The sequence below is a fragment of the Apodemus sylvaticus genome, chromosome 2 (assembly GCF_947179515.1).
Source record: "Apodemus sylvaticus chromosome 2, mApoSyl1.1, whole genome shotgun sequence".
Taxonomy (NCBI): Eukaryota; Metazoa; Chordata; class Mammalia; order Rodentia; family Muridae; genus Apodemus; species Apodemus sylvaticus.
The window spans coordinates 116,862,794-116,933,987 of NC_067473.1; the positions used below are offsets into that span (position 1 = coordinate 116,862,794).

At 45.6% G+C, this 71,194-nt stretch overlaps 1 protein-coding gene, 1 long non-coding RNA gene and 1 pseudogene across 10 annotated transcripts; 2 read left to right on the plus strand and 1 right to left on the minus strand.

The window, feature by feature from the left end:
* Positions 1–4,490: 4,490 nt before the first annotated feature.
* On the minus strand, positions 4,491–6,189 carry Pcbp1 (poly(rC) binding protein 1). The gene has a single exon (XM_052174227.1). It carries the CDS (start codon positions 5,911–5,913, stop codon positions 4,843–4,845), a length of 1,071 nt encoding a protein of 356 aa, XP_052030187.1. The 5' UTR covers positions 5,914–6,189; the 3' UTR covers positions 4,491–4,842.
* Positions 6,190–6,300: 111 nt separating this feature from the next.
* Positions 6,301–48,404, plus strand: LOC127678897 (uncharacterized). Of its 9 annotated transcripts, none has more exons than XR_007976646.1 (7): positions 6,689–7,198; positions 7,835–7,914; positions 33,740–33,860; positions 36,882–37,000; positions 43,095–43,165; positions 47,185–47,285; positions 48,220–48,404. It is a non-coding gene; the product is annotated as an uncharacterized LOC127678897 (long non-coding RNA). The 9 variants fall into 9 exon arrangements; XR_007976645.1 differs by lacking the exon at positions 33,740–33,860 and adding an exon at positions 39,804–39,882; XR_007976643.1 differs by lacking the exons at positions 6,689–7,198; positions 33,740–33,860 and adding an exon at positions 6,301–6,563.
* Positions 48,405–53,295: 4,891 nt separating this feature from the next.
* LOC127678896 (40S ribosomal protein S18-like) lies at positions 53,296–53,769 on the plus strand (annotated as a pseudogene).
* Positions 53,770–71,194: the final 17,425 nt, after the last annotated feature.

Here is a 71,194-nt window from a genome sequence, read left to right on the forward strand (position 1 = left end):
TGTGTGAATACCAGCTAGGTGTGGTCACTCATTCCTGGAATTCCAGTGTTTCAAGTTATTGGCGACTCAAGGACTCAAGGCCAGCCTAGGCTACACATAGTAAGACCACCACCATCACCGAGCGTTCCCTAACCTTTGCCCTGATGCTTTTCACATTTCCCAGCTCCCGTGCTTTCTATTATCGCGGTTGACTATCTGAGTGGCCTCTATCTATCTCGGTTTCCTCCACTCTCAGGCCTGCTGCTGCTGTTCCCCATCACTGGTCTAAACCTTTGCTCTCCAAGCATGCACATTCCTTTGAAATGCCTGCCCCAAGTTAGCCTGCTCATTAAAATGACAGCATGGGGTGGGGCAGAGGTTGGGGTGGTGGGAGATGGGTAGCAGGGGTGTGTGACTAAAAACCTTAGAATTTAGATTTAATTTACTTTTAAAAAAGATTTAAAGTGTGTGTGTGTGTGTGTGTGTGTGTGAGAGAGAGAGAGAGAGAGAGAGAGAGAGAGAGAGACTGAGACTACTTGTTCAGTTCAAGTGCCTGCTAAGGCCAAAAGAGGAGGAGGTGGATGGAGTTATAGGTGGTGTCAGCCTGATGTAGGTGGACATCCACGGGAAGTCACATCCTCTGCAAGAGCAGAAAACTCCTAATCACTGAGCTGCTGAGTATGGTGGTGCTTGCCTTTAATCCTAGCACTCTGTGTAACAACACCACCAAACCAAAAGTCCAAACAAACAAAAAACAGAACATCCCAGCACTCTGGGAGGCAGAGGCAGGTGGATTTCTGAGTTCGAGGCCAGCCTGGTCTACAGAGTGAGTTCCAGGACAGCCAGGGCTACACAGAGAAACCCTGTCTTGAAAAATCTTACTATTTACGAATTTTAGACAGAATCTTACTATCACAGCCCTGGCTGGCCTGGTACTTGATATAGAGACCAGGCTGGCCTCGGATCTCGAGATCTGCTCGCCTCTGCCACCTGAGTGCTGGATTAAAGGCATGTGCCACCATGCCTAACTTAATTTACTTTTTTCTTCAGCAGTGGCGGGCATTGAAATTCCTCCCAGCCTGCCTCTCAATTTCTCTCTTTCTCCACTCCCCAATCCCATCTTTTTCCAGGGTTTAACGCTGTGTAGCCCTGGCTGTTCTAGAACTACCTCTGTAGACCAGCCTGGCCTGGAACTCAGAGAGCAGTCTGCCTCTGCCTCCCGAGTGCTGGGATTAAAGTCGCTTTGTTTTCAGTAACCCTGGTTTGGTGACTCTCAGGATTCCCAGGTGTGGCTCTGGTCCTCTTGAGACCATCTCCTGAGTGCTGGAATACAGGATGCTCTGCTGGTGCTGATGCTGGAACCTGGGAGTTCACAAGGCTGAGCAAGCCTGCGGCCAACTGAGCTACATACAGTACCAGTCCTCTTTCCTTTCGGTGCGTGAGGGTTTATTAAGAGAAGTACAGGTACTGTACCAGTGGCTACACACCAAATTAAATGTCTCTCTCTCTCCCCCAGCAACCATTAACTGCCTAAAGCAATCCTCAGGGATGGTGGAGCCTTGTAGCACTTCCTTTACTTTTTTGTTTTTTGTTTTGTTTTTTCAAGACAGGGTTTCTCTGTGTAGCCCTGGCTGTAACTCTGTAGACCAGGCTGGCCTTGAACTCAGAAATAGGCTGGCCTTGAACTCAGAAATCTGCCTGCCTCTGCCTCCCAAGTGCTGGGGTCAAAGGCGTGCGCCACCACCACCCGGCCTTCCTTTACTTTCTGAGAGGGGATCACTTGTACTCCAAGTTGGCTTTGAACCCTGTGTGGCAGAGAATGCCCTCAAACTGCTCTTGTATCTACTGGAGTGCTAGGTTCAAACGCGAACCATTACACTTGGCTAAGATAACAACACTTAGCCAAGTGTAATGGTTCGTCTTTGAACCTAGCCACAAACCTTTTTGTGGGTGTAGGGTTGGGAGTTTCTTTTCTTTAGAGATGGGTTCTTAAAAAAAAAAAAGAGAGATGGGTGGTTCTTGTTATATAGCCCTAGGTAGCCTGGAACCCAATTTGTAGACCAGGCAAGCCTTGCACTCACAGAGATCTGCCTGCCTTTGCCTCCTGGGTGCCTGGATTTATGGCTTGGCCATGTGCCTGGCTGGTTTTTTGTTTGTTTTTACTTCCTGTTTAGTTGGTGGGTTGGTTTAATGGTTTAAGATGGGTGTGTCTCAATACCCATCAGCCTGGAGACTGTGACTTCTCTCAGTGACACTGTGTAGTGAACTATCCTGTGGCTTCAATGATTTCTTTCCAAGTATGTATTTATTTGTACAGTGTTGGATTGAACAGAACACAGGGCTTTGTGCATACTACACAACTGCTGTATCTCTAACCTACTTCGGAGGCCCTGCTGTGTCAGGTAGCTACGAACAGGTATAGCACCAACACCCAATGCTACTAAATCCCTCATCAAAATGGCACCTGCCCTTGGTCTCTACCTGCTAGCTGTGACTTCCTTTCATTTCCAGTTACTGGTGGGATATTTCTGCCTGTGTACAAACATGTCACCAAGCCTGGGCTACACTGTTTTCCTTCATGGTCCTCAGTGTGTGTTCTGGTTGATGCCACTTCTTAGCCTATAGGAGAACCTTCCTTGGGTGGCTTTTTAGTGGTTGCTCCTGCCTTTCACTTCTCCAAGGTGGGAACCATCCTATGCTTTGCGGCCCAAATTATCCCAGAATTACTAGGCATGTGGGGCGGGGGAGGGCTTGTTTGAGTGCTTGCTCGCAGTACATTTGAGCCATTTCCCTCTTCCAGGACTCTAGCTTGTCTGGCTCTGTGTTTGAGGACTCCACTTGCCCTGATTAATGCTCAGTTTCCAGAAGATACTGTACTAGGTCCTCACTGGCCTCACGGCCCTCCTGGTCACTCAGCCAAATTTAAGTACATATTAATTTTATTTTATTTTTTGGAGACAGGGTTTCTCTGTGTGGCCCTAGCGATCTCCAAACTCACACTCTGTAAGCCTGGCTGGCTTCAAAATTTTATATAATAAAAATATAGTTTGTTTCAGAGACAGGGTCTATGTAGCCCTGGCTGGTCTGGCACTCACAAGGGTCTCAAACTCAAGAGCTCTGCTTGCCTCTACCTCCTGCATGCTAGGATTAAATTTATACACCACCACACCTGGCTAGTATACATCACGTTGTGCCTATCTTTTAATCAGCCCTTCTCTGTCCATATCTTCTAGGCAATACCTGTTCCTAGAAGTAGGCCCGCTGCAATCTAGTTTATTTCGTTCTAAAACTTTTTGTCCCAAGTTTAGGGAGTGTGTTCCTTCTGTAACAACTTCGGTTTTCAGTGCTTTGCTCAAGGCCATAAGGCGGAGCCAAGTCTGTTCTATAACCCGGGCTCCTCAGCAACATAGCAGTGAGTGTAAATCTCACTTCCAGGGAACCTCAGTGAGAGGCCTGCACCCCAACCCCCACCTCCTGTCCGGCAGAGAAGCATCAACAGATGTTTATTGTGGATAACCCTACCCCCAACGAGGGATTCCTTTGCCTGGGTTTGAACTGCCCACCCTGGCAATTGTCTATTGTCTTACTGTTGAGTATAGTGCGCCTGTAGACTTTCTGCCCTTATGTCCAGCCGAGACTCAGCTGATGGGCACTCGGTTACTAGGCATTGCCACAGTTGTTCCCAAGGGGAAGAAAAACTCAAGAGATCCCCTAATGGGTGTTAAAGTTGCAGTTTTCAGGTTCAGTGTGTAGCGGGACTCAGGAATCTGCATCTTAACACCCTGGACTGGTCTACATTCTTGGGAGGACTGTCCTACTTAGGCAGGATTATTTCCTGCAGTAATTAACTACTGCACACAGCTGAGGAAAATCACGAAAATATCCTTTTGTTTCTGGGCACCTCGGTTGACAGGTGTAATATTCTGACAGGCTACTTGCCACAGGTGCGTGGCCCCCACGTGGTCCTTCAGTTGGGGTCAGCTCAGACTCAAGGCGCTCCAATCCCCACCACCGTGCAGCTGTGGCCCTCCTTCCCACCCTCGTGCTTCCCCTTCCTTCTAGTCCCTGCCCCCTCCCACAGCCTTCCCCCAGAATATTTTATTGTTCCTGGCTAAGTTTCCCCTGCGGGATGGGGGTAGGGGACAACGGGCTAGATGGGCAGGCCGCTCTCCATCCATCCTGTCTTATGGAACGGGCAGTTTTTCCATAGAAAACCTGGTATTTTCTACCAGAGAAATGGGCAGAAGCCTTTCTCTGGAACTAGGTCAGAGATGTCACTCCCAGGAAGAGACCCCGTCTTTTGTAAACATCCCAAAGCAGGCCCAACCTGCCGTTCCTTTGTTGGGGCAGAGGGAGTGGAATCTTAGCGATAAGGAAAGGAAACCTCGCAAAGAACAAGGGCGGCCACCCTTCTCCCTCCGGCCCCAAGCACCCCACACTTTAAGGGAAAGGGAGGAAAGAAAGCAGCCACCGAAGGATTTGATAGTAACTCCCAGCTTTCAAATACGAAGCATTTTTAACCAATCCATTTTTTTAATTCTTAAATTCTTGACATTACAGAACTAAACTGAAATTTATTAACATTCCACTCTTACATTTCTTATCGACAAACAGAAAATAAAATCCATGAGCCAAAAAACCCAAACGAAACTAAAAACAGGGAAAAGCTTATAAAACTAAATATGGATCCCAGCATTAACAGCTGAACAGAGAATGTGATTTTTCTTTAAATTCTTAGCGGATGATAAAGTGTAGAAACTGAACACTTACAAATTATTTAAAACCTGGAATCACTGACCAGAAATTACACAGTTGGATCATGGGAAAACAGCAGAAGGGTGTTATGAGCGAACCTACACTGTTCTAGCTGCACCCCATGCCCTTCTCAGAAGAAAGCCTGGCATTGATTAGATACTGGGCCAGGCTAATACTGGCAGCCGAGCCAGTAATAGTGACCTGCCTTCCAGAAGAGCCTTCCACTGGGTTGGCAATTTTGATCTGGGCCCCAGACATCTGGCGGATCTCATTGATGTTGGCGCCTTGGCGCCCGATTATGCAGCCGATTAAGTTATTTGGAATGGTGAGTTCATGGGTGGTTTGAGTAGATGCATCCAAACTTGCCCAATAGCCTTTCACCTCTGGAGAGCTGGAGTCAATTCCGGCGAATCCCGTCCCGCCGTGCATCATGGCAAAGTGAGACTGTTGTCTTGCCACCTGGTTCAGCTTGGCCAGATCCAGCGGAGAAATGGTGTGTTGTCCTTGAATCGAGTAGGCGTCTAGAGGTGGTCCCTCCAAGTCGTGGGTGGCGTGGGGGTAGCCCGCCGCGTCGCTGCAGCGATCTTGGCCGCCCGCGCAGATGACTGGCGAGCTGGCCGGCATGGGCTGGTACGGGATGGTCATGACTCTCCCTTGCGGAGACTGGGAGAGCGTCTCCAGCATGACCAGGCAGATCTGCTTAACACACTCGGTGACCGACTGCGGCACGCCGGCGATAGTGATAGCCCGCTCGGTCGAGTTGGGCAGCATATCCCCCGCCACCTGGACCTGGGCCCCCGTGCTCTCGCGGATCTCCTTGATCTTGCAGCCGCCCTTGCCGATCAGGGAGCCACACTGGGTGGCGGGCACCACCAGCCGAAGGGTGACCGGGGGCCTGCTGGCCGCCGTACTGTTGGTCATGGAGCTGTTGATATCTTCCTCCAGCTTGTCGATGATCATGGCGAAGGCCTTAAAGATGGCATTGGTGGGCCCAGTCAGCGTGATGATTCTCTCCGGGCAGTTCCCCTCCGAGATGTTGATCCGCGCGCCGCTCTCCTCGCGGATCCTCTTCACCGACTCCCCTTTCTTCCCGATGATGCTGCCTACTTCCTTTCCGTGCATCAGCAGCCGAATGGTGAGAGTCACGTTGAGTCCGCTTTCAGTCACACCGGCGTCCATGGCGAGCGGCGGGCGGCGTTCGGGAGTTGGGCTCGTTACGTGGTCAAGTCCTGGGCGGCTGGCGGGGGAGGGGAGGAGTAGGCCCGAACTGCCGGCGCGAGGCGAGAGGGGGCCGCGGGAGCGGGCGGGCGCGGGAGGGAGGCCGCGGCGGCGTCGCAGGACGAGCGGCAGCAGCGGCGGGGGCGAGCGGGACCGGGAGCAGCGGACGGGCGGGTGGGCGAGGGCGCGGCGGTGGCGACTCCGGCGGCAGCCTCGGCGGTCTGGGCGGGGCGGGAAGCCCGCTTTCAACCCCGCGTACCCTCTGACCCCGGAAGTGCTTTCCGCGCAGGACCCCTAGGAAAAAAAGAGGACCGGCTTTTTTAGGTCACAAGACTGCGCCAGCACGCGCGATACTTGAGAAAAATAACCCTGTGGCACCACGGGAGGGGAGAAAGTGTACAACGTGGGCAAACCTGCGAGTCCGGCAGAGATTGAGAGGGAGCACGTGTTTTGTTAACCCTAGAAGCTCCGGCAGGGTGCTGGGAAAATTACTATTCTGTGACGGAGAGAGATAATATTTTCCCGCTCCGCCGAAGGGTTCGACCGCGGAGCGATACAGGCACCCGCGGAGGCCACTGCAGGCGGTAGCTAGGACGCCGCGGATTTAAAACGTGCGCGTGAGGCGACCAGGGCGCTTGCGCAGTAGTAAGGGGGGGCAAGAGAGGCCCGCGGTGTCTTCCGGGGGGGGAGGGGCGGCGAGGCGCGGCCTTGCGGCCGTGCACGCGCTCTGGTGGGCACGTGGGGCCCCTTCGTCCCCGGCGTCCGGGCGCCTCGTACCAGCCCCCACCTTGGCCTCAGTCCGGCGGCTGCGTCCGCTACGCAGAAAGACTTGAGAGTCACCCACCCCACCAAGTGCCGCTCGGGCTTGTGGTGTTTGGGGATGTGCTAGGAACTCGGGCCACTAGAAGAATGGCGTCCATTTACATAATGCTTTGTTTGCATTTTGTTGGCTTCTGTTAGCGAAGCCCCACCTCCTGCCCTTGTGTTTTATCTCCCACGATAGCTTCTGAAACTTTAGAGGGGCAGTGCGCATTGTTGGGGTGCCGGCATGGCCCCCGTGTCCGCGCTGGCTCGCGAGCCGCTTGGGCCACGCTCTCTGGAGGCGGCCAACCCTCGGCGCGGCCGCCATCTTGGGAGGTCTTCCTGACCGAGCCCTCCCGCCAGGAAATGGCCATCGGAACGCTGGAGAGCGGCTGTGATTTCCTTGCCAGTTCCTTGTGCCGCCGCCATAGTCAGCCTAGAGGAGGTCGTGTGAACGCTTTTAATACTCAACAGAAAGGGCTAACGTGGCGCTCCTCCGCCCCCCTTCCCTCCTCCCTCACCCGAACGGGGAGGGCTGGCAGCCATGTTTCCCAACAAAATGGCGACACGTGTCGCCATCCAGAAGTTAGGATGGGACTGAAAGCTCTAGAACGTGCATTTTATCATGTTCAGAATTTCCCATAGGATGAAACGGCAAGCTACTTGAAAGGTGTTTTTGGCAGAAGGTTAATGCCTACCTCCCTTGTTGGGCAGGAGAATAGAATGCAGGCCCAACTCGGTTTCTTTTAAATTGAGCAATGGCAGGCAGGTGTGTCTGTTGTGTGCAGTATCTAACCAAATACCGAAGCATCTAGAAATCCGTTTTCCTAGACGCTGTACAGGTTGTGGTCTAGCTGATTAAAGATTGTTATGGCTAAGAAGTCATAGAATGGCTGTGTCTCCCCCTTCAACTGTTCAGTGATCGCGAGTTCACAATTATGTCCACTTTTATAGTCAAGAAGAACAGGTTGTGGATGTGCCACACGAGATTTCATTCCAAACATTTTCTCATATGCAATATATTTTAATTGAAAATTTCCTGAAGTGGGTATTTATTTCTCTCTTTTTTTTCCCCCAACAGAGCAAGACAAACCCAGAGAAATGAAGTGACTGACCCAAGGTTATACAGAACGGAATCTATATCTTCTGATTTCCCTACTGGTGAGCACCTTTTACAGATTTTTTTTATTTAAATCAGAGTTTTAGAATTTAATTTTGCCAAGCTGGTTATCAGACATAGTATCTCCCACGTTTTAGCCAAAGTCTCTACCACTAAGCCACAGTTTCTGTGTTTTCTTCAGTGCAAAGCCTCTATGTCGCCCAATTTTCACTGAACTCTGGATCCTCCTGTCTCAGCTTCTCAAATATCCAAATTATAGGTATGTGCCACCACTGGCAGGAGTTGAGGACATTGTAGGAAACACCTTTAATCCCAGCACTGGGGAGACAGAAACAGGTGATTTTTGAGAATGAGGCAAGCCATAGCTACATAGTAAGACCCTGTTTCAAAAAGAAAAAAAAAGGGAATTCTTTGTGTGAACTTGTCATTTCTAAAGGAGCCCCTCAGAAGACCTGCTGCTCCTGTTCATGACATTTGTGTAGGCTCAGATAGTATTTCAGGAAGCTTCTGGATGAGGACAGGAAGTGATTTAGTCTTACACACAGGTTCAGGTATCTGTTCATCTGGCTGTCTGTGGCACGTTTTCTCCCACCTGGTACAAGGTGGAGAGCAGCTTCCTCTATGACTTGCTTTCCTCAGTTACTCATCCGATGGATTTCTGGTTTTCCCATCCTAATCCTGTAAGCAGATAAAATAAGTTATATTAGCTAGCTCCAATCCTCAATTGACAAAGAAATATTGACAGAGAAATATGGAGGTGTATTAGATAAGTTGTAATTTGTGGACTCTTCATAATGTAGGTAGTGGGCAACACAACAGACGTACTGGAGTGGCTTTGGCTGACACTGGGGGTGGCAGGGAGAGAAGAGCTTTTTGATCAAAATTACATTTAGATCATGTGTCAAACATTTTTTTCTTTTTAATTTTTTTTTAAATTTTATGTATATGAGTATACTAGGGCATTGGATCTATTGCAGATGGTTGTGAGCCACCGTGTGGTTGCTGGGAATTGAACTCATGATCTCTAGAAGAACACAGCCAGTGCTTTTAACCTCAGAGCCATCTCTCTAGCCTGTGTCAAATTTTCAGATTAACATTATCTTTCCTCTGTACACAGCTTTAGTAGACACACAGTACCAGGTGCAGAGCTCAGTGTATGCTAGGCACTGACCTGAACTTTGTTAGGTGCCCCGTTTCTCTGTGTAGCCCTTGGCTGTTCTGGAACTCACTCTGTAGACCAGGCTGGCCTGGAACTCAGAGATCCGCCTGCCTCTGCCTCCTGGGATTACAGGCGTGTGCCACCATGCCTGGCGTGTTAGGTGCTTTAATCCAAGGCTTCTCACATTTTAAAAAGGAAAACATTGTAAGAAATTTAAGTGACTCACACATACGCACACACACACACACACACACACACACAAGCACAGATATATAAACTATCATAAAAGAGAATTGCTACTTGAAATATACTCTAGAAATTTCTGCCCATTTTTTATATTCAAATTAAACAGGAGCCATCATAAATAATTAAATGCCTATACATAGGTGATAACAGATATGCATATTTAATCTTTTCAGAACATGAAATAAATGGTGATACTTACATTTTTCAGACATAAAACACTTAAGTGTAGGCCATTTGAGTTCAGAAGCTATATGTTTTTTTTGTTTTTTGTTTTTTTGGGGGGGGGGTTGGATTTTGTTTTTTTTCGAGACAGGGTTTCTCTGTATAGCCCTGGCTGTCCTGGAACTCACTCTGTAGACCAGGCGGCTGGCCTCAAACTCAGAAATCCGCCTGCCTCTACCTCTGCCTCTGCCTCCCAGAGTGCTGGCGTGCGCCACCACCGCCCAGCCAGAAGCTATATGTTGAACCCCCCAAATCTATACAGATTTTGAAGGGTGCCTCTCTTGCATGGGGACCCGGTAGATTAAGGCATTTAAAATCTTAGTAAGTACTAAAAAGTTAGTAATAGAGGTAGGCATGGTGGTATACTTCTTTAATCCCAACACTCAGAGGCAAGTGGATCTCTGAGTTTGAGACTAGTCCAGTTTACATAGTGAATTCTAGGCCAGCCCTGGCTTCTGTCTCAAAAGGACAAAGGAAGCAAAAAAACAAAATCAGGTAACAAAAAAATGAAATTAGATAGAATCAGGCAGTGTTCTGATTCAGAAAATTCTGGTTTTATAAATTTACCAATTTTAAAACTATTATGGGGCCTGGAGACTGGCTTAGCAGTGAAGAGTGCCTCTTCTGAAGTACCTGCGTGTGGTTCTTATCATCTGTTTGGGGCCACAACTATCTGTTAGCTTCAGTTCAGGACACTGGGTGCCTTCATCTGGCCTTGGGAGGAACCAGACATGTAAGTGACACATAGATACATTCAAACAAAAACATCCACACACATAAAAAACTTGCTTAAAAACCACATGTAGTATACAGTTAAGGTTTTTTTTTTTTTGATCCAATTAGGCTTTTCATCCAAGCCTATCTGTTTAAAGTCTTTTTTGCCTGAAATATTTTCTGATTTTCTTTTCTTTCTTTCTTTTTTTTTTGTTTTTTTGTTTTTTGTTTTTCGAGACAGTGTTTCTCTGTGTAGCCCTGGCTGTCCTGGAACTCACTCTGTAGACCAGGCTGGCCTCGAACTCAGAAATCCGCCTGCCTCTGCCTCCCAGAGTGCTGGGATTACAGGCGTGCGCCACCACCACCCGGCAAAAGTTATTTTTAATATTTTTATTTTATGTGAATGTTTTGCATACATGCGTGTAGGTGTACCATGTATATGAAGTGCCTGACAAGGCCAGAAAAGGATGTAGAACCCCTGGAACTAGAGTTAGAGATGCCTGTGAGCTGCTGTGCTCACAGGTATTAGGAACTGAATCTGAGTCCTGGAAGAGCTGCCAGTACTCCCCTGAGTTTTCTCTTCTCTGGACACCTCTAGGACTTAGTGTCCTTCTTTAGGGAAGCGTTCCCTTTCCCAGGTCTCCCAACATTCTGCTTCCTCTTTCCTTCTTCAGAATACTATTCCTTTCCTTTCAGAGGCCCTTATTTTGCTGTGAAGTTGTACAGTGATCTATCAGGTTTTAACATATGTCCTGCAGGCAACAGGAGCCTTGGGTGATCCTGTGATTTAGCAAAGAGGGCTCTGGTCTTTAGAGACGGAGGATCTGTCTTACCTACGGGATTCATTAGCTGTGAGACTTGTATAATTCAACCGTCTGGATGTCAGTGTTCCCATATATAAAACGAAAGGCCAACTAATCTCCAAATTCTTTTCTAATTTTATCTTGGGTGTGATATTGTTTGATGATTTTGCTTGTTCATCCTTTTGAAGGAGGGAGACATTTTTACCTCAACAATGAACAAATTCTTTATCTCCTTAGACCCACACTCCATGCTCTGAGGAGCAGCCCTTGAAGCTACTGAGATAATGGAGCAATGGAGTAGATAGTCCATTATAACTCATCTGTGATTCTTCTCAAATTCAATTGACCACAGGTTAAAGGACTTAACAAGGCTGGGAAGGTGAATCAGGCCTAAAGTTTGTAAGTTGAACTGCAGGTTTATGGCTCATGTTATTAAATACACTTCACAGAAGAGCTATCTGTGGGTGAGGAAAGACTTGCTGAAGGTTAGACAGTTTGTTAGGATGTGAGGTAAGTCTCTTGACTCCTCTTCCTTTTTTTGTTTATGCCTGTGGCTATAACTTTGATAGCAGAAAAGAATTAAACTCTGTAGACCTTCCAGCTAATCTATTCTTTGTCTCAGGACTTCTATTTGAATTACCTTAGACCCTTTGTTGGGTTAAGAGACTCTCCTCCTTTCTTGTTCTTAATGGAGATGGTTCCTCACTCAGTTCCCTGAGATTAGGGAGCCGAGTGAGTAGGGACCACAATTTTCCCTATCTGATGCAGCAAGTAGTACAGCTATTTAAATCTGCTAACATGTAGTCTTCTGTTTTGTTCTAAAAACAGTGTCAATTTTTTCTTTTCACTCTTCAGTTTTATCCCCCTTTTCTTTGTTATTGTTATTTTCTTTTATTGTTCTTTTGAGATCAAGTCTCACTATGTAGGGTTGCCTAGCTCAAAATTGCACTATTCATTCCTTTGTCTCTTAAGTGCTAGAATCTCACTAAATCTTTCTTTTTTTTTTTTTCCCTTATTTTTTACTTATTTTTGAGATGGACAGGGTCTCATGGTGTAATTCTGGCTGGCTTGGAACTTGCTATGTAGACCAGACTGGCTTTGAACTCACAGAGATCCATTTGCTTTTGCCTACAGGATGCTGGGATTAAAAGCCTCTTCTAGTATATCACATTCACTTTTATTTGCTTGAACATTTACTTGTAACTGGGCAGTTAGGGTACCCGCCTTTAATCCTAGCACTTGGAAGGCAGAGGCAAGTGGATCTCTTAGTTTGAAGCCAGACTGTTCTACAGAGTGAGTTCCAGGACCACCAGGGCTACATAGAGAAAGCCTGTCTTAATTCCTCCCTGCCCCTTCCCCCCAGAACACCACATTTATTTGTATATGTACATGCTGTGTGTGTGTGTGTGTGTGTATATATGTATGCTCACATGTGTTCCAGTGTTTGTAGAGGCCAAAACAGGGTATTAGATCTCTTGTTCCTGGAGTTACAGATTTGTTTTTTGTTTTTTGTTTTTTGTTTTTTTGTTTTTTGTTTTTTTGTTTTTGGTTTTTTCGAGACAGGGTTTCTCTGTATAGCCCTGGCTGTCCTGGAACTCACTCTGTAGACCAGGCTGGCCTTGAACTTCGCCTGCCTCTGCCTCCCAGAGTGCTGGGATCACGCCTCCACCGCCCAGCTGGAGTTACAGATTTTTATGAGCCTCTTACATCAGGTACTGGATTCAAACTCTTGTCCTCTGATAGAGCAGCAAGTGTTTTTAAACACTGAGCTTTCTATCCCTTATTTCATTTTTATTTAAAATAACATTCATGTACACACAATTACAATTATTCTTATTTAAGTTTTTTTTTTTAGATTTATTTTTTTTATTGTATGCATATGAGTCCATGAGCTGTACAGATGGTTGTGAGCCACCATGTGGTTGCTGGGAATTGAACTCAGGATCTTTGGAAGAGCAGTAGGTGCTCTTAACCGCTGAGCCATCTCTCCAGCCCTTATTAAAGTTTTTTTTGAAAAAAGAAAAATTATGTGTATATATGTATATCTGTGTGGATTTGTACACACCAGTACAGTGCCCACAGAGGCCAGAAGAATAAGTTGTTGGATTCCCAGGAGCTGAAGTTACATGAAGTTGTGTACTAATTGATGTTGGTTGTTGGGACTCAAACTCTGGTCTCCTGAGTTATTAACCATCTCTGTATTACCTAAAAACCTAAAAAGTTATCACTATTTTGTGTGTGTGTATGTATATGCCTGTTTGTCTGTATGTATACCACATGTGCCACATGTGTGTGCAGTACTTGGTAGAAGACAGAAGAAAGCTGCCTATTGTGGCTACCGGGAACTGAACTCCGGTCCTCTATATGAGCCCAGAGTACTCCTTTTTTTTTTTTTTAAAGATTTAGTGTATATGAATATACTGTAGCTGTCTTCAGACACACCAGAAGAGGGCATCAGATCCCATTACAGAGGGTTGTGAGCCACCATGTGGTTGCTGGGAATTGAACTCAGGACCTCTGGAAGAGCAGTCAGTGTTCTTAACCTCTGAGCCATCTCTCCAGTCCCACAGAAAATATTTTAACTTACAATTCATTATTTTTGGTCAGTATATAATAACTGATTGCTTGATGTTCCTTTGACACTGGGATCTAAGAAAGAATGAAGCCAAGTGGTAGTGACACACCCCTATAATCTTAATAGGTGAGGTAAGGATTCTTGTAAGATCTTTTCTCAAACCACCCACTACCTATCCTATCTGTCCTCCCCCCCCCCCACACACCCCTAAAAGAGATTTTTTGTCTTTGCTTTTCACGTGTTTTTTTTTTTTTTATCTTTATGAGTATACTGTGGCTGTCTTCAGATACACCAGAACGGAGGGCATCAGATCCATTACAGATGGTTGTGAGCCAATGTGTGGTTGCTGGGATTCAACTCAAGACTCTTGGAAGAGGTCTTAACTGCTGAGCTGTCTCTTTAGTCCCCTGATTTCCAAATTATTTTTGTTTTTGTTTTTGTTTTTTTTGGATTTGGTTTATTTGAGACAGGGTTTCTCTGTGAAGCCCTGGCTGTCCTGGAACTCACTCTGTAGACCAGGCTGGCCTCGAACTCAGAAATCCTCCTGCCTCTGCCTCCCAAAGTACACTGGGATTACAGGCGTGCGCCACCACCGCCTGGCTGATTTCCAAATTATTAATGGTCCAGAGAAAGAAGCACACAGTTGACCCAGGACAGCATAGTTTTAGGATATAAAATAACAGAGGGTGCAATCAATGGGAGTGCAGAGAAGAGCCTCCCTTTAGCATTGGAAGGAATCTGATGACATTTGGAGTCCCACTGGTAAAGTGGATAGTTGGGAGAGTGACATTGGGTAACAAAACAAAGTCAAAGAGCACAGTCATTCCAAAGTCACGGCCATCTCAGGAAGGAATGGAGGATGTTTGTGTTACTAATTTTTAGTGATTATTTTTCTGCTGATTCAAAAGTACGGACTATTTATTTGAAGCCAGGTAAAGACCCAGTTGGCTTCAGATTCTCTACTGTAGTGGAGGGTGACCTTCAACTTCTGACTGTCCTTTAGTTCCTGAGTACTAGGATTATGCACATATGTCACACCCAATTTATGTAGTTCTGGGATGGAACTCAAGGCTTTGTGCATATTAGTAAGCACTTCACTAACTGAGCCATATCTCTAACCCTGGGTTATTAACAGTTTTTAGCTATCCTTGCCAGAATATAGGAAGTGAAAGTGTTTATTTTGGAGAAGTTCTTACTGACAAGATAAAGATATCTGAGATGTTTTATTTTGAAACAAGGTTTCTCTGTGTAGCTCTGAATGGGCCTAGAACTTGATATGTAGACCTTGCTGCCCCAGAGCTCACAGATCCACCTGACTATCCTGAGTCCTGGGATTGAAGGTGTTTACCACCATGTTGGGCTTGCTTTATGAGCTGTTGACATGGTCTTAGTGTGTAGTGCAGGCTGGCATCACCGTGTGGTGCGTGCTGGCCTGAAACATGCCGTGGTGCCTATAATGACCTTGAATGCTTAGTCTTCTACTGTAGCCTTTGAGTGCTGGGATGTAGGTTCTCCACCATGCCAGCTGTTGTTTTTTGTTGTGTGTGTGTGGTTTTTTTTTTTTTTTTTAAGTAAATGAATCTTTGCCTGCACCACATGTGTCTGGTGTCCAAGGAGGTCAGAAGAGTGATTTTCTTCTGGAACTGGAGTTACAGATGGTGGTGAACTATCATATGGGCTTGAACCAAAGTCCTGTGTAAGAGTAAATCAGGGTTTGTTTTCAAGGAAGAATGTGTATGGAAGCTTATGTCTTCATATAGTTGGTAGGATATTTGAGTTAGAAAGTTGGGAAAAGGATTAAAGAGAAACTGCTACTTTATTGAGAACAATAGAAGTATGTTTCACTAGGTTATTCTTTGATTGCACCTGCTGAGCACATGAGTCAGACATTGTCAGAGACTTGTTTTCAGAGATAGTTACTTCAACCAGACAAAGCATTAGTTCAACTTTACTGTTTAAATCTGTCTCTAGGACTGCAGAGATAGCTCATAGTTAAGGGCACTGGCTGCTTATCCAGAGGACCTGGGTTCAATTCTCAGCACCTATGTGGCACTTAATGATCTGTAACTCCAGTTCCAGATCTGAACCCTCTGGTTACCACTGGCGTTGTGTGAATGTGATCTACAGACATACATGGAAGCAAAGCACTCATATCTGTAACAGTAAAATCTAAGAAAGATTCCATTGAACACATCAGCAGTAAAGAGTTGTCTCCTGTAGGTGGTGGGGAGCAGAGGTGCCTTGGTTTCCAGAATATTTGTATATACCCAGTGAGTGTAGGGTGTGGAACTCCGGGCTGAATGTGAAACTCTGATTTGTTATGTACTGTTCATGAAACTTAAGGACATTCCTCACAGTATTTGTAGTGTACCTGCTTCAGACCCTCCGACTACATACCAGAGGCTACCCTCCCACTCGAGCCGGCACGCCAACTTTTATTGTTGTTTTTTGAGCTAGACTTTCACTGTAGCACAGGTTGAATTTGTACTCACTGTGCTCACCATGTTCTTCTTGTCCCAATCCCTTGATCCTCTTTTTTGGTTTTTCTAAGTTTTTTTTTTTTTTTTTAGACAGGGTTTCTCTGTGTAGCCCCGGCTGTCCTGGAACTCACTCTGTAGACCAGTCCGGCCTCAAACTCAGAAATCCACCTGCCTCTGCCTTCCAAGTGCTGGGATTAAAGGCGTGCACCACCACTGCCTGGCATCTTTTTTGGTTTTTCAAGGCATGGCTTCTCTGTGTAGTCCTGGCTATCATGGAACTCATTCTGTAGACCAGGCTGGTCTGATATCTTCCTGCCTCTGCCTCCTGAGTGCCACCACCTCCTGGCCCAATTATTTTTTTATTTTTTATTTTTTTGGTTTTTTGAGATAGGGTTTCTCTGTGTAGCCCTGGCTGTCCTGGAACTCACTCTGTAGACCAGACTGGCTTCAAACTCAGAAATCCGCCTGCCTCTGCCTCCCAAGTGGCGCTGCCACTGCCCGGCTGGTCCAATTCTTTTATTAATCACCTTTCTTCCTTTTTTGTTCATTCATTTATTTATTCTGAGACAGAGTCTCACAGTGTATATACACAGCAGGCTGAGACAGAGTCTCACGGTATACATACTCAGCAGGCAGGCTGTCTGCAAACTGTGGATCTTCCTGCTTCTGCCTTCCTAATGCTGGGACTGATTTTAGGTGTGAAGTTAGGATCTTTAAAAAACTTTTTCCCTTTGCCCAGCTTTGTTCTGTACTGATCCCAGGACTTCCTGTCTTCTTTCATGTCCTGCTGTCCTCTCTTGTTTCCCTTATTAGTTTAGGGCTGAGAAGACAGCCCAATGAGCAGAGGTTTGGATCCCTAGAACAAGCAACATAAACTGCAGAGGTAGCCTGTACAGAGCCATATTGGGGCAGTCTTGCACTTGGTCAGAGTTTGACTTTGGTCAAGGTTAACTTCTCCCAGTTAGCCAGGATTCTGCTCCACTTAGGGTGGAGCGCACGTAGTAAAGGTTAAGTTCATTGTTCTTCCTGGTATAGGGATTCCTGAATTAAACAGGTGACCCACCCAGCTGCCGGAGCAGTCAAGACGAAGACCTCCAAGAGAAGCTAGACAACTTCCACCGGAACTCAGCCTGGAGTCTGGGGGGAGGGTTTGCCCAAACTGTTAAAAGGTCCGGCGCCATTAAAGTTTACGGCTTTGATCAGTGAACATTGACTTAGCCGTACTTTCTTTTCGCCGCTCTTCCCTATGACCCCAAAATTCTCTCAACAGGTAACCCAGTTTACATGTAGCTGCTGGCGGCTACATAGTGGCGCTGAACGTGGGACGACCTGGCACGAGAGAATTTCTTGAGGTAGCCCTATCCAGCGAAGCTTCGTGGAAAAGGTGAAAATTAATGGTGTCCGCACGGTAAGCAACATAGAAGGCAAAACTAGCGCTAGTGAATTCGTGTCTATGGTTGTGAGTGCAGGAATGGATACAGTTTTTCAAGCATACTGCGTGGACCCAGCGCAGGACTGCTTGGGTTGATAAGATAGGGAAATATGGGGAAGGAATTTGGTAGGCATTTGCCCAAAGCTCGTAAGAGCTGATTTCGGCGAATAGAAAGGGGTTTTTAAAAATAGGCATATGTCCACAGCTTCTAAGAGCTGTTTAAAGAGGAAAATGGATGCAATTGCTTAACAAGCATGCTTAACTTTCTGTGTATCTTTCCGTGTTTGTCCCGGTGCACCGACTGTCTATGTGTATGTTTATGTCCTCTCTGTGTCTTTGTGTGAATGACTGTTTCATGTTAAAAAGAAAAATTGGTAAAGATTACATCTGCTGGTAACCTCTTGAGCTAGCCACAGTTTGTGTGGGGATTGATTCAAAGCCACGCTGCAGCAGCGTAGCTCACTCACCCAAGAGGCAAGCGTGGCTGGGGAAAAAGCCGCTCTTAAAGCCCAGAAACCTCGAGATTTGGGAAGACTTTGGTTTGGCTTGTGAAATTCATGTAGTCGCTTTATACATGTTTCTAATTGGTTTTAATGATATAAGGCTTTACATTTCTTGACTAAAGAGTTATAAATTAATTGGTTATTATGTAAAAGGTATAGTGTTATTAAGAAAAGGTTAGTTTAAAACTGGTGATTCAGTGTTAGAGCTATCTTAACTAACTACACGTGGCCTAACGCCACTCATGCCTTGTTCTTGTTTATAATTGGATTTAAAGGTATATTTTGCATGTCTTGACTATAGAGTATTGGCTTAAGTCACTGCAAATGATTTAAAAGGTATAATGTTATTAACAAAAGTTAGGTTAAGGCTGGTAGTTTAGGGTAGTCGCCATTTTGAACACGTGGCATGATGGTTAAGGCTGGTAGTTTAGGGTAGTCGCCATTTTGAACACGTGGCATGATGGTTAAGGCTGGTAGTTTAGGGTAGTCGCCATTTTGAACACGTGGCATGATGGTTAAGGCTGGTAGTTTAGGGTAGTCGCCATTTTGAACACCACGTGGCATGACGCAATCCAGGAAATACAGGCCTTTGGGACGCTCCTAAATTGGCATGGTGTTTCATGTGAATCTTGGCCTGGAGATTAGACTTAATGAAGATTAAGATTTAAAATATTGTCTCTTTAATAAGTTACACTGTTATACACTTGAACATAAGAACTGGCATACAAACCTTGTGCTGTAAATATGTGTTTGCCATTAATTTTAAAGAAAATAGATTGTTTAAAATTGAGATTTGCTTCCAAAATTACAATTGTGCTCTAATATTGCAAGAAAACATTGAGTTACAATAAAAATCAGTGTGTCATTGGCTACAGTTTTCAGTTTGCAGGCTCGTAATTGTTAACATTTTGTAATTAAGATAATTTTAAGAGTGATACTGCTGTCTCCAAAATTAAAAAGGAGATCTCTGTAGAAATGTATTTGATATCAAGTAGGTTCCCTTGACCATGAAATTACAGGTTTCTTTTGTTTAATCCTCAAAATGTCCTTGCAGGACAGATAGTTTGGGTCTGGTCTTAGATAAAAGGCTCAGATTAGAAGATATTTACATTTGAGGAATCTCATACAATGTCCTTGCCAAGGACTCAAGGTGGATCCTAGGGCAGATAAAAAAAAAAAATTTACATTTGAGTTAATGCAAAGCTTAGAGTTGCCTCAGGGGAAGCTAGTGAGGAAGTTTTGAGAAATTGTTTCTGCCTTACCGGCCCCACCTAGGGAGTGTTTGGCTTAAAAAAAAAAAAAAAAAAAAAAAAAAAAAAAAAAAAAGTTTTTGACTTATCCAGGTGTGGGTTAAAATGCAGTTCAAATCTATGAAAGGTCAAGGAGGCTATAAAAGCATTAACATTTGGCCTGTCTACTCCCTATAAAATTATTGTAAATTTAAAGGGTTGGTTTTTTGCTTTACATTCTGATAATTATAAAAGCATTTGCTTCTAATTTTAAAGAGACAACAAAACAATTTCATTAGAAAGTTTTGCCTCAAGGAATGGCTAACAGCCTTATGTCTTGTGAGAAAAAGTGTTTTGTCTCTGTTTCAATACTAGAAGTTAAGATCTTAAAATTTTCAGTGTATAATGTTCATAGAATGTTTGTTACAGGCCCTTGCTCCTATAGACTTTTAGAATTTTTAGGTAAATGGCTTTCAAAGGTTGTTAAGATATATTAATTGGCTTTATCTTATATTTACCTCATTTTAAGCTTGCCACAGAAGGTCTTAAACCTCTGTTTTCAAGGTAGGAAACGTTTGTTCCTTGCTTCAAGCAACAATCAAATTTATTATTAATGGTTGGTCTATTACATGGCAAGCATTTTTAGGCAAAATTAATAATTCTTATCCAAAAGATAATTTGTACTATCAGATCACATGTTTATTCCTTTAAGTTTCTCCCTGCTTCAACACAGATACCTGAATTGGGTGCTATAGCAGCTATTTTTAAGATGTTAAAGGTCAAGCTTTTAATAATAGTAGATATACATAGCTCATGGTCTATAATTGCTTAAAATTGGTCCATTTTTAATACTGCTAATTCTTAATTTCTACAGTTTATACAAATGTGATTCAAATTTCTAGAACAAAGGATATGTTCTCTAAATGACTGTCCTTTAGGTATTTGAAATAATTTTATATTTTGTGCACATCAAATTATAAAGATTTGTTCTTGATGTCCTCAATTTCTACCTCTACCACGTAATGGTGTTAATCCTAGAGGACTTAGTTATTACAGATAAATGATATTCATATTTCTAATTTAAAAGATTAAAAAAATATGTACATGTGACTAATGATTCATTTTTAGGCTGTCTAGTTGCAACTGCTCTAACAGAAAAAGCAACTATATTTTATATAATTACATAGTTATTGCCTATGTTATGGGTTATACTTTGTGTTCCAACTTAAATTAATAAAACAATATCTTCTTGGAAGAAAGAAGAGAGGGGAAATTGTGTCCCTGTACATATAATTTAAATTATGCTTACATGTTTTTAAGAAAATTTTAAAATTTTAAAATTTAGATGCCAAGAAACTCCTTGCTAAATGTATATGACATCTTGTAATTAGACATATTGATGTCTAGGTGAAATGAAGGAATTCACTTACTAACATATGCCATGATCCTGATTTAATATTGGGGGAGAAGGCATGTCCTCTGTTTTTTCCACAGAATGCTGCAGAAGATATGCTGACTGTGCTTGCTGAATGCCCAGACCATGGTAACATAAGAGCTATATTGGATATATGTTCTTGACTTACCTCAATTGTTAAATGTCCCAGGTTAGATAAATTGCCTAGCTTCAAGCTTTTAGACTTTGTGGGACAGAACATGGAGACTGTTAAGCTAGCTTAGGAAAAATTAATAAGAAGAGTTAAAATGACTCTTCTCCTTATTGTGCTCAGCTGACTCAACCATAGACTGGTCTAGAAATAATTCCAATATTGAAGATTCCAATTTTGAAGATGGCTAACAATCTTCAGCCAGCTGTGTTAATTTAACATATAGTCTCCACTTTTCCTGAGAAGTAACAGCTTAATTCTTGATTCACAAGGCTACCTCTCCCACCTCAGAGGCCAAGCTTTGGATCCTTAAAGTTGTTAATTTACAACTGAATTGGATACTTCTGGGACAAGTTAATCCTATTCCACCTTTAACTCTTGACCTTGTCTGTTAAGCAGACTGGCTGTCTCCACCCAGGCTCACCTGGATGGAGAGATTACATGTCTGTTAAAGACACTTGCAGACCCCCCTGGCTTCAAAACTTACACAAGTGGATCTCCAAAGAGGGAGCCACATAGAACTCAGATCTATGTGTGTTTGTTTTTGAACAAACATGGGTACCAGCGAGACGTGCGAGGCAAAGCACTGCATGGGGAGGTGAATTTCTGCTTCTGAGTCCCCAGGAAGTACACCTAATTGCATAGGGGTTAACGTCGAGAGGCTGTCCTTAAAATAATAAGGGAGCCTATTACCCCTCCTCTGAAAAAGACGTTATACAATATTTAAGAGGAATTACGGTCAATGCTTCCCCTCCTGGTTAAGGCCCGCCTTCTTATGAAGGATATTTATCCACTTGTTTTCTACCTCCTCGTGTTCAAATTAATAAAAAAAGGGAGGACATGTACAGAGCCATATTGGGGCAGTCTTGCACTTGGTCAGAGTTTGACTTTGGTCAAGGTTAACTTCTCCCAGTTAGCCAGGATTCTGCTCCACTTAGGGTGGAGCGCACGTAGTAAAGGTTAAGTTCATTGTTCTTCCTGGTATAGGGATTCCTGAATTAAACAGGTGACCCACCCAGCTGCCGGAGCAGTCAAGACGAAGACCTCCAAGAGAAGCTAGACAACTTCCACCGGAACTCAGCCTGGAGTCTGGGGGGAGGGTTTGCCCAAACTGTTAAAAGGTCCGGCGCCATTAAAGTTTACGGCTTTGATCAGTGAACATTGACTTAGCCGTACTTTCTTTTCGCCGCTCTTCCCTATGACCCCAAAATTCTCTCAACAGGTAACCCAGTTTACATGTAGCTGCTGGCGGCTACAGTAGCCATTCTATAATCCAAGGTCAAGGGAGGTAGAGATGGGCTCCCTGGGGCACCTGGGGCATGCTGGCTAGATAGACTAGCTGAATTCTAAATTGGGCAGTAAGAGATCCTGTTCAGTAAATAAGAGGTGAGGAAGAAGGCTTTTTTTTTTTTTTTTGAGGCAGGATCTTACTATGTTGTCCTAGTTAGCTTGGAACTCAGTACACTGACCACACTGGCCAACTCAACAGAGATTTATATGTCTCTGTCTCTTGAGTGAGACATAGACATAAAGGTGTGCGCCACTATGCCTGTTGAAGAAAATACTTGATGTCACCCTCTGGTCTCCGTATTCAAGAGCCCACATGCACACATGCACTCACATTTAAATACATACAATGCTGTTATTAGGCTTTAGGTTCCTGGATTCCATCTCTAGCATGAAAAAAAAATATCATTTTCAATGTACTTTGTCTTTTTATCCTTTCTCGCCATCCGGGGCAGAGAGCCACAGCCTGGCTGTGGTCTTACTCACTATGTAGATCAAGCTGACCTTGAACTCAGAAAGATCCACCCAAATAAGTGCTGGTATTAAAGTCATAGACCACTGTATCTGGCCATACTTTTTCTTTTGGATTCTAATGCCCAGATAGGTCTTAAACTGATGAGTTTAATCCTTGAATGTAGCTAAAGTATAGTTGTGTGTCAACATGCCTAGCTCAACTTGGGCACCTCTGACACAGCCATCTCCTCCATCTGGCCACTCCTCAGCTCTAGAGATTCGTACTGGCTGTTGTAGTGTTGAGTCTCTCTGAGTATCAGTTTCTATGCCTATGGCAAATGAGACTCTTATTGTGAGGATGACATGATAACTATGTAAGTTTTGAGAACTGGAAAATAAAAAGAGGAAGAGGGTAGCAATTATATGAGTGTTAGAAAATATGTATCTCTTGTTTTGGAAAAATTGTAAGAGTGTAAGTATAAGTATATATTATGAGAGTTTCAAAAAAGGCTTGTTGTTGTTGTATTTGTTTTGACACTAACTAGGTCTCACTCAGCCTAGACTGGCATTGAACTTGCTAAATAGCTAAAGAACACTATAGATCCCTGATCCTCTTTCATCAACTTCCTGAGTGCTTTGTATCACCATGCCCAGTTTATTATTTTTTTGTTTTTAAAACTTTTAACATTTATTTTTATGTGTATTCATGCATATGTGCCAAATAGTATTCATGCCATATAGTTCACGTGGTACCACAGGATGTGTGGAGGTCAGAACACAACTTGTAGGAGTAGTTTATATCCATCTACCATGTGGGTCCCAGGAGATAGGTTCAGGTGGTCAGTCTTCACAGCAAGTGCCTTTACCTACTGAGTTATCATAGTGGACTTAGTTTTTCACAACAGTGTGTTGTTTGCCTTGAAGGTTTCATCTTTTTGCTTTAGTTTCCTGAGTGCTGCATTACCTATGCTTCAACATGCCTTCCTGGTAGCCCCCTCCTCCTCTGTGTGTGTGTGTGTGTGTGTGTGTGTGTGTGTGTGTGTGTACACCCATGAGATGGGGTGGGAGAGATGCATGTGCATGTGTGTATGGAGTGTGTGCACCTGTGCACATGTATATACAGGCCAGAGAAAGGCTTTGCTTGTCTTCTTTTATCATTCTACACCATATTTCTTTGAGGCAAGGTCTCTTCCTAAACCTAGCTAGGATGGCAGCCAACTAGCACCAGTGAGATAGATCTTCCTATCTTTTTTCTGTGGAGTCTGGATTTACAGGTCTTCAGCAGACCTTCGCAGGTCTTTAACCCTTGTTACACAGGAACTGGGAGCTAAGCTCAGGTCCTCATACTTATATAGCAATTCTGAACCATTCAGCCATTTTTTTAGCTCCTGGATTAGATATTTTTAATAAATATTTCTTTTTCTCTCTATGTTAGTAAACTTTGTATTGAAAATGAAGAAATGAAGCCGGGCGGTGGTGGTGCACGCCTTTGATCCCAGCACTTGGGAGGCAGAGGCAGGTGAATTTCTGAGTTTGAGGCCAACCTGGTCTATAGAGTAAGTTCCAGGACAGCCAGGGCTATACAGAGAAACCGTGTCTCTGAAAAAAAGAAAAAAGAAAAAAGAAAATGAAATACTAGGATCAAATCCAAACTGCTCAGGGAACTGAAACCTAGGTAGGTATCCTGGTTAATTTTTATTGCCAATTTGACACAAAGTAGAATTCTCTGGGATGAGGGTACCTTAGTTGAAGAATTACCTCAGTCAGATTGGCCTGTGTCTGTGAGAGTGTCTTAATTGATGGGAAAGGGCTCCTCCCAGTATGGACAGAGGTGGGCCTGAGCTGTATAAGAAAACTAGCTGTGGGTTGGAGAGATGCCTCTTTGGTTAAGAGCAAAGTGGCTGCTCTTCCAGAGATCTTGAGTTCAATTTCCATCAACCACAAGGTGGCTCACAACCATCTATACTGGGATCATTGCCCTCTTCTGGCATGCAGGTGTACATGACAATAGAGTACTTAAAAAAAACACCAACAAACAAAAAGACTAGCTGAGTGTGAGTAAGTGAAGGAGCACGTACAGTGTGCTTTCCTCTAGAGTTTCTTCTTTAGCTCGTGCTTGAGTTTCTGCCCTGAATTCTCCTAAATGATGGACCGTGACCTGGAAGTAGAAGTTGAATAAATTCTTTCCACCTAACGTTTTTGCTTAGTATATTTGATCACAGCAACAGAAGATCAAGCTGTTCCTTTCCTTTAGTGAAGGTATGATGAGAGTTACAGGAGTAATGCTAGCTGCTGTCACAGTAATATAGACCAGGCCCCAAGCTGAGTGAGCACTTTATGGAGTTGCCCTTGTTAGTATGTGGAGAGACAGAGTAGGTGAAGGCCTGGGAGGCCAGGCTCTGGGGGCAGACCTCTTAGACAGTCATTTCAATGTTACCAGTCGCTGTGTGGCCTTGAGCAGTTCTGTAGAGTGAATTACATGGCCAGGTACAGTGCTTAACATAGCATTTAGTAAGTAGGATGTACTTCCCAAATGTCTGTCATAATTACAGTATACTTCTTACAGACCAATAAGCATAGCCTAGAGAAAGGTGAGTTCATTTGTATATGTCACACAGCATACGGAAGTTGGACTGATGTTTGTCCTAATCAGCCGGACTTCAGAGCTTTTGCTTTTTTTTTTTTTTTTTTTTTTTTAAGATTTATTTATTATCATATGTAAGTACACTGTAGCTGTCTTCAGACATACCAGAAGAGGGCGTCAGATCTCATTACGGATGGTTGTGAGCCACCATGTGGTTGCTGGGATTTGAACTCAGGACCTTCTGAAGAGCAGTCACTGCTCTTAACTGCTGAGCCATCTCTCCAGCCCAGAGCTTTTGCTGTTAACCATTCTGCCGTATCACTTTTGAGGATGTGAGAGACTACACTAGAGGGATGTATCTTGCTGAATTTAATGAGTTTGCTGTTTTGGATGTGCATGGGTTCTTTCCTCCTGACCTTCCTGTATGATTTTAAGCATCTTGCTCTGCCTGTATCTCTGTTCTGAGCAGGTTCTTCCCAAGATGCAAAGAAATGAAAGAGTGCTTGGTGTCTGAAGGGCTTGGTGTTCCTGCACCAGACGTAGGAGCTGAGGAAAGACCTGTACCTTAGTGTTGTAGTACTCTTTGGACTAGAAGTACAACCTTGTCCCTTGTTATGTTTACCGTTGTTGTCATCTTATGTACCTCTTAGGCACATGTGTGTGTGTGCATGTGGAGGCCAGAAGTAGATGTTGGGTCCCTCTAGAGATGGGGTTATAGGTGAGCCACCAGATGTGGCTGCTGGAACTGAACTCAGGTCCTCTGCAAGAGCAAGTCCCTTTAACCACTGAGCGTGATCTCTTCAACTCTTAGTCTGTTCAGATGCACCTGGTAATGTTGAGAAGCAAAGCAGTTGGTGTGCACACAGAGAACTCTAATGTGGACTTCCCATGTGTTTGTCTTGTTGAATCCTTAAACCTGTGAATAGTCACTCTTGTTTTATATTGTGTGAAGAGGATTAGGAGGCTCATTTACAGCCACATGGTTAGTAGTGGTAGAGCTGGGATTTGAGCAAAGAATCCCTGCTCTCAGCCTCTGTACCCTGCTGCTTTGTGGAAAATGTGTAGTGCTGGTTGAATACCCCATATCTGAGATACTAAGGACTAAAAATATTTTTTATTTCTTACTTTCCCCCAACATTTGCAAGGTTTCTTTTTTTTTCCTCTCCGCTCCCCTCTTTCTTTCTTTTAACCAGTTAAGCATCCCCTAATCCAAAAAAACCCAAAAAGTATGTTGCATAGTTGTTTGGCATAGGAGACAGTAGGGGATTGGAGAGATGGCTCAGTGGGTTAAAAACATTGTTTTTCTTTTCCTGAAAAATGGGGAGATTTTGGCCACTAGGAAAAAAGGCCTACAACAGCTGTGCTTAACTTTGTGCCTATTTAAACCTAAGACTTCACTTTTAGCCTTCTTGCTCTCACGTAGTAAACAAAGTGCTGGGTTTAGAGGGTCTCTGAGGTTTTTTGAATGCTGACTGAGCATTAAAAGGAGGGTAGTACTACTCAGCACCTGGGATTGGAGTGAGACACTTGTAAAGTCAAAGGCGGTCTGTTCCAAGGCATAGGAGAAGCCAACTTTCAGGGCAAGGAATAAGCAACCCATGAGTGAGGCAGCTCTGGCTCTTTTCTGAGGCTTGTTGCCAAGGGAACTCAGACTCTGGTCAGTAACAACCAGGGGTACTTTGGTTGAGGTTTCAGTAAGGCTAATTAAAGCAAGCAAGTCCTTTCCTTTCCTTTCCTTCCCCTTCCCCTTCCCCTTCCCCTTCCCCTTCCCCTTCCCCTTCCCCTTCCCCTTCCCCTTCCCCTTCCCCTTCCCCTTCCCTTTCCTTGTCTTTTCAAACTGTTGGTTTTGTATCAATTTATGTGTATAACACTGTTGTAAGTACTTGACTAATATCCTATGTATCTTTATAGTAATCTTAGAGAGTAGTGACTGCTAAGTAACATTTGCAAATAACAAAGCTGAGGAAAATAGAGCAGTAATGTGTTCACATTTGCTCAGAAGGTAGTGTCCCATCTGTGCCCCTAGTTGCTGGGTCATATTGCCTGGGGGATCTGAACAAAGCAGGACTTTTAGTGTTGTCAGTGACTTTTAAGTTCTGGATGATGATATTTTAGAGTCGGAAGAACCTTGGGAGTGTTTAACATGGTTTCCTGCCCCTGCCCTGCTGTCCACTGCAGGGTCTCCACTCTCCCTTGACAGACACCCATGGATTCTGTTCCAGTCTCTACCAGTGGGGGAGGGCATCACTTTACTACCTCCCCTAATTCATTTTTATTTTTGTGATGGTTTTGTTGTGTAGCTCAAGCTAGCCTGGAATTCCTGATCCTCCTGCCTCAGCTTCCCTAGTGCTGGGAATATAGGCATGTATCATCATGTCTGATTTATTTCCTGATAATATTTTTCTCATTGGCAAAACATTATTTCTCTCCTTTTATTTTTTTGAGACATGGTTGGTTCTGCTGCCTAGACTTTACAGTATACCTTAGCTACTAAGTACATGGGGTCATCAGGATGTCAGGCTTTATTTTTTATTTTGAGTTGAAATTTAGTTGAGATATCTCATTAGTTTTAGGCTAGCCTGGAAGCCCACAGTATTAGTTCATCTTTCACAGGCAGCCTTAGCTTGTCTCCAGGCACACTTGTAGTCTCCCCTTACTGGGTCAACCTGCAGGAAAGCTCTCTCACCTCTAAGTACTTTGCAGATGCAGCTCAACAGATGTGTGTCACTTCTTGTCATTATTTAAGTGCAAAGCCTTTTCCACCTTGGAGAATGAATGGAGCCTTCTCCGTTTCACAGAAGCTGTGGGATTGTATTGAAGGCTCTGCCATGGGTTTTGAGAAAGTCACAAAATGGCTGGAAGTTACTTGGGCTCTTGGCAAACTGCATTTACTTCACTATGCCACTAGGTGATGAACAACTCAAAGACCTGGGCAGCAGGGACTGCCATGTTAACGGCTGCCTGAAGTCACAAGTCTCTTCACTGAAAGACGTTACGGATGCTGAGATGTGCTCCTTATGTGTGTTGTCACTCTTGGCTTTGTTCTAGTTTTCAATACTAATTTGGAAGTTCCTTGAGTGGTTTTCATAGAAGAGGGACAAGAGTGTGTGTGAATTAACACTTTAAATGGAGGGCTGGCAAGGTAGCTAGGAGACTTACAGGAGAGCCAGCTCCCACAGACTGCCTTTTGACACATGGCATAGCAACCCCTCCAATAAATAATAAATTTTAGGAACTGAGGGTAGGGACCAGGAGTGGGGGGTGGCAGTGATCTGGATATAAAGTGAATAAATAAGTTAATGGGAAAAAAACTTTAAAAATTAAATTAATATTTAAACTGAAAAACAGAAAGCAAGTGAATTTCTGGAGGACAGTGTGATATTTTTACATGTGTGTACGTCGTGTATACTTGTGTTCAAATTGAGTTAAACAGCACAGTCCTCTCAGACATTAATCCTTTCTTTGTAGTATAAAAATTTCTTCTTTTTGTTTTTTGTTTTTTTTGGATTTGGTTTTTTCGAGACAGGGTTTCTCTGTGTAGCCCTGGCTGTCCTGGAACTCACTCTGTAGACCAGGCTGGCCTCGAACTCAGAAATCCACCTGCCTCTGCCTCCCAAGTGCTGGGATTAAAGGCGTGCGCCACCACCATCCTGCTCCACCATTCCGTATTGCTGTTAGGAGATCATTATTCCTTACATCTGTGTGTGTGAGATCATACAGTGCCTTTCTTAATGTGATGATCCCCTGTTTCAGTCATGCTATTGCAAATGACAGATTTAAAAACTTTTTTTTATTGCCTGAATAGTATTCTGTAGTATGGTTTACATTTTCTTGAGTGTTCCCCCTCACTGTCCCACTTCCTTTCCTTCTCTCTCTCTCTCTCTCCCTCTCTTTTCTTTTCTTTTTCTTTTCTTTTCTTTTCTTTTAAATTAATTTTGTTTCTTTCTCTTCGAGCTGGGGATGGGATCCAGGTCCCATGAATGTTAGGTAAGCATTCTACCAGAGAGCTCTGGCTTGCAGTATGCAGTTATTGTCAATACTGCTGTAGTGAGCACAGGGCTATTGATGTCTTTTTCTTTTTGTGTGTCAATCTTTTGGCCTGGACAGAGTCTACCTTATGTAATCTGTCCTCAGAGCTTACATCTTCCTGCCTTAGCCTGCCAATTATTGGGATTATCTGCATATCTCACCATACTTGGCCCTGTGTGAGTAGTGTCTTCACAGTGTTCAGGATTCTTCACTATTGATCACAGTCTACAGAGTAACTTTCTGGCATCTTGGGTTCCTAGAGATGCAGATGAGGCATCCAGTGCTAGCAGCATATGCCAGTGGCCTATGCTGGCCCTTCCTCAGTCCTTTGTAAGCAGTAGCCTATTATGGCTAGAGCTTGTGAATTCTATTTATGCCTTGAATTTTTTCATAGAGTGGTAAGGTGTGCCATTTTTTTTTAAAAAGGTTTATTTTATGTATGTGAGTACTGTTGCTGTCTTCAGACACACCAGAAGAGGGCGTCGAATTCCATTACAGATTGTTGTGAGCTGGGAATTGAACTCAAGACCTCTGGAAAAGCAGCTAGTGTTCTTAACGTAGCTGAGTCATCTCTCCAGCCTCCAGGTGTGCTTTTTAAAAGTACCCCTGATTGGGCTGGAAAGATGGCTCAGTGGTTAAGAGCACTGACTGCTCTTCGGAAGGTCCTGAGTTCAAATCCCAGCAACTACATGGTGGCTCACAACCATCTGTAATGAGATCTGAGGCCCTCTTCTGGTGTGTCTGAAGACAGCTACAGTGTACTCACATATAATAATAAATAAACCTTTTAAAAAAAAAAAAGTAGCCCTGATTTAAGAACGTAAACCTCTTCTTGGTGCAGATGTTTCCCAATCTCCTTATGTTATGGGTGAGGAGACTGAAACTGAACCCAGAAAGGTGAAATGTCTTGAGTCACACAGCTAGCCACAGTGGAACCTCAGGCACATAGCTCAACTGAGCTGTCCTCTGGTGCTGTCACTCCATAGCAAATGGTCATTAGGACAAACTGAAAAGTTTTCACTGAGACAGGAATTTTGCCAGCCATTCATGGGGAATCAGGAAGAGGTAATAACTCTTTATACTCAAAATGTGGCCCATTTGAAGGACCATGGATCCCTTTGTCCTGATGTCCCAGTTAATGGATCCTCCTTGTAAGTCTCAAACTCAATAAAACCAGAATGTTGCTTCAGCTTTGGAGAACAGAGTTACTGAGTAGCCTGGAGTGGGACAAGTGTGCTTATGCCCTGCTGTAAATAGTGGACAACCTAATCAGCTGCCAGAGCTTGTAGACAGATACTGGAACCATGTCTTATCAGTGGTCTGGTTTCTGTTTGAGTTCCAGCCTGGGACTCTTCTGAATGGGAACCACCTGTTCCTGGTCTGCTGAGCTTTGGATTTCCCCAGTCCTTCAGTCCTTTCAGTTTTGAAATGAAACTTGCTCTCCTGGCTGAGGTCAGGTCCAAGAGGACTTTGACAGTTCACACCAGCTTGTTTTCCCTAGAGGCAGCTGGTAAGTGAGCCTGTGGTGCAAGAGGTGGTGGTGAATCAGCTGGTGGGTGAGGACTGCGCAGTGTCATTTCTTTGGGTAACCAGGAAAACACAACCAAATATGTTTGCTCAGGAAGCTGAAAGTTAAGAGTGCAGTCGCCAGAGGGCTGCACAGCCACAGCCTTGCCTTCCAGAAGAGGGCCTCTCCCAACACCCTACCCCAGCTTAGCTACTGTAGCTAGCCCAGACTTGCCTTCAATTCCTAATCTTCCTGCCTCAGCCTTTAGTATTAGGATTACAGGTGTATACCATCATGCTTTACTCCAAAAAAGGGGTTTGGGTTTTTTGTTTTGTTTTGTTATTTATATGAATATACTGTAGTGGCTATCTTCAGACACACCGGAAGAGGGCATCAGATCTCATTATAGATGGTTGTGAGGCACCATGTGGTTGCTAGGAATTGAACTCAGGAACTCTGAAAGAGCAGTCAGTGTTCTTAACCACTGAGCCATCTCTCCAGCCTCTTGTTTGTTTTGTTTTTTTTTTGAGACAGGGTTTTTCTGCAGACCAGGCTAGCCTCCAACTCACACAGATCCACTTCCCTCCTGAGCACTGGGCTTAAAGGCATGTGCCACCTCCTGGCTACTACAAAAGGTTATCTCAACCTCTTGTCTCCTCCGTAGTACCTCCTCACCTCCTTTCTGTCCTGGTCTCTGCTTCTCTGCTGTCCTTGCCCTTCACCATAAACCTCCCACCAGAACATCACTCTTCATTTCACTCTGTCTAGTAAGACTGGGCCACCCCATGACCTCACCAGGTTGCCCCAGCCTCATTTCCTAGCACTCGAGAACTTGTAGCAGCATAGAACCATCTTCCTTTTGGGATTTCTGCTGAAGCAGTGCCAGCAGCCCTTGTTCTATGTGCTGGCATGTCGTCCTGTGTCTTCCACAGTCAGTGGCCCCAGTTAAAGGTCGGTTCCAAGACAAGCATGAGCAGAGAGGTTCAGGAGAGAGTGTGGCATTGGGAGGCTATGTTAGTGTGTTCAGATGTGGGCAGGTGCAAAGCCATATTTAACCATGAAGGCCACGTTGGGTGGGTGGGTAGCCTTCTTCCCTGCTCATTGTCTTTGGGGATAGAGTGCAGCTCAGTGGTTAAGCACTTAATCCCTAGCACCACAAACACCAGCATGCTTGGTAGTTATATATGGAATATAGCTATCTGTGATTCCTTCTCTCATTCCTGTTCCCTAGAGAGAATATGTATACCCAGAAAAGACTTAAAGCTTTTTATGTCCTTAAAGTTTATTTCCATAAATGATGTTATATATCATTCTGATACTTTGTCTTGCTTTTTTTTTAAAAAAAAATTATTTTATTTATTATAAATTATTTATTTATTATAAATACGTATACTGTAGCTGTCTTCAAATACACTGGAAGAGGGCATCAGATCTCATTACAGATGTTTGTGAGCCACCATGTGGTTGTTGGGAATTGAACTCAGGTCTTTTGGAAGAACAGTTACTGAGCCTTCTCTCCAGCCCTGTGGAGTACATCTTTAATCCAAGCACTCAGGAAGGTAGAGGCAGGTGGATCTGTAAGTTCAAGACCCGTCTGATCTATATCATAGCAAACTTCAGGTCAGACTCTGTCTCAAACACAAAATGAAACAAAACAAAATACCAGAAATTGGGCCTTGGCAGTATTCCATGCTAGTAAATGCTCTTTTCATTTTTTGTGGCCTCTGTATAGTATTTCATAAAATGGAGAGTGCTGTGCTTTATTTAGCTGCTTCCCTATAGAGAGATGAGAAGGTGTTTCTGTGTTCTAGATGCTTCCCTATAGAGAGATGAGAAGGTGTTTCTGTGTTCTAGATGTTTCCCCGTAGAGAGATGAGAAGGTGTTTCTGTGTTGTAGATGATACTTACTGTGACTTAAACGTTGGCTTTCTCTTCCTAGTCTTTTTTTTTTTTTTGGTTTTTTGGATTTTTGGATTTTGGTTTTGGAAACGTCAGTGGTCAGGAGGCCTCTTTAAGGAGAAATATTGCTGCCAGGCGGTGGTGGTGCATGCGTTTAATCCCAGCACTTGGGAAGCAGAGGCAGGCAGATCTCTGAGTTCGAGGCCAGCCTGGTCTACAGAGTGAGTGCCAGGACAGCCAGGGCTACACAGAGAAACCCTGTCTCGAAAAAACCAAATCAAAAAAAAAAAAAAAAAGAAAGAACTCCGCCTACCTCTGCCTCCCAAGTGCTGGGATTACAGGCGTGTGCCGCCACTGCCCAGCTCTGTTCCTAGTCATTGATGTCAGCCTTCAGCCAGCTTTAGTTATGACCCACACGTGGATGATTTACAGCCTCCAGTTGTTCACAGGGAGAACTTAATTGTGGTTATTATGTATTTCTCTCTCTCTCTCTCTCTCTCTCTCTCTCTCTCTCTCTCTCTGTGTGTGTGTGTGTGTGTGTGTGTGTGTGTGTGTGTCTGTCTTCAGTGCTGGGTACTGAACTCAGGGCCTCACATATGCTAGGCAAGTGTTCTCTCACTGAGCTGCATCACCAGCATATCTTGCATTTATTAGTGAGCATGGTTTGCTCCTTCTCTGGTGCCCCATCCTCTGATATGGAAGCCCGGCAGCAACTATGCTTGGCTTTCGTCCCCTTCTTGGTCTGATCACTAGGCACTTATGGGAACAGACCCTTAGTAGTGTAGATACTTGCCTTCTTTGTTGCCACTGCTTTAGGCCTTGGTTTTCTAATTCCTTAGGTTAAATGCTGTGTAAAATGCTTACAGTGGTCAGGGAGTACTGAGTGATGTGTGCTGGTGCAGTCACCTGTAGTTGGCTCCATCTGTGCATCCAGGCTTCTTTTGTTTTGAAACAGGGTCTCACTGTGCAGTCCTGGCTGGCCCTGGACTTCTTATGTAGTCAGGCCACAGAGATTTGCCTGCCTCTGCTTCCCACATGCTGGGATTAGAGGTGTGTGCTATTGTGTTGTCTTGATTTTTCTTAGTTACTTTTTGGAAAAAAGGTTGTCCTGCCCCACCCATTCTGTCCCTTTTGCTGTAGCCATGGTGACTGCATCAGCCTGAGAAGACTGAGCTGCTTGAGATTTCAGGGGACTGGAGATGGCTCAAGAGTTGAGAGCTTTGGCTGTGGCTTGGGAGAAAACAAGACTTGAAAGGAGCAGGTGAGGCTGAGTCAGTGACTCCAGAGTAAGTGCTGAGCCCTAGAGGGTCCTAAGGGAGTCAGAGCCACTTAGTAGCCACTCGGGAAACAACTGCTTTGGACAGGCAGAGTTTGATGTGACAAAGAGGCAAGATGGGAACATTCCTTAAAACCAGGAAATTTCCAGATGGTGGTGGCACTTAATCCCAGCACTTAGGAGGCAGAGGCAGGTAGATCTCTCTGAGTTGGAGGCCAGCCTATACTTCAGAGCAAGTTCTAGGATAGGTAGGGCTTCACAAAGAAACTGTCTCAGGAAAAGGAAAAAAAAAGAATATTGTATTTGAAATTGTAACCAAGGGGCTGGAGGTGTGGCTCATTAGTGAGAGTGCTTGTGCATTGCCCTAACAGAGGGCATGAGGTGCTTCCTGCATCCTTCTCGATGCTCAGAATCACTGTAACTCCAGCTCCATGCCAGTCATGGATTCCCACACTAACTTGTGTACACACGGACACAGAATTAAAAAATAAATTTTAGGAATTGTAATAAATTCTAGCGAGCAGAGGGGAAGCAGAGGATGACTACTGGAACTTTGCAGTAGAGATGGCACCATATTTCCTCATTTGAAGAGCATGTGTCTCAGACATATGGAGGGGCACACGCAACTGCTATGAGGACAGAAAAGCTGTAGTGTCTAAGAAGTGTGGGCTATATAGAGAATGCACATGTTACAGGACTCTTGAGGAAGGGAGACAGCCCCGAAATATCAATAATAAATTAAGCAAGTCTTACTAAATAGCTTTTGTGGTGCCTCAAGAGGACTTGGTATTTAAGAAATATTTAAGAAATACCAAGTTCACAACCAAAAGAGGCTTATCGAGTGGAGGAGTCTGAACTAACCTACACCTTGTGCTCAAAGAAATATGAAGTAATAGACCATTGACTATTCTTGCCCCAGACCTGGGTTCTATGCCTGGCACCCACATGGTGGCTCACAACCACTTGTAACTCTTAATTCCAGGGGACCTAGTTCCCTCTTCTATGGCCACTGCGTGTGTATGGTACACACATATCCATGTAGATTCTCATTCATATAAAATAAAAATATAAGACTGGCATGGTGGTGCACACCTTTAGTCCCAGACAGATCTTTGTGGGTTTGAGGCCAGCCTGGTCTTCAAAGCAAGTCCAGGATAGCCAGTTCTGTTATGCAGAGAAGCTCTGTCTAGAAAAAAACAGAGAAAGAAACATAAATAAATAAATAATTAAATAAATATTTTAAAAAAGCAAAGAACATCAGCAATATTTTGCTTTTTTTTTTTTTTTTTTTTTTTGGTCTTGTTTTTGTTTTTTTTCGAGACAGGGTTTTGAAAAAAGCCGTTGTGTAGCCCTGACTGTCCTGGAACTCACTTTGTAGACCAGGCTGGCCTCGAACTCAGAGATCTGCCTGCCTCTGCTTCCCAAGTGCTGGGATTAAAGGCATGTACCACCACCGCCTGGCAGCAATATTTCTCCTTAAAGAGGCCTCTGACGTTTCCATGGGCTACCCCTATCCGGTCTGTCCCATTACCTACCTTATTTGCCATTCTTTTTTATTTTGGTTTCGGTTTTTTGAGATAGGATCTCTCTTTGTCGCCTTGGCTGTCCTGGAACTCACTCTGTAGATCAGGCCTCGAACTCAGAAATCTGCCTGCCTCTGCCTCCCAAGTGCTGGAATTAAAGGCGTGAGCCACCACTGCCCGGTCCCTGAAAATATTTACAATTCTTTAGGTTTAAAATATTTTTTATTTGAGTAAAATCAAAATAATTTATAGTGTTTACTATTTTAGGAGATTGGAGGGGGTGTCCTTTACAAAAATGCTTTTTTTTCCCCCTCTCTTTTCTTTCTTAATATGAAGCCCTGGAACTCTGTAGACCTGCCTCTGCCTCCCAAGTGCTGGGATTAAAGGTGTGCATGCACACCACTGCCCAGTGCTATTCCCTCACCCCCCCCCCCACCACATTCTCCATTGTGTGTGTGTGTGTGTGTGTGTGTGTGTGTGTGTGTGTGTATAGCAGCAGTAGGTTTGGAGATCAGAGGACAGCTCTCAGGATTTGGTGGTTCTTCACCACATGGGTTCTAGGATCGAACTCAGGTCATCTTACTTGGAGGCAGTGCCTTTACCAGCTGTGCCATCTTGTTGGCTCCTCTTTTTATTTTATTTTTTTTTATTTTATTTTTTTTTATTTTTTTGGTTCTTTGGATTTGTTTTTTTCGAGACAGGGTTTCTTTGTATAGCCCTGGCTGTCCTGGAACTCACTCTGTAGACCAGGCTGGCCTCAAACTCAGAAATCCGAGTGCCTCTGCCTCCCAAGTGCTGGGATTACAGGCGTGCACCACCACCGCCTGGCGGGTCCTCTTTTTTTTTTTTTATTTATGTATATGAGTGTTTTGCCTACATGTATGCAGGAGTACCATGAACATGTAGTATTCTCTGAGGCAAGAAGAAATTATTGGATATTCTAAAACTTGGATATTGGTTATCACTGGCGTTACAGTGAGTTGCCATGTGGGTGCTGGGAACCTGTAGGCTTTAATTTTTTTTTCTCAACCTCCCTACTAGCCCGTCACCTACCAGAGGTAGTGGAGAAAAATGTTATTAGGATACAGGGAAGTGCACCTGTTTAGAAATTGTTCATTGGAGCAACTCCCATATGCATTGCCAAGAAATCAACAGTTCAGTTCACAGGTCAGCAGCAGCAGCAGTTTGATCCACTCCCAAGTACTTCACAAATAAACCAGCAGTCCAGTTCAGTTGTGTCGGGATAGCAGCAGTGGTGGCATGACCTAGCAGGAACAGCCAACCCTCAGCTGGATTGGCATAAGTCATTAGGAGAATTCGGACCACCAGGGCTAGAAGTTCTCAGCTGCGCCTCTCAATGAAGTGAAGATCAGCAAAGACTTAAGACCAAGCAGCATTGCACAGCTAGCTCTACAAGCAAGCCCCCCTCACAGTCCATTAAGTCCTATTTATACTCCCTCCAAACATTCTGTGTCCTCTACAGATCTTGTTTCACCACATGTCTTGCCTCAGTATGTGAGTCTGTGTCAGCTGACTTCATTCTGTCAGTCCACCTGAGTCTGAGGACGTGGAAGAAGCTGCCAGCACACCAGAAGGTTTTTGGTGAGTTTCTCTTTATGGAGTCAAGGACATAGGTAGCTCAACAGTGCATGTCAGGCAAACCAATACATGCGTCCTTTAATGTGCTTGCCTTAGCAAAACATCCTTTCAACCTGTGTCCACTTCAGCAAAATGATCTTTCATATATCTACTTTAGAAAAACATCCAACACAACTGACATTCCAAAGAACCCTTAAGTTTCTACTACAGGAACTGAACCTGGGTCCTCATACTTGCAAGAACAGCAAGTTTCTGGTGGTAGGGACAAACATCTTTAGTCTCAGCACTTGAGAGCTAGAGACAAGCAGATCTCTGAGTTCAAGGCCAGCCTGGTCTTCAGACCGAATTCCAGAATAGCCAGGACTACACAGAGAAACCTTGTTATCAAAAGCAAAAACAAAAGCAAACATAGGATATTGCTTTCATGGATGGCTGAGAGAATGGAGTAGTCGGCAAGATGGGGACTAGAGGCCTGTAGGAGGATACAAACGTGGTTGAAAGGAAGGCTGAATCCTGAGATCACCTGAGAACAGGATGGTGGATGGAGGGTTAGGGGGTCTGCACAAACATCTCAGGACAGGTCATGAATAACCACAGGGATCACTGAAACAGTCTCGGCTGCCACTGCCTCTTCCTCTCTCCCTTTCTGCCACCTTTTCTGCCTTTTTTCTTTATTTATTTAAAGATTTATTTATTATATGTAAGTACACTAGTACACTGTAGTTGTCTTCAGACACACCAGAAGAGGGCATTGGACCCAATTACAGATGGTTGTGAGCCACCATGTGGTTGCTGGGAATTGAACTCAGGACCTCTGGAAGAGCAGTCAGTGCTTTTAACTGCTGAGCCATATCTCCAGCCCATATTATTAATTTTTAAATTTTCGGTGTATATTTGTTAGTGTGCATGTATGTGGTGCTCAGAGTACAGCGTTGTGGACTCAATTCTCTCCTATTATGAGTCCTGGAAATTAAACTCAGGTTTTCAGTCTGGATGGCAAGTGCCTATATTTGCTGAGCCATCTCTCCAGCTCCTTAAGCAGCACATTTAGCTAGTTTATCTTTTAAAAATCATTACATTTTTATTTACCCTTTTTTGTGTTCATGGAGTAGAGGATGGTGTGGCATGCAGGTGCCATAGCGCCCTTGTGGAGGTCAGTGCACAACTTGCAGGCTTTCTCCTTCTATTATATGGACCCCGGAGATGAGATTCCAATAGTCAGGCTTAATAGCGCCTGTGCCTTGTTGTGCCATTGTGCCAGCCCCTCAGCTGGTTTGTCTTTAAGCATGCCTCCTGTGTGGAGGCCTGTCATAGTCTCGTAGCTCTCTTGAGGGAGTTGGAGGGAGGGAGCATTCCCAGACTATCTCCTTCTAGCCCAAACTCAGGAGCTGGCCTCCATAGCTGTAGCAGTTTAGGGCCGGATTGAATGTGAATCTGGAATTGCTCTCTGAATTTTAAGGAGGGACACAAGAGTAGTAACTATAGGTGGAAATCTATAGAAACACAGGAAGAAGAGAGAAAGAGGCCAGGCTTTGATAGCACACGCCTGGAGGGGCTGAGGCAGGAAGATCTAGCCTATATGGTGAAACCCTGTCTCAGTAGTGGAAGAGGGGCTGTCCTGTGGTGAACTTACTCTGGTCTACAGAGTGAGTTCCAAGACAGCCAGGGGTATACAGAGAAACCCTGCCTTGAAAAACAAAACAAAACAAAACAAAACAAAACAAATTGTTTTAAGAGGGGCTGTCCATCCATCCATATCCATCCTTTGGTAGTGGGTTTCCGGTGTATAGGAGGTTTGAGTGTATTGCCTGGAAGGTCTTTGAATTTATGGCAAGAACAGGCTCAGATGTGCCACAGAGCCTCTTGGAGGTGTACTGTGTTTCTGTGTATACCTTGGACTCTCCTGTAAGCTGAGAGGAGTCAAAGTAGAAACAGTACTTGTTGAGACAGGACACTCTGAAGGCTGGAGAATGTGACACAGATGGGATAGTCTAGGTAGTTATCTGTTCTGTGTGAAGCACATCTGTCCTCTAAGCATGAGTGGCTCTGGTGACTTGCGAGTTTTCAAGGATGCCCCATCTTTCCCTGTTCTGTACTCCAAGTGTGTCCTTTGATGTCCCCACTTCTTTTTTTCTGTTTAGATTCCATAGTCCACTCAGACTTACATTCTAGATTACTAACTCATGTCCAACTGGACTCTTTGGCTGTGCACAGTTCACTAATACTAAGGTTGCCAGCTAGCTTGCTCCATTAGCTGTCAGGACGATGATTTTGAAGCTTTTAATAAAATTTAACTTTTGCTGGGCATGGTATGGGACCTCTGAGTTTGAAGCCAGTCTGGTTTACAGAGTGAGTTCGAGGATAGTCAGGGTCACACAGAGAAACCCTGTCTCAAAAAAAGAAAACAAAACAAAATTAATTTTATTGTAAAGCAAAATAAAACAACTTAGAAATAAAAAAAAAAATCACATTCTGAAACTAACCAGACCCAAAGTCCATAGATGTCAATGAACTATTATACAATTAGAATAGGCATTCACTAGCAAATATATTTTCATGTGCTTATCAGTTTGAAGCTGTGGTAGTGAGAGTGGAGGCTGGATTCAAATGCAGAAGCCTGTGCTTCCCTCCGAGATGCTCTATTTCACAGGTGTGGAGTGGTGACCAGGAGTGTATAGGCTGACCATCCTTCAGATGATTCTGATACCAGGCATCATCTGAGGAACATGTATCTGAGATGCATGGACTTGGGAGTCTTTGTCAACTCCTTACCCAGGAAGGACCAGAAGTCTTCTTTGTTTTTTAGGGCAGGAGAGATGGCTCAGTGATTAAGAGCATGTACCCCTTCCAGAAAACTCAGGATCAGTTCCTAGCAGTCATGTCAGGTAATTCACAACCACCTGTAACTCTAGCTCCATGGGTACCTGATGCTTCTGGCTTCCACAGGCACCAGCACTCACATGCATGTACCGCACCCCAGAATAAATAAAATAGAAGATCCTAGGAACTTAGTGTGCGTCATGTGATAAGTCAGAAAAAGTTTAAGAAGAGGTGAAGGAGCCAAGTGAGCAAATAAGGGAATGAAGAGTGTGCCTGGGATGGGATTTAAGAAACATGTAAATAATATAGGAAGGGCGGATCCCTGATGTACAGACCACATAGTATAGGAAGGGGCGGATCCCTGATGTACAGACCACATAGTATAGGAAGGGCGGATCCCTGATGTACAGATCATATAGTATAGGAAGGGGTGGATCCTTGATGTACAGACCACATAGTATAGGAAGGGCAGATCCTGATGTACAGACCACATAGTATAGGAAGGGGTGGATCCTTGATGTACAGACCACATAGTATAGGAAGGGCGGATCCCTGATGTACAGACCACATAGTATAGGAAGGGCGGATCCCTGATGTACAGACCACATAGTATAGGAAGGGGCGGATCCCTGATGTACAGACCACATAGTATAGGAAGGGCGGATCCCTGATGTACAGACCACATAGTATAGGAAGGGCAGATCCCTGATGTACAGACCACATAGTATAGGAAGGAGTGGATCCCTGATGTACAGACCACATAATATAGGAAAGGCGGATCCCTGATGTACAGACCACATAGTATAGGAAGGGGCGGATCCCTGATGTACTGACCACATAGTATAGGAAGGGGCGGATCCCTGATGTACAGACCACATAGTATAGGAAGGGCGGATCCCTGATGTACAGACCACATAGTATAGGAAGGGGTGGATCCCTGATGTACAGACCACATAGTATAGGAAGGGGCGGATCCCTGATGTACAGACCACATAATATAGGAAGGGCGGATCCCTGATGTACAGATCATATAGTATAGGAAGGGGTGGATCCTTGATGTACAGACCACATAGTATAGGAAGGGGTGGATCCTTGATGTACAGACCACATAGTATAGGAAGGGGTTGATCCCTGATGTACAGACCACATAGTATAGGAAGGGGTGGATCCCTGATGTACAGACCACATAGTATAGGAAGGGCGGATCCCTGATGTACAGACCACATAGTATAGGAAGGGCGGATCCCTGATGTACAGACCACATAGTATAGGAAGGGGTGGATCCCTGATGTACAGACCACATAGTATAGGAAGGGGTGGATCCCTGATGTACAGACCACATAGTATAGGAAGGGCGGATCCCTGATGTACAGACCACATAGTATAGGAAGGGCGGATCCCTGATGTACAGACCACATAGTATAGGAAGGGCGGATCCCTGATGTACAGACCACATAGTATAGGAAGGGGTGGATCCCTGATGTACAGACCACATAGTATAGGAAGGGCGGATCCCTGATGTACAGACCACATAGTATAGGAAGGTGCTGGTCCCTGAGGCTTCCATGGATACCACTGCAGACCAGTGCTTTTACAGAGATTTACCAGGAACTTTGCACAAGAAAGCAGGTTTAAATGCAGACCTTGGTGGCTGCCCAGCATACTTGAGACTTGCCTCTAGGGTTTTTATGTTTTCAGTGCTCTAGTGAAGGACTTCCTCCTCCAGTCTGGCCGCCCTCAGTCCGCAGAGCCCTCTTTCATGTTACTTCAGTTTATCTTATGACCAACTGGATGCCATTTGCCTTCTTTAAGGGCTCTCTTTGCAGCGTGCACAGCCAAGTTAAGGGCCTCAGTTTAGAATCAGTAGTCTTCCTTAATTCCACTTGAATTATGGTCTATAAGGCCTCCAGTATCTGCCCATGTAGCACAGTACTCTGCTCCTTTTTTCTCTACTTCATAGCACAGCCTGGTCTCATGACCCTTCTTAGCCACCCTCATGTTAAGATTACAGACTCAAGCCACAATACCCAGCTTAGTTCCTCTTACAGAGGCTTTTCTCTCTGTATTATGATTTCACCTAGGAAGAGAAAGGTAGTGTTGTCCATTTCAGAGTTAGCAAGCTAGAGTGCTAGATGGAAGGAGAGTGCATGCCTCTGACCCCAGTACTTAGCACTGGGGCTGGGGAGAAGGCTTGGCAGTTAAGAGGACTGGACTGCTCTTGCAAAGGACCAGGATTCAATTTCTGTCACCTGCATGATGGCCTGCAACTGTCTGTAACTCCAGTCCCGGGGATCCAGTGCCTTCACATGATTGCATCATGTGACACATCACAATCAAAACATGTGTACACATAAAATAAATAACAAACTCAGCATGTCTTGGGTCACTCAGGGATCATCAAATAAGATCCGGTAGAAAGACTCTAAGAGCAGGGGTTGGGAAGGATCAGAACAAAAAGTATCTTTGTTGTTTTGTGTTTTTGAGATAGGGTCTCTTTCTATGTAGCCTTGGTTGTCCTGGAACTCTATGTAGACCAGATTGGTCTCAACCACAGAGATCATCCACCTGTTTCTGCCTTTCGAGTGCTAGGATTAAGAGTGTGCTTCGGCCGGGCGGTGGTGGCGCACGCCTGTAATCCCAGCACTCTGGGAGGCAGAGGCAGGCGGATTTCTGAGTTCGAGGCCAGCCTGGTCTACAAAGTGAGTTCCAGGACAGCCAGGGCTACACAGAGAAACCCTGTCTCGAAAAAACCAAATCCCAAAAAAAAAAAAAAAGAGTGTGCTTCACTGGCAGTAGTGGAAAGAATTCTTGAAGGAAGGTGGTGTCTCATAATTTTAACCTATAGTCATGAGATAATCTTTGATCAGTGTATACATGTTCAACAAAGATAACATAGGGGAGGAGAGAGACACTCTGCCAAAGAAGTATTAGTGCCTGTTTTTTCTCTGACTCACCTTGTGGCTTGTGTCCTTCTCAGTAGATGCTTTCTTCTGAGTATGTTGGAGGCCTGGTGTGTGCAAGTGTTGTCTGTTCCTACTGAAAGATCACAGAGGGAGCAGAAGGCATACAGACTGAGGCCCTGGTATGGTACTCTGGTACTATGTAGAGACTTTGTGTCACCGCTTAGGAGAGTCTGGTGTCTCTCTAGATTAAACCTGTACAAGTAGTAGTCAGCAGAGCAGCTGCACCATGATGAACCTTGCTCTCAAATCCAGTAAGTGGCATAGGGTAGACTATGGTAAAGTGACTTTTTTTTTTTTTTTTTTTGCGGTCTCAGCTCAGGCTGGCCTTGAGGATGACCCTGAGCTTCTGACCTTGCCTGCCATCTCTCAGGTGCTGGAATTACAGGTAGATGCTACCTTTCCTACTTTTATGTGATGCTGGTGATTGAATTCAAGGTTTCATGTTTGTTAGGCAAGTACTCCACCAACTGAGCTATACCCTTAATCTCATTTTATATTTAAAAAATTGTGTGTATGTATGTGTGTACACGTATGTGTGTGTGTGTGTGTGTACACCACAGCATGCGAGTGGAGGTCAGAGGACAATTTGTGCAGATTCTCTCTTTTTATCATTCGAGTAGTTCTGGTAATTGAGATTGAACTCAGGTTGACAGACTTTGTGGTCAGTGCCTTTGCCCACTGAGAATCTCAGTGACCTCCAGTAAAATTTTTTTCTTAATATAGTATCTCTCTCTGAAGCTTAGACTGCCCTTGAGCTCACCTAAGCTAGCCTCAAATTTATGTTAATCCTCCTGCCTCAGCCTCTCAAGTGCTGTAGTTTTAAACTCACATTTGGCTCCAAGCAGCTTTCTGGACAGCCATAGTGAGGGCATGCTGCATTTCTGGAGTCACTGTGGCAAGGTAGTGGGGAGCTGAGTCCGATTTACTAATGTAGCTGATGGCTCATGTGGAGGAGGGAAGGAAGGAGTGGTTAAGATAGGTCTGATATTTGTGTTCGCTGCCCGTAGATACGGGTTTGTGTGCTGGGGAGGAGCTCTGGTCCCCTGTGGCCATTTGCCTCCTTGTAATGTGTAGGTTTTGCTTTCTGCAGGCATCTGGAGCTCCAGAGGAGAAGAAATAAGGAGCTAAATGCCTAGGGCTCTCAGGTCTTCCACAGCCCATCCAGATTGCCTGAGGGTTGCCTTCACCTTTTCAGACCCCCCCAGCCTGGCTTCTGAAAGAGGAGGGAGCATAGGATCTGTGAAATAGAGCTGGGTGTGGTAGCGCACGCCTGTGAGTCCAGCACTCGGGAGGCAGAGGCAGGCGGATTTCGGAGTTCAAAGCCAGCCTGGTCTACAGAGTGAGTTCCAGGACAGCCAGGGCTACACAGAGAAACCCTGTCTTGAAAAACTAAAAAAAAAAAAAAAAGAGAGAGAGAGAGAAGAAACTGAAATAATTTGAAGGGTTTGCTGTTGCTATTCTTAAATCCCCTCTGCAACACACTGGAGGTGGAGGAAGTGGGTGAGAGGGCCATGAGCATGTACTCTGCTTAGACCTCTGCTCATGTTTCTGCCTTTCTATGGGCTATCTATCCCTTTCTTCCAGCTCTTGGTAGATTATGAGCACAGACTCTTTTGTGATTTTGCTTGTCTTCAGGCCAGGTTTTGCTGTTTCACCCAGCTGTCCTCAAACTTGAGATCCTCCTGCTTAGGTCACCGGATGGCTAGGATCACAAGCAAACATCTGATTTTATTTATTATTTTTTTTTATTAAATTTTTTTTTTCTTAGGCCATGGTGGCTCACATCTTTAATCTCAGCACTTGGGAAGCAAAGCTAGGTGGATCTCTGAGTTTGAGGACAGCCAGGTTTACACAGAGAAACCCTGTCTTGAAAAACCAAAAAAGAAAAAAAGATTTATACAATATATTTTGATTGCAATTCCCCTCCCCCAAACTCCTTCCACACATACAACAACAACAACAACAACAACAACAACAACAACAACAAGCTCAAACAAAGCAGTATGAGACAAAAAGTCTTAAAATGTTTTGAATTTTGTGTTTGCCATCTGGATGGACATAAGGCCTCCCCTGAAATATAGTTCATATACCCAGTGAAACTCTTGGAGAAAACTAACTTTTCTGGTGGATGTCAATTACAGATAATTCTTGGTTAGGTGTGGGATCATGTGCCCACTTCCCCCTCCCAGCACTGGGACCCTATCTGGTTTCATGGCTGGTTTTATTTAACTTGACTGTTAAAGATCCCTTTTGGGGGCTGGAGAGATGGCTCAGCCCTGAGCACTGGTTGCTCTTCCCAAAGATCTAGATTTATTTCCTAGCACCTATGAGGGATCTCAGAACTGGCCACTAATCCAGCTCGGGGAGATTGGATGTCTTCTTCTGCCCCCTGAATTCAGGCAGACGCAAGAGGATCTTTGTGAGTTCAAGGCCAGTCTGGGTTACATAGATCCTATATAATAAAAAATATATAATAAATGTGAATAAATGTAAGATAAAAGACACATTTTCATGTCATCAAGTACAGAATAGATTATAGGGAACAGATAAAGTATTTAGTGTATTGACATGGGCAAGAATCAAAGCCTTGGACCCCTGGGAAAGTGGTAAAGCCTTTCCCCATATAGGCTAGGCTCAGATTTCTTCCTCTGGTCCAAGTACTAGAGGGTTTACTAATAATTGACTAGTGTGGGCAAAACCTAGCAACTGTGCCTTCCTCTTCCTTGTTTACATCCTGAGACTGCTGTCCCACAGAATGCTCCTTCAGAGATTAGCTTCTTCCCTCCTGTGCTGTACAAATAAAGGCTTTTATATACCAGGGTGCAACTCCCATCAGAGAGTACATGGCTCTCCTGGCCCCAGATTATTTGTACATACATACATACATACATACATATCTTTCCTTTTTTATTCACTCAGTCTCCTGGTCAGTTCTAGGACTAAGCTGCTGAAATATTTCACTGAGTGGTTGTATCATAGTGATGCATCTTTTTTGTTTTGTTTTGTTTTTGTTTTGTTTTTTTTGGTTTTTTGGATTTGTCTTTTTCGAGACAGGGTTTCTCTGTGTAGCCCTGGCTGTCCTGGAACTCACTCTGTAGACCAGGCTGGCCTTGAACTCAGCAATCAGCCAGCCTCTGCCTCCCAGAGTGCTGGGATTAAAGGCGTGCGCCACCACCGCCCGACTCATAGTGATGCATCTTATGTTTAATTTTTTTGTTAAAGATTATTTATTTATTATATGTAAGAACACTGTAGCTGTCTTCAGATACCCCAGAAGAGGGCAGCAGATCTCATTACAGATGGTTGTGAGCCACCATGCTGTTGCTGGGATTTGAACTCAGGACCTTTGGAAGAACAGACATTGCTCTTAACCACTGAGCCATCTCTCCAGCCCCTCGTGTTTAATATTTTAAAGCTTCTATATCTCTTCCCCCTTTCCTTTTATCAGTAACATTTTATACTGTTTGATTCACTCGTTACTTATCTCATTTATTTATTACCGATAAAATCCAAGTTCCAGGGGACAGCTTTTCTTTTTAGTACTTTGGGAAGTCCTTTTTAGTAATTCTCAGCCCCTGTTTAGAACTGTTCTTGCATATAATTGATGCTTAAGCATTGGGTGGTTGAGTGCAGACTTCTGTTTGCAATATTTTGGGTGATTATGCACACAGTATTGTGGTACACACATCTCTGCACCCCTTCCACTGTCACCTTATGAGAGAGTCTGAGAAATAGAGCAGCAGAGCTAGAAGATATGCACATGTGCCTTACCAGTCCATGGAAACAGCTTCCCTCAGGATTGGCAATGGCTGTAACTCCAGCACTCAGGACATGGGGACAGAAAGAATAAGAATTGGACAGAAAGAATAAGAATTCTAGGTTAGCCTCTGCACATTGTAAGTTCAAGATCTCTCTAGACTATATGAGGTGGACTCTCAAAACAACAACAAAAAAAACCAACAGAACAAATAAAAACCCCAAACAAATAGAAGAAGGTAAAGTTCAAGTTGGGTTAGCCTGGACTGCACAGTATGTTTGAAGCCAACCTTTTTCCAACTAGTCATGTATGTATAGATGATGTGTAAGGCTCTAATGAGTGTGGGTAAGAAATTGGAGGGTAGTGGTGGAAAATGTGCTCAGTATACAGTATGTATACTTGTGTGAAAACATCCTATATCATACAGTTCCATGTATGATGAAGCACTCAAGGTGATTGATTTTGAAACCATGTTTCACTGTCTAGCCTTGCTGACCTGGAGTTCACTGGGTAGACCAGGCTGGCTTCCAACTCATAGAGACCCACCTGTTTCTGCCTCCCAAGTGCTGGACTAAAAGGTGTGTATTGGTGTGTTGGTGGTTTCTAAGAGCACTGAGTCTTGTGTTTCCATGTGCTCTCCCCAACAGGCGGAAACATGGTAGCACCGTGCTTCAGAAGGTGACTGTGAAGCTAGATTGCCTAACCTTGGATGCATCACATATCTTCCTCTGTCCCTCAGACCTTTGTGGTAAGGAAGGGTCATGATGGCACCTTTTTGAAGGGGTTTTTATGAAGGATTATCAGTTAAGCTAAGAAAAATGCTTAGTCTAGTAACTGACACAGTTACTCCAGTAGAACTGATTTGCTTTTTTATAGTACTGGTATCCACCCATGGCTTCACATGTGCTGGATAAATGATAATAAACGGGTTTGGGGCTGGAGAGATGACTCAGTGGTTAATAGCACTGACTGCTCTTCAGAAGGTCCTGAGTTCAAATCTCAGCAACCACATGGTGGCTCAGAACCATCTGTAATGAGATCTGGTGTCCTCTTCTGGAGTATCTGAAGACAGCTACAGTGTACTTATATGTAATAAATAAATAAATCTTAAAAAAAAACCCCAAAAACATGGGTTAGTTTTCATCTCTTTGTAAAAGGTAGAACCAGGGGTCTCCTGCTGTCTGAGTTTCTCTCAGACTATCTGTAGCTAGCTGAAGCTGGCCTTACTGATCTTTTTGTCTCCATCTCCCAAGTGCTGGGACTGTTGCCTGCCCCACCATTTCTGGCTTAAGGTTAATCGTCTTTTCATGTGCACATTGGGCAAGTGTGTAGCCACATCCCCAGCTTTCTGATTGATTCTCCTATTAACACTTATGAACTATAAACTATGCCATGTTTCTTTCAGCTTTGTTCATGCAGTTGTTTTCTGCCTGTAGATTTTATATTTTTTTGGCATTCAGATATTTTCCCTTAGATTTTTTTCTGCTTTGAGGCCAATGTTTAGGAATAAGTATGCTTTCCTATCCTGAGATTATAAAAAATTGTTTTTTGTTCTTTCAAGTACTGTAACTTATTTAACTTATTAAGTTGAACATTTAAATTTCAATAATTGTTTGGAATTTATTGTTAGGTTGAGAGAGTTTAATTTTAAGTCTTGATTTTTTTTTTTTTTTTAATTTAAGGGCTGCAGAAATGCTAAGAGTGCCTGCTTCTCTTCAAGAAGACCAGAGTTCGATTTCCAGCATCCATATTCAGGAGCTCTAGGGAATTCAACATTCTCTTCTTGACCTCCTCAAGCACCCCTGCACATATGGCTTATAAACACATAAACACACAGGAAGAAAAAGTAAAAGAAATCTTAAAAACAGTTGTGTATTTTTTAATTGTGTGTGTGTGTGTGTGTGTGATAGTTTTCAGCCTTTTCTCACTGTGCCACCAGCGTGCGTGTCCTGAAGTGTGGCGGCAGGCACCTTTCTTTACCTGCTGTCTTTCTGCATTCCATTTCTTTGATTTGGGTAGCTGTCTCCCTGGGTGGTCCTGGCTGGCTCCACACTCTATTCCTTCCTTCTTCTATCTGTCCAGGGCTGGGGTGAGTGGCGCATGCAGATGTGCCCCTGATGCTTGTTCTCCTCCTCTCAGCGCATCAGAAGTGGACCAATGTCTGAATGTGGTCAAGAGTTTTGTGGTTGCTGACCTGTAGCAAGTGCCCTGAGGTGAGCGGACTGCTGCCCTTGGCTGCAGCCTTTGCCTGGCTCTGCAGACTCCCGTGCAGACACTGACAAAGGACTACTTCACTGGGCTCACCACTCATGCAAACAGAATATTCTGCTTTGTTCATAACAAATGACAGGTTTGGGACTAGTTTAGCAGAAAGCACTGGTCTAGCATTTCAATGCCCTGGGCTTGATCCCAACACCACAGAAACAACCAGATGACCGTAGCAGCCACTTCCCCAGCCCATAGTACTGTGGAATATTGACAAAGGGGTACTGAATGATGGTAACCCCCCTGGATCCCAATTCTGTCCTTGATGGCTGGAATTTTAGTTCCAGTTAGTTTCTAGCCGGGATTCAAAGTAAAAGAAAGCCAGGAATATTTGTTTAGTTAGTACTTCTGTTGTTGGCCACAAACAATGAAGGGAAACTGACCTTCATGTGGGACACTTTGTATAGACAAGGTTCCGAGCAACAGATAAATTAGGCCCCTCTTGATGAAGTGTTCTTTCTGGTTTGAGTAGCAAACTACATATATGCTAGTAAACTTCATATCCATTCAGAGCCTATAAATACAAGTGGTAGATTTTAGAGATTTTTTTTCTTACTTTAAGATTGTTTTTGTGTGTATGTGTTCACACAAGTGCAGTGCCCACAGAGTGCAGAGAAGGTGTTGGATCTGCTGGAGTTGGAGCTGTAGGTGATGGTAGTATGGAAACTGAACTCCGGTCCCTGGTCAGGGCAATAAGCACTCTGAACCACCAAGCCTTCTCTCCAGCTGGGAAACACAGTTTTTGCAAATGTAACTTAAGAGGACACTGGCAGATCCTGATCCAATGATAGTGTTCTATAAGACAAGGTTGCCATGGGGATGGAGGCAGGGACTGGAGGTCTACACGCTGAGCTGCACTCAGCGACTCCAAGGACAGCCAGCCGTCACCAGGAACAAAATTCTTCCCCTGGTTTTTGGAGTGTGGCTTGCTGACACCTGATGTGTCTAGGCTGTGGGATCAGCATGTGCTGTTTGAAACCTGACAGTCATTAGAATATATCGGGAGACTAAAGCACATACTACCACCTCTGTGCTCCGAAAAAGACAACAGAGGCCCAAAGATGTTAAACACTGGAGATGTCTAGCCAATGCCCTGCACTTTGGCTCCTGCTTTCACTTGCTGGCTATGCACCTTTACCATGTGCGCCAAGCTATTGAAATGACTCTAATGTCCGGCCGGACACTTCACTCTGGGAAGTAGACACGCTAACATCAGGTGTCTCCTCAGCTCTTAGGTTTTTATGTGTGAGTGTTTTGCCTGCTTGTGTATATGTGCACCATATACACATCCAATGCCCTACCTTTTTTGGATGCTTTATGATGATGATGATGATGATGATGGTAGCTTTTTGAGACTTTCTCTGTGTAGCTGTGGCTATCCTGGAACTCACTCTGTAGACTAGGCTGGCCTTGAACTCACAGAGATCCATCTGCCTGCCTCCTGAGTGCTGGAATTAAAGGGGTAGACCACCATGCATTATTATTTTTTTATATACTTCCTGTTTTGGGGCTACTGTCTCTTCTAGAATCCTGTCCCTACGGCTCATGCCATGCCCTTGTGGGAGCTTTCTGGATGGCGCAGGTCGCCTGTAACTCAGCTGTGGGGAGAGGAAGAACTCTCTAGTAGCACTGGGCCTCAGGGCCCCACAGTGACTCTGCTACCGAAGGGATCCAGCCCCTGCTCAGCTCCTTACCTGCTAGTGGGTATTCTGGGAACCTATGGTGGGCAGTGACATCAAGGCTGTCTTCAGTCTAGACTGCTGAGTTTGGATCCTGCTTTTGTCACAGTGGAAATTCTAGCAGTGCTACGTCAGATTTGTTTCTTACCACATTCTGGATCAGAGCAATGGCCCAGCACATACCAACACTCCTAGGAAATGTTTATCAAGGATCCAGAGCAGTGGCTCAGCACTTAGGAAGAGGACTCAGGTTTGGTTCCTAGTGCCCACACGGCAGCTCACAACCATCTTTTACTTTAGTCCTGGAGACAGACATCCTCTTCTGGCCCTCACAGATTCTGCATGCACATGGTACACAGATACACATGCAAGTAAGACACCTCACATCTAAAATTTTGAAATGGAAAAAAAATTTTTGGTGTGTGCTTTGCGGATTTCCAAAGCATCTGCTGCCAGGTAACCTTGCCCAGACCTGGTCTTCTGCTGCCTAGACTTTTTCCGTTTCTCTTTGTACCACTTGCTGAGTAGTTGGCTGACCTTTTTCACTCCAAGATGTATCCATCTCCTGAAACTTCAGGCCAAGCCAATGCTCTGGGCCCTCTCAGATCTTGCCTTCACTATAATATAGAACGTGGGCATGGCTGCAGAAGACCTTTTACTAAGTCCCACAGGAGTTTCGGGCTGTGGTTTGTAGTCAGAATAGCACCGTTGCCCAGACGATTATGTCCAGGCCTGTTTTGACCATAATGATTTGCTTCTGTAGTTCTGCATGTGGGAAGCCTAGAAACTTCCCTGTGGTATTCCTTCCTGGATCACCCACAGTATACAGTCAGTGTACAGGGCCATTCTGCATCCTACATACAAGGGACTGAGGTGCATACTTTACATATCATAGCAGACTTGGCCAGGTTCTCCCAGCATCCCTCAGTTCCTCCCTGGCATACCCTGCCCCCAACCTTGAACATTCCAACATAGAGGCTGGACTGTCCGTTCCATAGAGGCTCTTCCCTATCTAATCCAGATATTTTGCTCTTCCCTCTCTTCTCCTCCTCTTTCAGTGTGAACACGCCCCTTTCTCCCTTTCTCCTCCCACCCCCACGGCGACTTCCCTGGCCTCAGTCCTTGGGGGCCAGTAAACTCACCAAGAGCAACTTCCCAATAAACCCACCTTTAACATAATCTGGCTTGAATTGGCTCATTTCGCCAGTAGAGAAATAACCTATCACTGGGACTCCCTGTGATCATTTTATAAAGAAAGGTTTGATATTGTAGGTGAGGGCCAGGTCTCTTTACCGGGTTAGTATAGGAATCAAAGTGGTGCTCACTTGGTCATGAACTCAGGTCCTCAGACTTGCTCCTGTGTCAACAGTGTGATCGGATCAGCTTTTGCTGGTGATGGGAAGACTGCTAGGGGCTGCACACACACTGTGGCCTGGAGAGCAGAAGAGCAAAGGTGCGGGGCCTCCTGTAGCCTGTCACACCCTCAAGCTGTCCCTCCACCAGCGACCTCAAGGATCACTCGCACAGGAAGGTCAGGTGGGAAGAAGAAGCCCTCACATCATTGGTCAAGAGTGTCACATTGCCTTTCCTTCACAATTGGGCTGGAATGCGAGCAACCTGCTGTTGTAGGGCAGAAACAAAAGAGCCTTGCTCAAGGTCACACGGCTAGCAAAGGCTGAGCTGGGACTGGTTTCTTCTGGTTTGGCCAGCTCCAAAGTCAAAGATGGGTCCCAGAGCTTCATCTCTGGTGAGATTCAGGAAAGGTAGGGAACGGTGGGAAGATGCCACGTCTCCCTGCCTCACAGCTGGTCCCATACCAACCTGTTTGGCCAGTGTGTCCTGTTCCTAGAGTCCACAGTGACAAACGTGGGAGAGAGAGCAGTGGGCTGCGCAGGAGACCGGAAAACCTTGCAGCTGTTGTTTGCTTCCTCAGTGTAGTGTGCACTGTTGAAATCTCACTGCTGACGGCTTACACCCGAAAAGCCCTGTTACATACATCACACATGGAGTCTGCTGTGTGCCAGTGAGTAAGCTCTGAGGCAGCAGAAGAGAGGGTGTGGCATGCCATACCGCCTGGCCTAGAGCTGGCCACACCTGTCGGGGACAGTTACAGTGAATTGTTCCTGAGTAAACAAGTCTGCAGGCTTTTGCCTTTCTGAGGAAGACCAGATGGCTGTAGGTGCTGGCGCAGGCCCAAGGGCCCTGGGCCAGCAGAGGAAACAGCTCAAGAGTGCCAGGCGAGAGAAAAAAAAAAAAAAAGAGGACTGGAGTGACTTGAGCGGGACCAAGAATGTCCTGCTTCTGAAGTCTTTCCTCTGCCTTGTGCTATTGTGTGGAATTTCATAGCTAAAAGTTCTCGTTTTAACTGTGTGTATGCATGCATACGTGCATACCTGTGTGTGTGTGTGAAGAGTATTAGGGTCCTCTTTTTTTTTTACTTTTGTTTTGATATAGAATCCCATAAAGTTGCCCAGGCTGGTCTTGAACTTGTGTTCCTCCTTCCTCAGCCTTCCAAGTAGCTGTAATCACAGGTCTGTGTCTACAGGACTAGCTCTTGATTTAAATCTTTGGCACTCAATTGAAAATGAAAGCTGAGTGGGCGGTGGTGGCGCACGCCTTTAATTCCAGCACTTGGGAAGCAGAGGCAGGCGGATTCCTGAGTTCGAGGCCAGCCTGGTCTACAGAGTGAATTCCAGGACAGTTGGGGCTACATAGAGGAACCCTGTCTCAAAAATAAAACAAACAAACAAACAAACAAAACGAAACATGAAGGCCTCTTCCACAGGAGGCCTACATGCTGTCTGTGCTGCCACCATGTCTCTAGTGATCCCTGAGAAGTTCCAGCACATTTTGCTAGTACTCAACACTAACACCAATGGGTGGCAGAAAACAGCCTTCGCCATCACTGCCATTAAGGGCATGGAGTGGAGATATGCTTATGTGGTGTTGAGGAAAGCCGACACTGACCTCACCAAGAGGGCTGGAGACCTCACGGAGGATGAGGTAGAGTGCGTGATCACCATCATGCAGAACCCACGACAGTATAAGATCCCAGACTGGCTCCTGAACGGCAGAAGGACGGGAAGGACCGGAAGTACAGCCAGGCTCTGGCCAACTGTCTAGACAAAAGCTGCGTGAGGACCTGGAGTGGCTGAAGAAGATTCGAGCCCATACGGGCCTGCGCCACTTTTGGGGCCTTCGTGTCTGTGGTCAGCACACCAAGACCACTGGCCGCAGGGGCTGTACTGGGGGTGTATCCAAGAAGAAATGAGTCTCTGGGCCTTTGCTGTTAATAAATAGTCTATATACCTATGAAAAAAGAAAGAAAAAATGAAGGCTGAGGATGTATCTTAGTGATTGAACACAAGCCTAGCATGGTCCAAGCCCTGAGTTCAATGTCCAGTGTCCAGTATAGGAGAGAGGAAAGGGAGGGGAATAAGAGGGAGAGTAGAGGGGAGGAAGGAAGGAGGGAGGGAGGGAGAGAAGGAAGAAGAGAGAGAGAGAGAGAGAGAGAGAGACAGAGACAGAGACAGAGACAGAACGAGCACACACACTCCAGAAAGGGATTTGATGAGGAAACCTCTCGAATGTGTGAGATTGGTTTCACAGAGCTAGCTTGTGGGAGCGATGGACAGGGAAGGGTGCTGTGCCTCGGTTGTAGAGGCAGGAGAGATGCCAGTGAGTCTGAGGTAAAGGCAGCTGGGCCCTGAGGGGAGGATTCTGTTTTCTTCGGTTTTGCCTATAGAAGGGCAAGCCTTGAGGACAGCTGAAGACAACGGTTCTTGACACAAGAATGAGCACCGGGCAGGGAGGTGTCCATAGGGTGCTGGGATTCAGGCATCTGGAGGGAGGCTGATGGCCAGACTACAACCAGGACTGCAAAACCTTTGGGTCTGTGGTTGGTTGTGGTGTCCTCAGACTGTCCCAGATCTCCGGAAGGGGAGGCTCGACTTCCCAGAAATGATGCACAATGATGGCGTAAAAGAGGCCTCCGGTGACATCAAGGGCGGGGCACTTCCTCCATGCTGCTAGTCACAGACTTTCCCAGTGAGCTGTGCTGAGAGGGGGCTTTGCAGGAAACTGGATAGGCATGTGAGACGCAACCCAGGCACCTGACACACAGCCCCTTGGGCTGTATCTGGAGATTCTAGAAAAGGATTCAGACCAGACTTCAGCCGGCCCTCCTCCAGAGAGAGTTTTCCAGGTGCTCAGACTGCCTCAAGGGTTTGGATTCTCCCAGTTTCAGTTTCCTGGAATCCCGGGCAGGACCAGCCCAGGTCTCAGCTCCCTGCTGATAGTATTTTCCTTCAGATCCAGACTTTGGCTTCCCCCAGGCCTTATAAGCTCTAACATTCTAACCCCTGCTCCTCCAGCCCCCCAAGGTTGACAACATGTGGATCACTTTTAATAGAGTAAGTAGTAGGACTCTGGAAGTTTCTAGAATACTGTTCTTTCAACACCTGTAACCTCATATGCAGACTGTAATGGCAGCTGTGTCTGCAGCCGGTTGAAGGGCCGGCATCCTCAGGAGGGAGAGACACTGGCGTGCGTGCGTGCGTGCGTGCGTTCTGTACCCTGAATGACAGTGCTGCTTACCTGTCTCTGCTTTCCTCCATCTTGCCTTTACCGCGTTTTTCAGAGTTCTAGTGTCCACCATACACCTCTTGCTCTCAGAGTCTGGTCCAATAGCACAGTTGTGAGTCACTCTTCAGGAGCTGTGGCCAGATGTCATTGGGGGGAAAGTACTGCTTGTTCGGCTGGTCATTTGAACTGCCTGTTGCATTGGGGGCTCACTGGACATCATGTTGGTCTGTCTGCTCCTTTGGAGGAAGGCTTATGGCTTCACTAGGGTCTTGTCTTGGATTTATGCTAGCTCTCCACGCCTGTACTGACTGGTTTTGTGTCAACTTGACACAAGCTGGAGTTATCACAGAGAAAGGAGCCTCCCTTGAGGATATGCCTTCATGAGATCCAGCTGTAAGGCATTTTCTCAATCAAGAGTGATAGGGCCCCTTGTGGGTGGTGCCATCCCTGGGCTGGTGGTCTTGGGTTCTATAAGAAAGCAAGCTGAGCAAGCCAGGGAAGCAAGCCAGTAAGAAACATCTCTCTATGGCCTCTGCATCAGCTCCTGCTTCCTGACCTGCTTGAGTTCCAGTCCTGACTTCCTTTGGTGATCAACAGCAACGTGGAAAGTGTAAGCAGAATAATCCCTTTCCTCCCCAACTTGCTTCTTGGTCATGATGTTTGTGCAGGAATAGAAACCCCGACTAAGACAATGCCCTTGCCTCAGGAGAAATAATCAAGAAACAGTCATAAATCCTCATAAGGGAAGCAGAGAGGGCATTTTCAAAACCATTTGCTTTTTTGAAGGAAGTTATTTTTATAGTTACTCATTTTATTTTTCTGAATCTGAGTGTGAGCTTACACACACACACATATGTGTGCTTAACATGCATTCCTGGTGCTCACGAAGGCTGCATCCCCTGAGCTGGAGTTATGGATGATGTGGGCCACCATGTGGGTGCTGGGAACCAAACCCTAATCTTCTGCAAGAGCAGCAAGTGCCCTTACCACTGAGCTAGCCCCAGAATAGTTATTAAATCTACCAGAACACAATATTGATGGAATGCAGTTCTAGAAAGGTTTGTCACAAAAGGACAGGCAGATGGAGTCATGTGGCAAGAAACAGTAACACCAGTGAGGAGAAGGATTTGCTCACTCTGTCCTGACTCCCTGCCAAGAGCACCAGCAGCTCTGAGCTGGAGGAAAGCTCCGGAAATTGGCTTTATCCCTCTTTGACACACAAAGTAAGAATGGGGTCTCACCTTCTTGGCTGTAGGCGTCCCCAGCTATAAGGACCGAGGCTTCTCTTGGACCCTTCCTCCCTGACCTCTCAGGATTTATGGGCTACACTGTTAGCAGCCCCGCCTTCTTGTTGGGGACTGTTTATCGCAACATCAGCTCAGGATGTCACTGCACAGGGTCATCTGGGTTAGGTGGCTCATTTTTTATGGCGCATATATAACATTATAAAATTCCCACTTTCCCTATTAAACCTCCCTCCGTCTACAGTCTCTCTGTGGACTGTAAACCTGCAAGACAGGTGAGCAAGGGCCAAGCTTGCGGGCACAGCTAGTCTCCAGAGGACGCCATTCACCTTTGACGGAGAGCGTTTCTCAAGAGCCCATCCCTTCCCTGGACTGCCTCTGCCCTAGGTCTGTGTCTGAACTAGAATTTGCCATGTAATCTAGGCGGGTCTCGGACTTACAGTCTTGGGAACTTGTGGTATCAGGCCTTTGTTCCCCACCCCACCCCCAGTGCTGGAATTGCAGCTGTGTGTACCACCACATCTAATCTGTGACGACGTGCTTTTGAACCTGTGTCTCCAGCCAGGACTTCTTTTCTGGGGTTGTTATCCACAATGACCACACACTATTGGCCTGTTAACCTTGATGGTGCTTGGATATCTTGAAGTGAGTACGTCCTATCCACGGTTCCCATGTCCCCTCAACCCATCCTCCTCCTCCACACTGCCTTCGCTTGACTTAAGAACATCATCCGGGGGCCTTTGTGAGCTGTGTTCCACTGCTCTTGTCCACCATTCCCACTAGAAATTGAAAGAACTTTAAACATCCTATGTGTGTGTATGTGTGTACATGTGTGTGTGCGTGTGCGCGCGTGTGTATTCATGCACACGTGTTCACACAGGCCATGGTGTGCTTGTGGCAGTCAGAGGACAGCTTTCTAGTCTTGGTTCTCTCAGTCTCCCAGGTGGACTCAGTGCTGAACTTAGGCGGTGACACTGGACAAAGTGCCTTCCCCACGGAGCCTTCTCTCCAGCCCTCCCAGAGAGGAACCAGCGCTAAGATGTGCTCCTTTCTTCCTCCTTTCCTAGAGGTCAGCAAAGGATCTGCGGGTAAATCCTGCGCCAAAATTAACATTAAAATAGAAAAAGAAGGGCTGGAAAGATGGCTCAGCCCTGAAGAGCACTGACTGCTCTGCTCTTCCAGAGGTCCTGAGCTCAATTCCCAGCAACCACATGGTGTCTCACAACCATCTGTAATGGGATCTGATGCCCTCTTCTGGTGTGTCTGAAGACAGTGGCCATGTATGTACTCACATACATAAAATAAATAAATAAATCTTAAGAAAAAGAAATCAAGCACCAGGAACTGGAAAGCAGGTTCTTGTAGGGGAACAGAGGCCAGAATCAAGCGAAAAATCCAGCAGGCAGACACACACTCATGAAGCAGTATTGGTAACTGGCTAAGTGTTAAAAGGAGACAGTGGGGCTGGGCACATGGCACACACCTGTCATCTCAGCACTGAGAGGTTAGGGCAAGAGGATCATGGGAGTGAGGCCAGCTTGGGTTACATAGTGAGATTCTGTTTTTAGAACCCAACTACTGTATAAAAGGGATGTGATGACTGGGAGACTTTAACACAACAACTATAAAGCTAGTTGTGGCGAGTCACACAGCAATCCTAGCAGCACTGAGGAGGCAGGAGGATTGCTGTGAGTTCAAGGCCAGCTTGAACTCCCTATGGGTTTCAGGACCTGAGAGTGTTTCAAAAAAAAAAAAAAAAAAAAAGAGCAAAGTAATGAATGCAGGAGAAGAGAAAGAAACTGGGGGTTGCTTTCTTCGTTGGTTTGTTTGTTTTTGAGACAGGGTCTCACTGTGAATCTCTTCCTGACTTGGAACTAGCTATGTAGACCAGGCTGGTCTTGAACTCACAGAGATCCACTTGCCTCTGCCTCCTGCGCCAACCACACCTGGTGATGATTAGGGTTGTTTGTTTGGTTGGTTGGTTGGTTTGATTTTTTTGTTTTTTAGATTTGGTTTTTTCGAGACAGGGTTTCTCTGTGTAGCCCTGGCTGTCCTGGAACTCACTCTGTAGACCAGGCTGGCCTCAAAGTCATAAATCTGCTTGCCTCTGACTCCCAGAGTGCTGGGATTACAGGCGTGTGCCACCACTGCCTGGCAATGATTAGGTTTTTAAAGAACATCGCAAATACATACAAATCCCATACAAATCAGCAGGGAAAAGCCAACACCCCTGAAGAAACTGAGGCAAAGTCATAGAACAGATATAAATGAAGTATAAAGAAAAAGACTATTTTACTTTGTTTTTTTGTTTTGTTTTGTTTTGTTTTTTTGGATTTTGGTTTTTTCGAGACAGGGTTTCTCTGTATAGCCCTGGCTGTCCTGGAACTTACTCTGTAGACCAGGCTGGCCTCGAACTCAGAAATCCTCCTGCCTCTGCCTCCCAGAGTGCTGGGATTACAGGCGTGTGCCACCACCGCCGGCTTTTTTTTTTTTTTTTTTTGACTATTTTACTTTGAATCTAGAAAACACAAACAAAAATGAAATGTTGTATATCAGTGTAGATCAACAACAACGATTCAAGAAGAGAGGCTGGGAGTGGAGCTCAGGGGATGCCACTGAGGAGCAGAATACCCAGAATTGGGTATGCATTTTAAACATCAGTGCCAGCAGCGTAAATTAGTTGGAAAATCACATTCACTGTGCAAGCAGCTCGGGGTGCCCATGGTTGGGCATGTAAATTAGAACTGTCCCTCTGAAGGTCAGCTTGACAATCAAAATCTTGTAATGCCTTTAGCCCAGATGGACTGCATCTGAGAACTTTTGTTAAGGGCAAACTTGCAGATCTATGTCTATTCTATCTGTGTATATGGATATTTGTTACATAGAGTTCAAAGAGAAACCAAAAATGGACATAGAGGGACCAGATTATGGTATGTCCATGTACTGATAAAGGAAGTATATCCATACTTACATGGAAGTATCACTATAGCACATACATAAAATATGTAGCATAGGAATCTCACTTGAAATAAGTATAGCCATAGTTGGGTGTGCATTTAAAAAATCAGAACCAGGGGGCTGGAGAGATGGCTCAGCGGTTAAGAGCACCGACTGCTCTTCCAGAGGTCCTGAGTTCAATTTCCAGCATCCACATGGTGGCTCACCACCGGTGTGTCTAAAGACATCTACAGTGTACTCATATACACACAATAAATATATCTAAAAAAATTCATTTAGAAAATCAGAACCAGTTAAGAGCAACAAAAGAATCAGAAGCAGCAACAGAACTCAGTAAAACAAAGCACTGTGTGAGCCTCACTGAAGCTCTGTCTCCGGGACCTGCAGGGGAAGGGAAACCCTGGCCCCTGAAAGTTGGCCTTTGACCCCATGTCTACATGGTGGCCTGCACTTCCATGTGCACACAAACACACAAATAATAACCATAAACATTAAAAGTTGCACAACACACAAATTAACTGATCTGGGAAAAAACCCCTTGTACACAGAGGGATTCTGGCTGGGTATGGTGGTGTACCTGTAGCCCAGCACTGAGAAGGTGGAGGGAAGAGAATCAGGAGTTCAAAGGCCAGCCTGGGCTATGTGAGACTGTCTCAAAAAATCGAACCACCACCACCACCACCACCACCACCACCAACAACAACAACAACAACAACAAAATAGGATTCTGACTTGAGAGTGGCCTGACCTAATGACTCTGCTCAGTGGGTGAGGTAATAAACAGTCATTACAGGTCTGGAGCAGGACCCACGGAAGGCTGCGTGTTGCATAGGAATGGATGAGGCGGGAAATGAGCTGCAGTGGGGGCACAGGCCTGAAGTAATAAGGTATCAGTTAGGCTGGGCAGCGGGATTATAGGCCAGGATCAGTCCACTGCGTGAGGGATAACCCCCGATTCCATAGTCTAATAGGCAGGAAGAGGAGAAAGAACACAGGGTAAGATGCCAGAGAAATAACCCGGTTAGACGTCACCCTGTGAAATACAGGTTAACATGCATGACAGTGAGAAAACTGAGAAATCTTCTGGAAGGAGGAGGCGAGCTGTTCTATGATTGCAGATTTCCACTGGGAGAGGTTTCTCTAAAGCAGAGGCAGCTCTCCTAGGAATCCTGCAGCCTTGGGAGCCTGCGGGAGATGCGAGTCTCCTTTCCTGTCGTAGGAGATGGACTGCGCTGATGAGGAGAGCTGTGTCTCAGAACCCATGAGTGTGGGGCCTTGAGGGAAATGCAGCCCAGCGTGCGAAAGCTGCTCACCACCGTGGAGCCCACTGTGTGCACGACTTCAGCTGGCAGAAGCCCACATTTCCAGCATCTCTTTCCTTTTTATATGAGCTGAAGCTGAGGAATAGAATTAGGGGAGCGAGGGGTGTCTCTCATGCCTGTGATTCCAACACTCTGGAGGCTGAGGCAGGAGCATTGCTATGAGTTCAAGGCTTCATAGTGAGACCCTGTCTCAGAAAAGAAACAATAAATGAAAACCAGACAAAAGTAGAATTAAGACACACGGTGTTTAACTTCAGTTTCTCCTTTCTGTTTTCTGGTTTCTGTTTGTTGGGATGAAGTTTCCAAGGGAGAGATTGGAAGCAAAAGATGCAGCCTGGAGCTAAGAGCTGTCAGGGGCAACAGGGCGAGGAAGCGCGCTCATCACCGACCTCCTTACACATTCCCTAGCTAGAGAATGTGGGATGTTCCGTGGAGTTCAAGTTGGGAGAAAGTCCTCACCTGCCCTTAAGTAGCCATCAAGTGTCTGGAAGTGAAGCTGCCCAGTGGGAAGCAGCAGTAGTGGTGGCTTAGTGCTTTCTGCCAGTTTATTCTGGCTTCCTTCCTTTGAAAATAACAGAGTAAATGTGTATTGACTTAGACCAGTGCGGAAAGGGCCCGTCTGAGTGAGAGGGAAGCAGGCTCAGTGCAGTCTTGAGGCTCGCTTCCTTCTGGATTCCCAGGCTCTCTTCTTGCACACTCACAAGCTGGTGCGGATCCAAGACAGTCTTCTCCAAGGGGTAGAGCAGGCTTCTCAAGTCACTCTGCTTTTCCAGCAGGTGCCATCTTTACGATACTGATCACTTGACACGTGCAGACAGCACAGGAGGGGCTCGCTTCAGTCCTGTTCTGAGCGCACAGGCTGGGCTTTAAGTAGCTGCCCAGGCCTGCCCTGGTGTCTCAGTGCCGCTGCGTGTGAGTTCACCTTGCAGCCCATTCTCCCAATCTTGGGGAGGGAGAAATGAAGACGGACTGAGCGTCAAGTGAGGCTTCCTCCCCAGGCATGTGAAGGTATGGGACAGCTTTTCTTGCCTCGAGATGCAGCTTGGAGGTAGGACAAGCCTTGCTCAGATTCTGCAGTGGTGGTCGGGGGGAGAGGGGACCAGAAACCCACTGGAAGTGTCTGTTCCTGTGACTCCTGAGGCTTTTCCAATCTGTCTCGTGGATGTCAGAAGAAAGAGCAGTTCTCCTGGAAGACCAGGCTGCCTGGAGTCATTGGAGCACGTGGGGAGGCTGGAGGGAGTCAGACGTCTTACCAGCAACCTAGATTTTAGACAAGGTGGGCAGCTGTTATCCAGCCCTGGGCAGGAGGCTCCCCACCTCTCTTCCTCCTACATGCTTGGTTCCAAATCTGGCACTTCGGTCTTGACCCTGGCTGCTGCTTTCCGGTCTGGCCCTGTTTTCTGGATGTGTGTCAGTAGTGACTTTTACTGGGAATGACTACTTTCCACCAGGGCAGAGCAAACTTGGGAGGTGTCGGCTCTGGCTCCAGAGGGACTGTCGCCTGTCGCCTGGCCCTGCCCTGTGTTTTCTGGCATGCTTTCCTGGCCACCTTTTACCCTTGGCACATTTCCTCGAAGCCTATAATTCTGCCTGGGTAAGGATTACATATTAGCTCCTTCTGAAGAACTTTGGGGACAGGAGACTGAGTGCCATGGAAGGTATTCCTAGGTAACCCCGTCCCACCATGAGGAAGGTGCTGCTCTCCCACAGTCCTGTGGGTGTTTGTTTCATGGAGTGTGTTCACAATGGGCAAGGACTTACACTGCCTTTGCTTCTAGCGCTCTCTCGCTTTTATGTTTTTATTTTTGAGATAGGAGCTCACCATGTAGCGCAAGCTGGCCTAGAACTTGCTGTGTATCTTGGGCTGATCTGAAACTCATAATATTCTACCTCTAGCCCCTTGAGAGCTGGGATTATAGGTCTGAGTCATCCTACCCTGTTACTACTGTAGTTGGAGGCTAGCCTGGACTACCTCTGAGTTCCAGCCCAGTTAGAGCTACATAGTGACAGCCATCTCTAAAACAAACAAAAAGACAAAGAAAGACAATCTCTAAGACTAGAGTTTTGCTTCTCTCTTTTGTAAACTAAAACTTCACTGTACCCTCCTCCTTTTCATTGGTTTATTTGGGCATTACAAACTTTAGCACCTGAGAAGAATTTAGGTGCTCTCTCTAACCCATCTCAGAACTAAAAAGTTTAGTTCGCTGGAAGGCCACCTGCCCACAGGCTGGCCACTGCTTCTGGCTTGTTTACACACAGGTGTGAAGGGGCAACCCTGTAATCCCAGCACTTAGCACGATGGTGAAATCATTGGAGGCCTGTTAGACACTGTCTTTTTATTTAGAGAGAGAGAGAATAAAAGGAGAGAAAGGGCAGATGAGGAGGAGGAAGAAGAGGAAAAGGAGGAGGAGGAGAGAGAACGGAAAAGGAGAAATAGAAGGGGAAGGAGAAAAGAGAAGGGGACCTTCTTTCTTGGCAGGCCAGGAAGACAGGAGTCCCCACTTTCTCCCAGCCTTCCCCCCTCTCTCTGGGGAGGCCTCTGAGCTGGCCTTTTCCTTGTTTTTAAAGACAGAATCTCACTGTGTAGCCCTGGAATTGCTATATAGACCAGGCTGGTCTTGAACTTACAAAGATCCACCTGTCTCCGGCTCCTGAGTGCTGGAGTGAAAGGTGTGTCGCCATCTGAGGAGGGTGACATCTAAGTGAGGGTGCAGAAGTGAAGGCGGAAAGAAAGCACCAGAATGGCCGCTCCGCGAGGAGGTGAATGGTTCTCATTGTAGGTAAGAGAGGGGGTAGATCGGGAGGAGAGCTAGAGGCGTCTGCAAGTGGCCAGAGCAGAGAGGACAAAGCAGCAGACTGGATGTGGCTGGGGCCATCAGCAAGAGAAATGAGAACACCAAGAGAGAGAATCAAGAATAGAGCCGGGGCGGGGGTGGGGTGGGGGTGGGGTGGGGGAGGTGGGAGGGCCAGGAAGCTAGTGTGGACTGTGGAAAGCATTGCACGTACTTGTGATCAGCCCTGGAGGAGTCTGGAGGCTGGCAAGGTAGGTAAGTAAGAGGTCCTTTCTGGCAGGCAGAAACCTATTTCACCAGTTCCTGAGAAACGCTGACTGAGGGCTTGTGGAGACCCCTCTATAGTCCAACTCGAGCTGAGCCAAGACTGTCATTTCCACACACAGGCACTGCTTCTTGGAGTTTGGGTATTGGAGTTTCTTTGGGTCTTTTGTGGATGACCAATTCAAAGCTGTCCAGGGTGTTCATAGGAGGCTCAGAATATATTCTCAGAAGGCTGGAATATAGGTCAGGGATGGGGAGGAAAGGGAGTGGGGGCTGAGGGAGGGTGCTCTCAGGTAATGGCAAGAGCCTTGTGGGAATTCTATCAGAAGCACCTGGTTTGTTGACATTGGGTAATTTCACCTAAAAGAACCTGGAAAGATGGAGCTTTATCATTCTGAAAAGGATAGCCCAGTGGGCTGAGAAGAGGTAGAGATAGGGCCCAAGGAAAACCAAAGGAGAGTCCTCCGTCGGCTTCTGGACGCTGCACTTTACAGGCCAGATCTCCTTCACTTCCTTGGACAGCTTCATCACAGATCTGGCAACGTCCCAGGGTTGCTGGCTTGGCGGGACGCCCCGGCTAGGGGATAAGCCCGTTAGGGAGCAGTTGTGGGTCACTGCTGACTCCTGGATGGTGTCTGTCAGCCAAGTGGAAATCTGCAGGAGTAGAGTTAGCCTAGGGACAGAAGGTATTAGCCTGACCATTGTCTGAAGTCTGCACTGAAATCCTCATCGCAGAAAAAGCAGTTAACAAGTGTCCGGACGACTGGAGAAGACTCAGGCCTCTGAGTCACAGCAAGCACATTATCAACATGAGAAGCCTGAGACTTCCCCAACTTGAAGAAGCATGCGTATCCGTCTGTGTCAGAAGTGTCCCGGAGGAAAGAGACCAAAAGAGAGGAGGAGCTTGGGGCCCTGGGGCAGGAGCATGAACAGCTTTCCTCTGTGCAGACAGACAGACAGACAGACAGCTGGATTGGTGGAGATTAAGTGGAGATGTTTGCAGCTCATTGAGAGCGCTTTTAATCTATATTTAGAAAACGACCAAAAGAAATTTAAAAGTTGAGCCTGTAACTAAAATTTTTAGCCTGTGACTATGATAATTTTTTTAAAAAAGGTTTAGTGGCCAATGACAATTATAACTGTTACCAAGGCTGGACTAATAACAACTCATCAGAACTCTATCAATATGTTTGTTCACTTTTGAACTCTGAAGTCTTAGCGCATGGGGTCATCCATAAATCTCATTTTTCACATTCCTTAAATCACTTCCTCAGACCTTTACAACATACGTTCACACACATTAAATTATTTCTTTAGACCTTTGCACGTTACATATATTTTAAACCATTTTTAAAAAGTCTGGAACTCTCCCAACATTTGCCATGACACGGAAGGAAGGGTTAGGTCGCCGGAGCGGTGTCTGGAGAGCGAGTTCTTTGAGATAAAGGAATAGTGACAGTGAAGCTGTGCTCAGGAGCCGCCCTAGCCGCTGCGTGTTAGCTTGAGTTGTCTTTTACACTGAAACCTGTTCTGTGAGTTTCTCTTTTTCAGCAAGAAGCTTGTTACTCTAGGAAGAAACCACTCCTAGTTTTTACATATGAAACGAATTCAGGCTGGCAGGTAATTGAGTTTCAGTTTTAAAGCCCTTTTTATTTATTTATTTTTAATTAAAATATTTTATTCATTTGTTTTTGTCAGTGTCAGAGGACAATTTACAGACATGGGTTCTCTCCTTCTGCCATGTGGGTCCTGGGCTTGGTCATCCGGCTTGGTTCTCTCCTTCTGCCACGTGGGTCCTGGGCTCGGTCACCCGGCTTGGTGGCAGGCACCTTTATACCAGGTGAGCCACCTCTGTGGCTCCTAAAGCCCTCTGTATGAAAGAGACTTGGATAACTAAACTATTTTTTTAAATAATTCATTTTTATTTTATATGCATTGGTATTTTGTCTGCATGTATGTCTGTGTGAGGGTGTCAGACTTTAGAGAGATAAAGAAATCATTGAAAGTAAACTGCCTGGGACCGGTTCTGCTGCTGAAGGTGGGTGCTCCTGTCATTCATCGTTGGGGTTCCTTTACCTCAGCTGGTGAGAAGGCTCAAGCCCGTTCCTCGATGCTGGCAAGGGTAGACTCTAGGATGGATGGCCCACAGGGGCCTGACTCCATCAGTCTGCTCAGGATCCCACGAGGGGCTCTGCTCTTCTGAAGGAGGGAGAGAGCCTTGCCCGCTGTGCCCACGTGGCATGAGATGCTTGAGCAGAGGGGAAAGGGACCGAGCCCCGTGTGATAAAGCCCCTCTGTTTCTGTATTACCCCAGGGAATGCGGCAGACACCTTGTTTTGAGACAGGGTTCCCCTGTGTAGCCTTGGCTGTCTTGGAACTCCCTCTATAGGCCAGACTGGCCTTGAACTCACAGAGAGCTGCCTGCTTTGGCTCCCAAGTGCTGGAATTTTACGGGCCATTATTACCTAGCTTCTATTATTTTTATTTATGTGAATGCCTGCCCCTGTAGAGCCCAAAAGAGGGTGTCAGGCCCCCTGGTGCTAGAATCACAGGCTGTTATGAACTGCCTCACACGGGTGCTGAGGACCACATTGGGTCCTTTGGAAAAGCAGCAAGTGTCTGAACTACTCTCCATCTCTCCAGCCCCAAACGCATGATATTTTGTATGAGTTTGTGTGTGTGTGCGTGATTTACTTTTGATAAAGCATGCAGAGAGCTGAATTTCAGCCTGGGGATGCTTAGTGCAGAGGGGAGAGATCAGACTAACGAGGCGAGATGGGCTGTCAGAACTCCAGGGGAACTTCTCATGGCCTTGGGATAAGGGGCCATCAGCTTTAAGAGCGTGCCCAAGAATATGCCTGCAGTTCAGTCCGACTGCTGCGGTCCTAGTGATTCAGATGTGTAGCCAGGTTTCCCTGCTAACAACCCTTTCTAACCAAAGAAAGCCAGTTGTGGTTCAGATGCCACAAAGGAGGGTCTTGGTCACAGCCTTCGGTCCCTGTGAGTTACACAGACATCCAGGATACTGGCCAAAGACCAAGAACAGCGGCATTCCCAGCCGCAGCTACAGGGTGAAGGGATGAGAAGAGCAGTAAGCTCTCGGGACTGGAAGACTGCTCTAGCAAAGGCTAAGGAGATACCACTGCTTCCGTGAGTGTCGTAAAGCAGGGGCAAGCCTGGGCCACACTTAATGAGCACCCTTAGGGAAAAATACCTGTTTTTTTTTTTAATGGAGATTTAAAAATATATATATATAATTTACGTATTTCCTTTGTGTTTGTGTATCTGTGTTGGGGTGTACACATGCCACAGTATGCTTGTGGTAGAGGCCAGAGGACTACATTTGGGGGTCAGTTCTCTCCTTTACCATGGGGATCAAACTCAAGTCACCAAGCTTGGTGGCAAGTGCCTTTACCTACTGAGCCATCTCGCTAAGACTCTTGTGTGACTTCACATGACTGTTACTCCAGGCTCTGAGAGCTAGAAGACCAGTGTTGGCATATGTCAGTCTGTCTTAGTTAAAGAACTCTGGTTTTCCTTTGAGGACCAGTCTCAGGGAAGGTCTTGGTTGGTAAAGACAGGGTCTCTTTACGTGGCCTTGGCTGGCCTAGAACAGGCCATGTAAGACCAAGCTGGCCCCAAACTCAAACTCACAGAGATCTATCAGCCCCTTGATACCGGGATTAAAGGCAGGTGCCACCACATCTGGTTTCCATTTCATTTGAAGAACATGTTACCTGTCAGCTGGGGAGCCAGAGCTTTCTGGGTCTTGGTTAGACCTGTTAAGAAATGTTTTCTCTTGCTAGGCGGTGGTGGCGCACACCTGTAATCCCAGCACTCTGGGAGGCAGAGGCAGGCGGATATCTGAGTTCGAGGCCAGCCTGGTCTACAAAGTGAGTTCCAGGACAGCCAGGGCTATACAGAGAAACCCTGTCTTGAAAAAACCAAATCCAAAAAATCAAAAAACCAAAAAACCAAAAACCAAAAACCAAAACCAAAACAAAACAACCTAAACAAGAAATATTCTCTCTCTCTCTCTCTCTCTCTCTCTCTCTCTCTCTCTCTCTCTCTCTTTCTTTCTTTCTTTCTTTCTTTCTTTCTTTTAGATTTATTTACTTATTTTACATATATGAGTACACTGTAGCTGTACAGATGGTTGTGAACCATCATGTGGTTGCTGAGAATTGACCTCAGGCCCTTTGGAAGAGCAGTCTTAACTGCTGAGCCCTGTTCTCTATTTCTTAAGAAGGAGTGTAAAGTCCAGAGGAGGTGGCCATCTCTGCACCGAGATGTCCAAGACGAAGCAGACACAGCTGAAGGCTGAGCTGAGAGGGATCTAGGTGTGATAGCTGTCTGCAGAGAGCCTGGAAGTGACAGTGCATTAAGCTGTCAAGTCTCCTCACGATGGACCCCGCTGCCTTCCCTTTTTTCCTCATGATGGTATCCTAGAAGGCAGTGACTTTACTTTCTGTCCTTTCCCGACGCCCCCAGTGTGTGACATTCCACAGATGTTGATTGAATGAGTTATTACAGATTAGATTGGCCTCCTGGACTCACAAGGTTAGGACTGGCGCAAGATTGGCAAATTCCCGAGAGAGGCTGGACTGTCTGTGCCTCCTGCAGTGCCACATTGCCAACAAGCACTGACAATGGGCGTGGAGCGCCTCCTCTCTATAGCGGGCTGCAAAGCACTTAACCAGTTGAATGGTGTTCCAGACTAGCATCTTCAGAGCTTTGCGTGTGTAGGGGGGGCTACACACGTAGGGGGGGGGGCTCTTCGTGTCCACAATGCAACTTCCTGGCTCTCTGTCCATTTCCCCTGATCCTGCAGGAATGCTTCAGAGGCTGTTGGAGGACGGGAATTGATGTTTGGAAAGGTCCACGGCTCTGGAGACTCCCTTCCCTAGGAAGAGAATCGAGAGCAAGGGTGCCTGGGCCCGGCGCCCCTTACAGTACCCTTGACTTGAGTCTGAGCCATTTCAGTACCACCGCCTCCCAGCCAGGCTGCCTGTTCCCTTCCCCCAAAGCTGCAGTTCCTGCAAGGCCATGGGGGAGGGATTTCCCAGGCGGTGTGAGTCCTCCCGCAGTTGGCAGGCAGTGGAGCCGACAGAGGTTTTTGTGCTGGCCGGTCCTTCCCCGTCACGAACTCCAGGGATTTTCTGCTGTTGCCAGTCGTGCTTCAAGTCAGCGATTACAGGGTGGGTTATGTAATGGCTGGCTGTTAAAAATAGAAAAGACCAAGGTTTGCATCTATTTTAACCAAATCAAAACAACCAAGGGAGGGAAGGGAGATGGGGGAAGGCGAAGATCATGTGACAGGAGGACGTGGATTGGGTCACGTGACCAACCACAGACTAACAGCACAGGATTGCTTATGCCTCTGCTCTGCCTGCATCATCTGCCAAAAGTCCCTTCGGAGGATCCCTGGTCCTCTGTGGGCATCCCCTGCTCTGACCAGCAGAATGTCTTGAGTTGGAAGGCCTCCCACTAACGCTTGGCCTCTGTGTTTGATTTCTGTGCTTTTTAGTCAGCCGGTTTGTCTTATTGCAGTAGAGTCAGGAACTGGCTGATAAGGTCTTTGGCAGCCCACATCTCTGTCCTGCCACACAGTCACCCCTACCTAAGATAACTCTTTGATGTAATTTAATAATGTACCATCTGATAATTTCTCCACCAGTAAAATGAACCAATTCAAGATTATGTGTACACACACACACACACACACACACACACACACATTCGGAAGCTTCTCTTTGGCAGATTTACTGGCCCCAAGGACTGAGGCCAAGAAAGTTGACATGGAAAGGGAGAGAGAGGAGAGAGGGGAAGAGAGAGAACGAGTGCACAGAGAGAAGGAGAAAGAGAAGGAAAAGGGAGACCAAAATGTCTGCATTATATAGGGAAGAGCCTCTGGGGGAAGGGCAGCCCAGCCCTGGGCTGGAAAGTTCAGGGTTGGGGGCAGGGCATGCCAGGTAGGGACTGAGGGATGCCGGGAGAACCTGGAGACCGGGTCCACTTTGATGTGTAACATATGCACCTCAGCCCTCGGGGTCTGAAACCAAACAGCCTTTTGTTGATAATAAATGACTAATGGGGCAATGTAATGTCTATGACTCCTTCCTGCTCACATTGGGGTGTCTTTGGGGGTGGGGCAAAAAGCTGGAAGTCCAGGAAGAGCTGGTTGTTTTATTGCTGTCCAGGCTGTGGGACCATCTGGGGGTAGGGGTGTGCAGGCCCAGATGAAGCATCCTTTGAGGCTGAGCCAGAGCCCTTGCAGGTAACTGCTTTGGAGCTGTCCTGGATGCAGGTTCTGAGTCTGAGTAAGCACCTCTACTTTGCAGGATGCTGGAACAGATATGTATGTTAGGGCAGAAGATAAAGTTAAGGAGTTAGGGGAAAACCTTTTTCTTGGGTGTACATTTGAAACTCTTCGACCCGTGGTCTTAGGAGTTGGAGGATGGGTGGGTCCCAGGACCAGGGAAAGGTGAATAGATCCCACCCTCAGGAATAGGTAGGTGGGCAGGAAACAGGCTGTTGATTGGCAGTACTTATCTGTAGTCTGACCTGTGGGAGGCAGATAGAATTCTGTGTTTACAACAGTGGCACAGTGAGGGGCAGAGATCAGAAACATTTTCCTTCTTCCCGTGTCCCTTAACTCACTCTCCTGTCACCATCCAAGGTTTTCATGTCCCCAACTTTCATAACCTCAAAACTTTGCCAACCTCAAAACACCTTCCTAGATGCTCAAACACTTTCTTAGACACTTTCTTTCTTTCTTTCTTTCTTTCTTTCTTTCTTTCTTTCTTTCTTTCTTTCTTTCTTTCTTTTTTTTTTTTTTTTGATTTATTTTTTTCAAGACAGGGTTTCTCTGTGTAGCCCTGGCTGTCCTGGAGCTCACTCCACAGACCAGGCTGGCCTCAAACTCAGAAATCCGCCTGCCTCTGCCTTGCAGACCATCAGAAAACACAGATATTTACAATTCATAATAGTAGCAAAATTAGTTATGAAGTAGCTGCAAAATAATTTTAGGGTGTGGGGGTTACCACAACATGCGGAACTGTATTAAAGGGTCCTAAAGCCTTAGGAAGGTTGAGAACCACTGATCTAGAGGAACACTTTAAGTGCCAGGTAGACGTAGCAGGGTGGGTCCTTTTGGAAGGGGGACTTTGGAGGGCTTGCTAGAGTATCTCAAACATCTCAGGCCTCTTACTGTGCTACCGGAAGAGGACCCCAGGGATGAAAGTTTTAAACTCATTAGGTGACTGTGGTTCTTGAGTCTGCCTGGAGCCCACAGAAAATGCTTCTCATCCTGGGGATTAAAGTTACTTTGAAGAACATGGACGCTAAGCAGGTTTTCTGGGGTTGGAGGGAGACTGAAGGTCCAGGCCCTCCATACCTGTGCCATCACAGCTGTGCTTGGGGCTGGCTTTTCTCCTTGGTGTCATTCCACAGGGCTTTGGGGACCTGCTTCTGCATCATCTATCATCCATCACCGCCCCTGGTCTGGAGCAGCCTTTGCAATCTTTGTAGGTGTTTACTGCTCTGCTGC

Bases quoted from the DNA above. Each gene is read 5' to 3' on its own strand.
- Pcbp1 (XM_052174227.1), bottom strand. From the start codon at position 5,913: ATGGACGCCGGTGTGACTGAAAGCGGACTCAACGTGACTCTCACCATT.